Source organism: Palaemon carinicauda, chromosome 28, assembly GCF_036898095.1.
Source record: "Palaemon carinicauda isolate YSFRI2023 chromosome 28, ASM3689809v2, whole genome shotgun sequence".
Classification (NCBI taxonomy): domain Eukaryota; kingdom Metazoa; phylum Arthropoda; class Malacostraca; order Decapoda; family Palaemonidae; genus Palaemon; species Palaemon carinicauda.
In genome coordinates, this window is record NC_090752.1 from 58755265 (window position 1) to 58827353 (window position 72089).

A 72089-nucleotide genomic window follows, 5' to 3' on the forward strand; every position below is an offset into this window, starting at 1 on the left:
GTCTGAGCAGAGCCTCGCAGATAGTGAGTACCGAGTGGTCTTTGGACCCTCTAGTAGCCAACAAAGTCCTGACTTTGTGGACCTGTTCGCAACAGCCTTGAACTTCAAGCTGCTGTTGTACTACTCCCCAGTCCCGGACCCCAAGGCACTCTGGCAAGATGCCTTCCTACAACGGTGGGACATCATCGACGTCTACGCCTTCCCACCGTTCTGTATGGTGAGAAGGGTGCTCAACAAGACCAGACTATTGGTCAACGTGTCGATGACTGATAGCTCCGCTACGGCATCATGCAGAGTGGTTCCCGAACCTTCTGCATCCCCTGACAGAACTCCCGAGAGAGCTTCCCGAACCTTCTGCATCCCCTGACAGAACTCCCGAGAGAGCTTCCCCCACGACACGAGCTACTCAAGCAACCACACTGCAACATCTACCACAAAGCCGTAGCATTGCTTCGGCTTCACGCCTGGAGACTATCCAGCATCCCCTCACAGAAAGGGGTGTTCCGCAACAAGTTGCGGAGCGGATGTCTCGACACCTGCGAAAGTCATCCGCAGGGGTCTACCAGGCGAAGTGGAGAGTCTTCTGTGGATTGGTGTCATGGGAGAGGTATCTCTCCTCTTGATGCCACTATTCCAGCAATAGCGGAATTATTGTATACCTGCGGGAGGAAATGCGCCTTTCGCTCTCGGCGGTGGAAGCCTATCGCTCAGCCTTAAGCCTGGCCTGCAGGCTGAAAGGAATAAATATTTCCTCCTCGCTGGATCTTTCTTCGCTCATACGAAGCTACGAACTTACCTGCCCCCAGTCGGAAGTGAGACCTCCATGGAACATGGTACGGGTTCTTAGGGCTCTCAAGAGACCTCCTTGCGAACCTTCACGCCAGTCTTCTGATCGTCTCCTGACTTGGAAGACGGTGCTCCTGCTTGCTCTGGCCTCGGCCAAGCGTGCCAGCGAACTTCATGGTCTCTTGTACGACGTCGCCCATTTAAGAGGAGAGGGGGAGGTAACGTTCAGGTTCGTCCCTGAGTTGGTTACTAGACTCAAAATCTTGGAGCTCAGACCCTTGGTTCGACTCCTTCAGGATTTCGAGTCTCCGTTCTGTAACAGATGACCCAGACAATCTCCTACTATGCCCAGTAAGGAGTCGGAGGTGTTATCTTAAAGGACAGCTGCAGCTCTTCCTCACGTGCAAGCCCTGTTTGGGAGCACAGGAAGGACGGAGAGGAGAGTCACCAAGAATACCTTTTCAGCCTGGATTCGAAGGGTCATCCATCACGCCCTGAATCCAGACCCTCCTCCGTCACGTCGCCTTAGAGCACACGACGTCAGAGGCATCGCAACGTCCCTGGCCTTCAAGAGGAACTACTCTGTGATGCAGGTGCTACAAGCTGGAGTCTGGAAGCGTCAAACGACCTTTACAGCCCACTAACTGCAGGATGTGACCCAAAGGAGCTTCGATACGTTTTCTATCGGCCCTGTGGTGCCTACACAACAGCTGGTCTAACCTTAGGCTCCTTAATGGACAGGTAGCTGAAGGTTGAGGGCATTGTTACCCGGTTTTAGACTGCATGAATGAAAGAAGTATGTCTGGCCCTTACTTCTTTCTTCATCCTCCCCTCTCTTGGGGAATGCAGCATCCTGGGTTCTCTGCATAGCTGACCTCAAACTTCTGCAGGTAAACCATGCTTCCTTGTGTTCCTAGTATTAAGATAATACTGTCATGTCCCCCATACCCTGACGAGGTGGTATTGGGAACGTCCTAGCCTAGAATTCCATCTAAGGGACTTCAGGTCAACATCCTAGGACAAGTCACACTTCATCCCGCCACACACAAGCTTATGTAGGCCGCACGTTCCTTGCGGAGCAAGGAACTTGCGAGGTGCAGGGACTCTCTTTCTCGAGTGCTGCTCACTCGGATTCTGAGTCCCCGGGCAAAGCCAAAGCCAGTAAGGCTGGGGCTTTCCACCCTTCCTAAGGGGTAAGTCACCCCATGTAAATAGCGTGGTTTGTATTTCGGTTACGGAACAAATGACAAATTCGGAGATAATTTGTATTTTTCCTAACCATACAAACCTTAGCTATTTACACATATTTGCCCGCCAGCCCTGTCCCCCAAGGCAAGTCCTACCTCTAAGCGAAGTGAATCAGTTCACCGGTGTGTGAGGGGGGAGGGGAAGCTAGCTACCCCTCTACCCTCGTTAAAAATCTAATGGCTCGTCATTTCAGCTACGCCGAAAGTAATACCCCATGTAAATAGCTAAGGTTTGTATGGTTAGGAAAAATACAAATTATCTCCGAATTTGTCATATTTCCCCATTTACTTTGACTTTAAGCAGTACATGTCCCTAACAAAGGAATGGAGCCCTCTTCCAGTAAGTTGTAGGCAGCCCAGGTTGTTGCATTGGAAAATATAGCTTTCAGTTTTTGACGACTGGCTGTGATCACACTTGGATTATTTCCTCCCTTAGATTGTGTACTTACTGCACTGAAACATGTCTTACCTTGCTTTAGTTAGGAATTAGTGCCTGAAATGTGCACAGGAATTATTTCTGGGAGTTCATGTTCCACATTCCCTTTGTGTATTGTGTCGGGGGCAATACTGTGATTTAAATAATCATTGTGAAGAGCGTGTTTCACTCTCGGTACTTCTCATGGAAAAGTACTGTACAGTATTTTCAATGCTTGCTGATCAAGTTAGCATTTTGGAACATAAAAGGAATCTTGCTGTTAGTTCAGGGGAGAGGCTGGAGAGGAATAGGCTAGTTATAATAACGGGAATGACGACAATATTGACACTTCTCCACATTTAGACAACACCTAAGTTCAGCCATGTTTCAATTGTGATGAGCTTCATAAGCTTATGACATCACTTACTTCCTTTCCGTAGCTTGGTAATTGTGGTTCTTATCAAACCTTGGCCAAACCTAACCCAATACCCCATAGTCATTGTAATATTATAGGGTTTCATTCAGTAAGGGTTCTGAATGCTCCTCAGTTTTAAAATCCACACACACAGCCTCAAAATCTTTATATACTTTAGTTCCTTCTGCTGTCGAACCCTTGCATCCACAGTTCTAGTCACTCAATTCTCTCTTAGACTTTTCTCCTCTGCGGGAAATATGATGATAATTGTTCTAATTTTGTTAACTGCCAGTAAACAACTTTTCAATATTTTTGTTAGAAATGTAATGGAAGTTGTTAAAGTCAAGTATTTAAAATTTTCAGTGATTTTAGTGGTACACAGTTTATCTCTGATAAAAGCTTATTCATTCAGCCATATTGGTATATATCATTTAAAATACAATAAGAATAAAATTCTTTGTCTTCTTACAGAATGGTATCATGTTTATAGCAATTCTATATTTTTGAATAAACCATAAATTTATTCATCTTACATTTCATAACTCAAAAGATTGTTAGTTTTGAAATTTGATACAACTGCAAGCAGAATTGCATCTTTATCAAGTTTGTTATTTTCATTACAGATCCTTTTGTTTTTGTTTAGAAAAGTCTCACAGAGAGAATACTGTAGTACAATATTGAATGCTCACTGCAACTAAAGATCCCCAAATAACTGGAACTTTTAGTGATAAGTGTTTTCCTTTCTTTTGCTGGTTTAAAAAGAAAATGACAAGGACCTTGTTCCATCTACATGAGGGTTTGTCACAGAAATGAAATGTCTATTTTTTATTCTTTGGCATGTTTATTGTTTTCATAAAGTAAATAGTGCTTTTATTTAGCATATAATCTAGAACATTAGTTCTAGCACCACAAAAGAAATTTTAAGACATTTTTACCTGTTATGATGGCTGTATTGTTTTTTGAAGTAAGGAAACATTACTAAAACCTTAGCTATTTAATAGGGGTATTACTTTCGGCGTAGCTGAAATGACGAGCCATTAATTTTTAACGAGGGTTAAATACCTACACCGCTAGTTAGCGGGGGTTAGGGAGGGTAGCTTGCTACTGCTCCCGCTCACACACCTGTGATTGAGCTCACTTTGCTTTCGTCTCGGTTGGTGAACGGTCGTTGCCGCTCTTCATCCTCGCCGACTTTTGGCAGCCAGTAACGCCATTTTGTTTTCTCTTTTTCTCTTAGAGTGTGTGTGAAGTTGACTTCTACGACCATGCGCACCTGTCCTGGACTCTCGGACCGCCCTTGTGGAACATATATGTTGGCGGTTGAGACTGATCCTCATACCCTTTGTCCTTCCTGCAGAGGTCAACGGTGTGATAGTGTTAACAAGTGTAGTGAGTGTGGGGAGTGGTCTTCCTCCCAGTGGGAGAGGTTTTCGCGACGGCGGAAGAAGTCCAAGCGGGATATTTCTCCTTCAAAGGTTGCTTTGAAGGGAGAAAAACCCAAGGCCTCTTCTTCTGTCACCCAACCCTCCTCTTAAGCTCCTACTCGGTTGGTCTCTTACGAGAGACTGTCGAGTAGTAGCATAGACCAAGTTATTATCGACCAACCCCGGGTCTCGAGAGATGATGTTGCTTCCCCTAGCGAAGCAGCCCCACCTCTCTCCCCGGGTGAGGCCTTGTCACTAACTTCCCTGTTTCAGATATGGTCTTTCTTGGGGCTCACGGGTTCGCCCTCCAAGGAAGCCCTTTTGCAGTTCATCCACATGGGTGCTTCTGTTAAGCAATCATCGTCGCCGTCAGAGGTAGATCCACTGACTCTTGTCAACATTGTTGTGTCAGAGGTGTCTCATGCGGCGTCATCCATCCCCTCTGCCACTCCAAACTCTACAGCTGTAGCTGCCGACTTAGTTTCCCCCGTTCCTGACCATCCTCCGAGGGGGAGACTAAGTTCATCGTCAGTCTCTCCTGCTAGTGTTTCTGGCCCTCGCGGGAGTTCACTTACAGAGACTCCTCTTCGGAGGACTGCTGACGGTCAGCTTGCTGATCCAACGGCCCCCAGAGGGCGCTTCCGTCGGAAGGCTCGCCTTCCTCTTCGCCTTAGAGGTCTCCCTTCACCAGCGGTGAAGAGGCGCCTCTTTGGTTCACTGTCATCACTGCAGTCCTCCGCAGAGGAGCCTCCGTCAGACCTTCATTCATCCATCACTGCACCTGCAACCAATCTTGTGACTTTGTCCTGGACCTCTCTGCAGATCGTTCGCGATCTCCTTCAGTGGATGGTTGTCCTTTCAAAGGATACGTCGACCATCCATCCAAGAGACCTGCCGACCTTCCATCACTATTCCTGTCGCCTGTAGAGCCTAGTATAGCTCCTCCAAAGTGGGCAGCTCCGCGCCATCACACTCCCCCTACGCACCATGCGCCTATGTGCTCAAACCTTCAGCGCTCACCAGCAGCTTGTCACTCTACAATGCTTCGGCGCGCCACTCAACCTGCTCGCCCTCACAGACGGCAGCAGCCTCATGCGCTTGCGCGCCAACACGCGCTTGCGCGCCATTATTCACCTACACGTCAGCGCTCTCCTGTGCGCCACGCGCCCACGATCACCTGCGCGCACACGCCCAGGGTTGCCTACGCGGGAGCACACCATAGCCCACTTGCGCTCTCCTGCGCACCCACGATCTCCTGCACCTACGTGCCCTGCGTCTACGCGCCAACGATCTCCTATGCGCCAGCGCCCACCTGTGCGCCAACGCTCGCCTAAGCGCCAACATGTGCGCCCTACATCGCCCTCCCCTCAAGCGCATACTAACACGCACTGTGGGAGAAGGGAAACATTTTCATGCAGAGGGGTTCAGGATCCCTAAACTGCCTTCTAAGGCAGACCCACCTATCACAGTCAGTAACTCCTTCTAGGGAACCTTCAGTCTCTTTCCCTTCAGGGGATCTGTTTGACAGTGCATCTATCAGCCAGCAGCCCTAGTTCAGTGCCTTAGTCAGAGCCGTAACACAGGCTTTCAAGCCTGTCCTGTCTGATCGCTCATCAGAACGACCTATAGCTCTAGACCTAAGGCACAGAACCATGGCTTCCTCTACCCTTTTGAAGAGGAAAAGAGGAATTTCTGACGCGGTCACTTCCCCGAGGGCGAAGCTGACTCCATGCAGACCATCGAGGCAAGTTTCTCCTGTTTCTCAGAGAGACTCTCCATCCCTGTTGGACGAAGATCTCCCGTCACCTAGGGAACCACGCGAAGAGAGAGACTGCCCCATCGCACCAATGGAGGAAGTCTCTCTTCACGCCGAGAGTTCCCCGCAATCTGAGATCAGAAGGGACATGCCACACAGGTCATTGATGTTGGAGTCTTACTCCTTCCCCAGAAGGAATCCAAAGACTCCAAAACTCTGCCGAAGTCCTCCACTAGGGCTAGAATGGAGACAGCCAGCCACTCGAGGAATGTCCGCGACTATCCCCAAGAAGAGCCTTTGGGGTTAGAAAGAGACTTCGCTGCAAGTCCTACAGCAGGAGGAGACCAGCAAGAGTCAGAGCATGCATTCTGGCAGGTTCTGACTCTAATGAGGGTTCTCAATGGGTTTTCCGACCCAGAGATACCCCCTCGAGAGGGCAAAGACACAGTCCTAGACCGCGTCTTTGGTACTCAGAAACCCTCAAAGACCAGTGCAGCCCTGCCCTGGTCTCAATGGTGAAGAGTACCAGGGACAAGATCTCCCAACAGCTCTCTGAGTTTGCCTCCTCCAACTGTGCCAGTACCACGAACAAGCTCCTCCCACCTCCTTGCGTACAGCAGAGGAGGTACTTTGAGATCCTGGAGGAACCCAGTTCAGCTCTTCCTTTTCACCACTCTCTGGAAGAGCTAACCTGGGGAATCCCTCTTGAGAGACTCTCCAACCGGCAGGTCTCGTTCTCGGCAACCGAGATCCTTAATCAGGAGAAGGTCACAAACTATGCTATGCAAGCTACTGCGTGGCTGGACATCTGGTTAGGGACCTTAGGTATCCTGATACGATCCAAGGATTTTTCCAAGGAACGTACCGGGAAAGCTATGGAAACCTTCTTACTCTCAGGCACTCGCACGATCGAGTTTCTTGCCCACCAAGTCTCGAACTTGTGGGCAAACACCATCTTGAAACGTCGGGATGCAGTGTCTTAGAGGTTCCACCAGAAGGTCCCTAGGGTCGAGATAAACAGGCTCAGACATTTCTCGCTAGAGGGGTCCCACCTGTTTGAGCCTAAGGATGTGGAACTCATCAAGACTCCCTCCTCCATAGGGCTTCAACATCTAAGCCGTATAAACCTCCAGCACCACAGCAGTCCCGTCCAACCAAGACCACAACGATGACAAAAACAGCAGCGAAGACAATGGTGTATAAGCCCTTTCTTGTCAAAGACAGGAAAGGCAAAAAGTCCTCCAGGGGAGGGTAGGGAAAAATCCTAGAGGGAGCAGCAGAGGCCGCAAATGCTAGGATAGGCAGTCCCCTGGCATTTCCACCAGTGGGGGGATGCCTACAAAGTTGCGCAGACAGGTGGAAGCAATTTGGGGCCGATTCCTGGACAATCTCCGTGATCAGTCTAGGATATCGCGTCCCGTTCATAATACCTCTACCTCCCCTGACCAGGAATCCAGTGTCATTGAACTCCCTTGCCATGGGATCGGCAAGGGGGCAAGCCCTTCGGGCAGAAGTCCAGACCCTGTTGAAGAAGTGCGGTCTCAAGAGGTCCTCGACGGATCTCCAGGCTTCTTCAGTCGACTCTTTCTTGTAAAGAAGGCGTCTGGAGGCTGGAGACCAGTCATCGACCTCTCAGCCCTGAACAAGTTTGTCAAACAAACTCCGTTCTGCATGGAGATGGCAGACACAGTCAGACTAGCAGTAAGACCGCAAGACTTCATGTGTACACTGGACCTAAAGGACGCGTACTTCCAGATCCCAGTCCATTCGTCTTCAAGGAAGTACTTAAGATTCAGCCTAGACAACAGACTGTACCAGTTCAAGGTGCTGTGCTTCGGTCTTTCCAAAGCACCACAAGTCTTCACCAGAGCGTTTACTTTAGTGTCATCTTGGGCACACAGGATTGTCATCCGTGTCCTCTGTTATCTGGATGACTGGCTAATCCTAGCAGACTCGGTGTCAACCCTTCTTCTACACCGAGACAAACTTCTGAGACTTTGCCCGGATCTGGGGATCATGGTAAATCTCGAGAAGTCCTCTCTGCTTCCTACTCAGAGACTGGTGTACTTAGGCATAATTATAGACACCAATCTCCACAAAGCCTTCTTAGACAACAGGATAACAAAGCTGAGAAAATTTCTCAGACGAGAAGAAGTTCTAGCCCAATCATGGCTATGTCTCTTAGGTCACCTTTCATTGCTGGCCCGTCTAGTTCCCAATGGTTGTCTCAGGATGAGATCCCTCCAGTGGCGACTCAAGTCCCAGTGGAATCAAGCACATGACTTCCCGAGACATCCAGATCCCCATGAGACCTGCGGAACTGACAGACCTTCAGTGGTGGGTGACAGACGAGAATCTATGAAAGGGAGTGGACTTTCTCGTCCTCCCCCCGGATTTGATGCTGTTCTCAGACCCTTCAAAAAAAGGGTGGGGGCCCCTCGTGCTGCACCACACGACCTCAGGCCTCTGGTCAGAGTCAGAAAAGTACCTCCACATAAATCTCCTAGAGATGAAGCCCGTCTTGCTGGCCCTTCAACAGTTCCGACGGTTCCTAGCAAGCCACTCAGTGGTGGTGATGAGCGACAACACCACAGAAGTGGCCTACATCAACAAGCAAGGAGGTACTTTTTCGCAGCAACTATCCCATTTAGCAGTAGAGGTACTGAGAGGGGCCGAAATCTACTTGATACTACTATCGACATGCTTCATTCTGGGCAAAAGGAATGTGCTCGTCGACAACCTGAGCAGAGCATCTCAGATAGTGAGTACCAAGTGGTCTTTGGATCATCTAGTAGCCAACAAAGTCCTGACTTGGTGGGGTTCTCCGACTGTGGACCTCTTCGCAATGGCCCTGAACTTCAGGCTCCCGCTGTACTGTGCCCCAGTCCCAGACCCCAAGGCTCTCTGGCAAGATGCTTTCCAACAATGGTGGGACAACATCGACGTTTACACCTTTCCCCCGTTTTGTCTGATGAGGAGGGGACTCAACAAGACCAGAACATCAGTCAATCTTTCAATGACCCTCATAGCTCCGCTATGGCATCATGCAAAATGGTTTCCAGACCTTCTGCAACTCCTAACAGAGCCCTCAAGAGAACTCCCTCCACGACAAAATCTACTCAAACAATCATATGCCAACATCTTCCACAAAGCCGTAGCTTCGCTACAACTTCCCTCCTGGATACTATCCAGTATCTCCTCTCTGAGAGAGGATTTCGCAACAAGTTGCGATTAGGATGTCTGGAAACCTGCGAAAATCATCAGCAGCAGGCAAAGTGGAAAGTCTTCTGTGGTTGGTGTCGTGGAAGGGGTATCTCTCCATTCGATGCCACTATTCCAGCAATAGTGGAGTTCCTTGCGGGAAAAAATGCGCCTATCAGTCTCGGCAGTGAAATGCTATCGCTCAGCCTTAAGCCTCGCCTTCAGACTGAAAGGAATGAACATTTCTTCATCGCTAGAACTTTCCTTACTCATACGGAGTTATGAACTTACCTGCCCCCAGTCAGAAGTGAGACCTCCCCCATGGAACGTGGTTCAAGTTCTCAGGTCTCTTAAGAGACCTCCCCATGAACCATTGCGCCAGGCAACAGATCGCCACCTAACTTGGAAGACGGTGTTCCTGCTAGCTTTGGCTTCGGCCAAGCGAGTCAGTGAACTTCATGGTCTCTTATACGACATCACCCATTCAAGGGGATGGGGAGAGGTAACGTTCAGCTTCGTCCCTGAGTTTATTGCTAAGACTCAGAACCCGGGAGTAGCAGATCCTCGATTCGACTCCTTCCAGATTTCTAGTCTCCGTACTGTAACAGATGGCCCAGACCATCTCTTACTATGCCCAGTAAGGAGTTTGAGGCTGTACCTTAAGAGAACAGCCACAGCCCGTCCTCGTGTGCCTGCACTATTCGTCAGTACAGGAAGGACCAAGAGGAGGGTCACCAAGAATACCATCTCAGTGTGGATTCGTGGGGTCATTGACCATGCACTGAATCCAGACCCTCCTCCGTCACATCGCCCCAGAGCTCATGATGTCAGGGGCATAGCTACGTCCCTGGCCTTCAAAAGAAACTACTCAGTGACGCAGGTTCTTAAGGCTGGGGTATGGAAGCGTCAGAACACATTCACATCCCACTACCTGCAAGACGTGACCCACAGGAGACTCGATACGTTTTCTATCGGTCCTGTGGTGGCTGCAAAACAGCTGGTTTAAAACCTCAAGCTCCTTATTGGACAAGTAGCAGAAGGTTGAGGGCATTGTTACCCGGTTTTAGTCAGCATGAATGAAAAGGTTTGACAGGCCCTTATTCTTTTCTTCATTCTCCCCTCTCTTGGGGAAAGCAGCATCCTTGGTTCTCTGCATAGCTGACCTCGAACCACTGCAGGTAAACCATGCTTCCTTGTGTACCTAGTATTAAGATTAATACTGTTGCGTCCCATACCCTGACGAGGTGGTATTGGGAAAGTCCTAGTGCACAGTTTTTCCATCTAAAGAACTCGGAATAACTTTACCAGGACAGTCACACTTCTACATACCTTCACACACAGCTTGAAGTCCTACCTCCAAGAAAAGTGAGCTCAATCACAGGTGTGTGAGGGGGAGCGGTAGCAAACTACCCTCCCTACCCCCCCCTGCTAACTAGCGGTGCGAGTAGTTAACCCTCGTTAAGAATTAATGGCTCGTCATTTCAGCTACGCCGAAAGTAATACCCCTATTAAATAGCTAAGGTTTGTATAGTTAGGAAAAATACAAATTATCTACGAATATGTCATTTATGCAGTATGAGTTCAAGAGTGAATTATCCAAGATCAATATACTGTTTTCAGTCCACTTGAAATACAAGCTATGCATGCATATGGATAAAATGAGATAAAGAGATAAATTACATTTTCTTCACCAGGATGTTAATACGTTGGTACAGACAGTGGCGTAAGGATGCAAAAAGACGAGCAGAGGAGAGAATTCTCGAAGAAGCTAGGTTACAGAGAGAAGCCCAAAATAACGACTTGCCTGAAAGTCTCATGTGTGTTATTTGCTGTGATCTAAGGGATGTGATCCTCATGCCATGTAAACATGTTTGCGTGTGTAGCGAGTGTGCATTGAAGCTATCGCCCAGAGTTTGTCCTGTTTGTCGAACAGAAATAGACACAATCCAGCCTGTGTTTTTTTCCTAGTACTGACATACAGTACAGTATAGCTATGTAAAGAATGTTGTACAGTATTTAGATTATATATCGTGTGAATATTTTGATATTAGTATATTTATTTACAATATATATTTTGTTTAATTGAACCTTTCGTAGATATATGAATATATTTGTCTGACAGAATAAAGTTAAGCACAGTTTACCTAATTATTTCTGTACAGTATTTTAAGGATTGTTGTACCTTAAACAATAATGTATTCTTGTATAAGTTGTGACTTTATTTGATTATTTACTTGCATGTCTTTCTTCTGCAAGAAATCATGTAATATTATTATTTGTAACCTTGATAATTTATGAATGTTAACAAGAATGCAATATAGCTTATTACCAAAAAATAGACACATTCAGCTGATCTGTCAGGGAACGGTGTCTGCCTACTTCTCACGTATTGTCTTAAAGAAGTTCCAGAGACTTGGCCATCAGCCTAAGCAAAATTTTTTGATTCAGTTTCTTGTACAGTATTCACGAGCTTTATTTGTAAACCTTATAGTTGAGCTGTAATTCGTAACGATAGGGAAAAAATACAGTCTAACATGTACACATAGAAGTAGAAAAAATTATACTTTCAAGATTTTGATCACATGTTTATTTGTTTAAATGAGATGTGTTTCTTTCTGTATTTGATATTGGATGATATACTTGAGATAGAGAGAGAGAGAGAGTAGGTACAGTATATTGTAAACAAGGGACCTCTTCTCTCTCTAGCACACATGCCTCCATTTGAAATAAAAATTGGCTCAGGTCACATTTTTCTTCATTGTTTTGTAACTTTTTGTAGCAGTTGGTCCTTTCTGCATTTTGCATGTCTTTAGGTTCAGTTTAAATCTGGATAATCTAAACAAATCATGTTTTTTTTTTCATGCATCTTTCCATTTAATTTGTTTTAATTTACACTCTGTGGGGACCTTGCCAATAAAAGGACAAAAATTAATAATATACAAAATGTTTCATTTCTTATAGCTGAAATATAACAATGTGAGTAAGGATATTTCATAAAAAAAATTCATATATTCTTTTTTATTTATGGAAAATTTTCCACAACTACCTTTCCCAAATCATCATCGCAACCTTTCAACAACAAAAAATACCAAACAAATTGACCATTGTGGCACATTTTTCTAGCTTATACCAGATCTCTACACCAAAAGTACACCCAGTCACTGATTCTCAGTGACTTTAAAACCTTGATCCAAGTAAGACAATGTTGCATCAGGCTGTTCCTACTGAAGAAGCACGTAAAGTACTTAAAAACTTGATTTTTATGGCTTCAAACTAGTATTGCTTTTCCTTTGTTTTTTTTAGCCAGTTTCATTAAATCTCTACAAGCGATATGCTTTGACCTGTTTTGATTTACAACGTAAGACTTTTATATATCTGATAGCATCAAATTGAGGTTTTTGCCTGCTAATCACTCTGTCCCCTTAAACAGTTTCCTCTTATACAGGGTTGTTCAGAGAAAATAAATCTAAAAGTTATTGCCACATTTATACTTCAATCTTGAATTATAAATGGACACCCTGTAACAGATAGCACACATACTGTAATTATAAAGAAGAGCAAACTATATATCTTAGTGCATGTACAGTAACATAATTTACTTAACGGAAGAATTAATTATGCATAAAAATCACAAGTTATAGGATAATGTTGAAAACTTTAAATTGGGCTCTAATTTTACAAGGGCACTATAAACTCCAACGATACAGGACCACATTAATGAATATCAACTACCATGGACTCTGTAACTTGAAGTGTTTTGATGATGCTGTAATATACATAAATGATATTGTACTGTGGATGATGTAACTAACTAGACTAGCTAAGTATTAAACATTTATCAACATTATTGTGCGATTAATAGAAAAAGGAGTATCACCCCGTAGCGCCTGTATTGCATTGCTTAAGGGCAAAAACTTTTACTAAGTAATGCGTGCATTTTTAAGCATAATTACACCTTGGTTGCTGAATGGAATCCCAGTCCCAGTGCTGGCCCTTATATACCAAATTTCATAAATCCAACGAAATATCTTTTAAAAAAAGTCATGGGTTTTTAGAAAACGTATTTTATAATTATTTAAAGCAAACAGGGAAAAAGTCATTACTGTACAACGAATTTCACTTTGGACATTTCAGACTGTCATAACACATTCAAGTTTCTCAATAAGTTATGAAATAAAATACTGATCAGTTATATGCTAAGAAATAAAAAGTAACAAACATACTTCTTAGAAGTGTCATTATTGTAGGGGTTTGCAAATTTGGAAATACGCGAGTTTATTGAAGTTTCTGCCCTGAAGACCTGTCCAAAATTTGTTATATCGGAATGATTTAGTTTTGGTAAAAATCAGGGAATTGAAGTAATATGTATCATCCTAGCCTTTCCTATATCAATAATAATAATTCTAGAATTGGTGTCAAGAACAGTTGATAAAAAATAGGCCTAGTCATGATGACCCAAAGGATACCAAATGTACAGTACTGTACCTCAATTTCCTGTACTGTACACATAAAGTGTCAAATGTGCTTTAATGAGAGATTCAATCCATCTATTATGTCAGAATAAGTGATTAATAATAAAATAGAATAAATTTTACCTAGATTGACAGGCTTTAGGTAAATAATTCTCTTTTGTGTCTTGAAAATTTAAACCGAGGGCGTGTTATGCTGTAGCTTAAACAGACTACAACTTAAACCTAAGTTATGAGTACACATAACTTCCTATAAAGACCTATTGTACATCCATCCATCACTACAAAATGAAATGGAACTCATTCCTCCCTTTCCCAATTAAAAAAGAAAAAAAAAAAGACTGGGTTCAAAGTCTGAGAGGGCTTGGAAATGTGATGACAATGGACGAGGAACAGTTGGTTGCAATGGGAGTAAATATGAAAAAAGCAGGACAAAGCCCTGTGGTAAAGGCAACAGAATAATGGGAAAAGGAGACAGACAATGACTTAGACCAGGTAGGTATTTGGGCAATGAGAATTGAGGGAATTTACTTAATGCCTAACTCTACGAAGGGAAAAGCTGGGCACTGTAAAATCCGGACGTCGGACGTCGGATGCCGTCCGGGAGAATAGAAAACCGCTTGTATAACCGGTAAAGGCGCCATAATACACCACTTTTTTGACACTGGTAATTTTCACTGATACTTTCTGTTATTTCCTGAATAAATGTTCGAAAAATATTGATTTATTTTCATTTTATTGAGAATAATCTCAATCGGACGTCAACATTACACTATGTACTAAGTGATATATTAACAGCACATTAAAAAAACAAAAGAAGGGCCTGGATGGTTTGTGTGTGCATCGTCTCACACTTACATGCTTATATGTAAAACTGCTTTTGTTGTATTTCTACTTGTATTCTCATGTAACTTTTAAAATAAACTATTCTAACATGTTGTTTGTTTGGTCGAGACAAGTGCAATTAGGATATCATTATTGTAAATTTCTTGAAATTTTTTGTGTCTGTGATAAAACTTTTTACATTTACCTTTACATCAATTTTAATATTTACCTTTTCTTAATTGTTTTATTATTTCTTTCAATTGAGTATATTTGCTTATATTTATGGTTATGGGAAATAATATGGTGTAGGGTGGTGGATTAGTTAGTTAGACTGTCAACTGCCTTCCCGTGGCTCTGACTGGGCAACAGGCACAGGCTATTATAAGACGAATAAAAACAAATTGATTGATAAAATTTCAGTACATTTCAAGTGAAATAGGCTTCATTTCTTACATGTAGTATTCTGTGTCTGGCTAAAGTTGGCAACATTTTAATTGATTAGTGGATCATACTAAACCTATTGGCAACTAAATGCAGGGTAAAGGGAGTGGTAGGCCCTTTCTCCTTATGTTACTTTACAGCCGGGTAAATTCTTATCTGTGACTGCTGATTGGCGACTTCCAACTTTTATCCTAACAGGGTAAAATAGCGGGCAGTTAAATAGTGTAATGTTGACGTCCGATTGAGATTATTCTCAATAACATGAAAATAAACCAATATTTTTTGAACATTTATTCAGAAAATAACAGAAAGTATCAGTGAACATTACCAGTCTCAAAAAAGAGGTGTATTTTCGCGTCTTTCCCGGTGATACAAGCGATTTTCTATTCTCCCGGACGGCATCCGACGTCTGACGTCCGGATTTTACACTGCCGAAAAGCAGACCATCATTGACGAAGATGATCTTGGGCTGAAGGCTGAGAGACCATGAAATGCAGACTAACCAAATATCTAAATTTATACAGTATGTTATATCAAAGTTTCTTATACAATCTTACTTTTTTTGGTATAATGTTAGCAAGCTTTTTATATAATGTGGAAGAAATGGTCTGAAAGTGAACAGACCTAATAATAATCTGTTTGGCCAGGTATTCATTGGAGACCACATGTCCACTCAATGATAAATCTGGATTGTCTTCACAGTACAGTGCACTCATACCAATTATGTGTAGGCTGCCAATGCAATTGTTGCAATCCAGATTATCTCACACACTGTAGGTTCCTACCTTTAGTGAACAACTGGCTTCAGTACCTGGTATGTAGGCGTATTGGATTTTTAAAATCTTTCATAACAATATTTAGGTTTAATGTGACTTATATGACACTTCAGTGTTGTAACATAATCGTGGCTCGTAATTTTATCAAAGAAAATATGATACATAATACTGTACCGTAGGCTATTTGGTCATCCTAATCCAAACATTTTACGGTAGCTCTCCACATTCCTAATATTGGATTGACTATGCAACTTTTGTAATGATGTTTAATAACGAAGAACAACATAGGTTAATATTATACATTTCACTATGCAATTAGGACAGGCAAAGATTAAAATTTCCCACTTGGCCTGGATCACGGATGTGCATCCTGGTTTATAATCTTGACAACTTATACTATGGAACTAATTTTCACGTAATCTTATCATAAGATCCCAATCCACTATAAATTTTGAAACTCCATCTGTAATAAGAGATCATTATTCTGAAATGGGCTGAGAAGGATTGCTTATAATCTAGTTAAAAAGAGACTCTGTTAGGGGTGCAGATATCTATGGTTATCTACAGATACGTCCCTGATTATATGCAATATCTTAGGATAGTCGTTCCGGGGTTAGAAACCTGTGATACCTGACGGTAATTCTCTTGTAATATCACTTGCAGAAATATCATACGGTAGGAAGCAGCCTGAGGGAACTTCCATCAGGACGTCATGGCTATCTCACCCATAAATAAATTTTTCCTACATCAAAATCCGTTTTATATCTAGTTATGAACTTTGAACTCCAATCTAGAACCAAGTAAAACAGTTAACTATGGGGTAGATCTTCCTAGCTAATGTCCTATAATCAAGTAAAAAGTCACTCCCTTAGGGGTGGTTTAGCCTTGGGACCTTCAGGTTAAGCAAGACAATTGATAAGGGAAAAGTGGGGATATTTAAGCCTCTTCTTAGTGTGGCTTATAATACTCCATCAAAATATCAACAGAATACATTTTAAGTAAAGAGATTAGTCTTTCCTTATAAAAAACTAAGTTCCCCAAAGTAAAAAGTAACTTCAAGTTACCTTACTACTATTTGTTTACATCTTGACTATGGCAGGAAAAATATTACCTAAAGTAGTAAATATTTTGGTGAAGTTAAGCATAATAGCATTCTTGTGTGTAATTTCAGCACTGCCAATGTGCAAGTTTGATAGAGGGTTAGCTAAAAAAAATTGCTAGTAAAGTATAGCAAATAACCGTTGGCTATAACTTGTGAATACGATATAGCAAAAGAAAAAAAAAAAAAAATGCAGTCTACAGTATTTCAAAGGTTGTGGTGTTTGTTGGAAGACTTAATTTGGTGAGAGAAAAATATTGATACTGATTTGTGGTAACTAAAACTTCCGAAACTCCTCTGAAGCCTTAAACCCCATCAAGAATGTATAGACAAGAAACGCCCCAAAACAGGAAAAGCATATTATAAATTTTCTCAACACTTCTCCAGTAAGATTATGTTTTTCATTGGAGTAGACGTAGTTTGAATTTTAAAATCATGATAATTCTCTCAGAGATACTAGGTATATTAATATCATAAAAGTTTAGTTGTAAAGGTAAATTGTAGGCTACGGGGCATATATTCTCATCCAACTCTTCTATGTCGAGTCTAATATAATTTATGTGGGTTTTATACATTGAATTACATTTTCAGTGTTAGAAATGTTGGTGATAATTTATTTTTTAGTCTCCAAAAACAGAGATTTAACTTTTAAATTCTCACTTCATGATGTACATGACAGTTAGGGTAGCCTACTGCTGTTAGCAAGCCCATTTTCACTATATGTTTATAATTTAAAAACAATATAGTTTTTATAAGAAGTAAACATAGATGCTCAAGTCAAGGCTTTGCTCTAAAATGGGCAATTATGACGATAGGTCAAATGATGTGTTAATTTCTTTCTTATTGTCATAAAATATGCTAAAAGTCTTCATTAGAGTCCGGTATTTGTAAATGGGCAAGTGTCATTAACACTTTTAAAGCAAATTGCTACATAGTTCGAGCTCCATTCTTCCTTAAAGCAAATTGCTACATAGTTCGAGCTCCATTCTTCCTTAAAGCAAATTGCTACATAGTTCGAGCTCCATTCTTCCTTAAAGCAAATTGCTACATAGTTCGAGCTCCATTCTTCCTTAAAGCAAATTGCTACATAGTTCGAGCTCCATTCTTCCTTAAAGCAAATTGCTACATAGTTCGAGCTCCATTCTTCCTTAAAGCAAATTGCTACATAGTTCAAGCTCCATTCTTCCCAATAGTTTCTAGTAGTGCCTACAACCTCAACGTCCTTGTGAGCTAGTGAGGGGGTTTTGGGGTGGGGGTAGCCTATAGGTCTATCATCTGAGTCCTCAGTAGCCATTGCCCAGCCCTTCCTGGTCCTTGCCTGGGTGGAAGGGGGCTTATGTATATATTATCGGCCTCTAGGACGTAGTCCTACCCCTTGTTTCTGCTAATCATGAATTACATATTAATGTATTTTTGAAAATTTACATGTAAAATTAGTTAGACTACACTTTGGGAACTATGTGAGGATTATTTGTGATTTGAAGATGACGATTCGTCTGGAAATAAGTACATGTATGATATATATCTATAAGATAAGATTACCAGTTAGGCCTACATAAGATGGACTCATCTTGAAACAATGGACTGGTATTTTGTTAGAGATAAAAGATAGCATCATCCTTAGTTCCTTGAATAAAAAATGAAATATCCTCTTGCCAACTTAAACAATCTAGTTACCACTGCAAATACAGTGTAGGCCTGTAGGTGTTCAGTTAACGCAATATGAATAAATCTTATTGCCTCTTGTTTTGTTTGAGTTTTTATAGATTATATAGGAAATATTTATTTTAATGATGTTACTGTTTTTAAAATATTTCATTATTCCTTGATTCTTTTCCTCAAGGGCTATTTTTCTTGTTGGGGCCCCTGAGCTTATAGCATCCTGCTTTTCCAACTAAGGTTGTAGCTTAGCAAGCAACAATAATAATGATAATATTGCCTTAGAAGGCGAGTCTTGAGCTACGGAACTTTCGTCGCACAAAGTCTCTGATGATATTAATTCGAGTGTAACTTCAGATTATTCCAGATAATTTTAAAATGCCTCGTGTTCCTTCGACCATAGTATGATTGGAATGACAATTTTAATGGAAATGCTAACATAAAAAAAACATTGTCAGAATTAATAAGGCAAAAAAAAGAGGCAGTTTTATCTCTCTCTCTCTCTCTCTCTCTCTCTCTCTCTCTCTCTCTCTCTCTCTCTCTCTCTCTCTCTCTCTCTCTCTCTCTCTCTCTCTCTCTCTCTCTCTAACACACACACATATTTCTTAATCAAAATAATGTCAATTTACCTACTATTATTCTCATTAGATTGAAATGAATACATTACTTCAGTTAGTCGATGAACTTACAAGAAAATAAAGCATATTTTATTTTGTCATCTTTGGCAAGTCACTAGTTCCATTGGAAGAAATGAATGAGAATATTCAATTGATTGAAATTTGTATATTTTTGAAGTTTTTGGAGCTAGTTTTTTTTTTTTTTTTTTTTTTTTTGCATAAATAAATATTATTTTATTAGAAAATAACATTGTTTAGATACTCTTCATATATCGTAGAGACGTCAGTAAAATATTTGCTACTTTTCAGTATAGTTTTTGGTTGCTGTGTGACCCCAAAGGACTTAAATACGATATATTTTGCTCTGTAAGTCTTCTATGAATATTTTTGGATATATAGTTATCACTATTAAGCATTTAGAGCATTACTGTTTTGTGTGTGGTTATAGTGAATGAAAATGGGAGAAGATGATAATAGCGATAATAGCCAAAAATTACATAAAATAGAGGTCAGGTGATATTGTAATAATTTTAAACCGAGATAGTCGTGAAACCAGATAAATAATTAAACTCTGGGAATTAAAAAAAAGGAAGAATTTTTTCGTGATTGAGAAAATGTGATAGCGATAATGCACGAATTAAAAAGTTCTCAGTACTGGAGTACTCCAGTGTTACTAAGGTTCCTACTTTTAAGCCACTTATCAAAGAAAATGACCTCAAGCTTTGTTTCTGTTGGTGAAAATCGCTACTTTTTCTATAACTGTTTTCTGCCTCTGTTCGAAAGTACGAACTTTTTAGTCAACAATTCTTTTAGTTTTTAATCCATATCATGATTGAAAATTTTGATTAATCACAATATTTAAGCTTTTCTGATGATTGAAATTTTCACATTAATATTGATTTGAATTTCAGATTGAAATACAAGTATTTTTAAAAGGAAATACCGTGTCCGATAGCTAAGAATCTATATTATATGTATTTTATTCTTTTTAAATTCTACGTATTTCTAAAGGTAATTCTCACCTGAATTTTATCCATATACTAGTTTATTAATCTATTCTCTCAAAACTATATATTTTTTTTTTGTGAAATTAAGGACATTCTTTATGATGTGACAGATTATTTATTCATAGATACAAAAAATATAAATGTGCTCACGATTGCTTTAGAAGATAACCCACATCCATATTGAATTAAACTGATTTATTTAGAGTTTAAAACAATTATAATGAGATACAAATACTATAGAAAATACAGAAAATTCACCATTTGGAAAATCAAGACAAGGATTAGAAAATTACAATATAAATTGATTTTATATTTATGAGCCAATTTTCTTTATGATAATGATTAGCCAGGTACTTTATAATGGAAATATCACAATTAATGTGACATAATTACTAATTAGGATAAACCATGACTTCAAAAACAATGACTATTTTAAAGAATTGTCATAATTGTATTGGTTGCGTCAGCTGTGGTTGGAGTTTTGGTGTGTGGTAGATAAACCATTAGTTCCTCTATGATTTTTTTTTTCTTTTACCTTGATTAGCCCATTGATATGTTTGCATATGGTATTCAGTGGTACACACACACACACACACACACACACACACACACACACACATATATATATATATATATATATATATATATATATATATATATATATATATATATATATATATATATATATATATATATATATATATATATGTGTGTGTGTGTGTGTGTGTGTGTGTGTGTGACTGTGTTTCACACTTATTTATTGACGTAGTACATTGCATGAATTATTAAAAGATTGGGTTCCCTCTGTTGCTATACGTAATTCAAATATGATAGTTTGATGACATAAAAATTACTTAAAATCATGTGAAGTCATAAAGCACTACTTGATGCGAAATATTTCCAGTAATATCGTGATATTAGACATTATAGAAGTTTTGATATCATAAATACATAATAATGATATGAATGGATAATTTTCTGGTTTATCATTTAATTTAAACCTTTTGGATCTTTTCGGTTTGAGTGCCTATCGAATTTAAATGTTTTTTTTTTTGTTTTATTCCAAAGTATGTATTTTGATGTGGAAAACCCTAAAATGATTTATTAACACTTAAATTGGCTTATATCAATCAATATCTTATTGAAATGCTGCGATTTCTCTGTGCGCTTTCTTGATTTTCAGGGCACTACTGAACCTAAGAAAACCCACCTAACCTAGCATAGGGGCCCTGTATCCCTACCTAGGCCTACCGGGGGGGGGGGGGGCGCTCCGCCCCCCCCTGCGACCCCCCATTAAGGCCACAGTGATTTTCGGGACACTACCGAACCTAATACAACCACCTAACCTAGGGCCCTGTACCCCTACCTAGGCCTAGCCCCTGCGACCCTCCCCCCTTACAGCCACTACCTATCACATCCATCAATAAATAATTTCTCCACAAAATGGTTATCATTTTTGGGTTTTCCACATCAAAATACATACATTGGAATAAAAAAAACATTAAAATTCGATAGGCACTCAAACCGAAAAGACCCCAAGAGGGTTTGGGATCTGATAGTAGGCTACTATCCTTTCATATACAATTCTGCTTCATTTAATATATTTATCCCCTCTTGCTTGAGGGTACATTCGGGTATACTGTTCTATCTAATTTCTCTTCGTGATTTGTTAAGGGTTTTTTTTTATAGCGTATATATGAAATATTTGTTTTGGTGTACTTGCTGTTCTTAGAATGTTTTATTTTTCCTTGTTTCCTTTCCTCACTGGGCTATTTTCCCTGTTGGGGCCCCTGGGCTTATAGCATTCTGCTTTTCCAACTAGGGTTGTAGCTTAGCAAATAATAATAATAATAATAATAATAATATTTGCCATTATCTGGGTAACAGTTGCGATCTTTAAAATATTTTCTGGAAGATTTTTCAAAAAAATTTTCTATCGCTTACATCTACAGCAAATACCTTTGTTCCACCAGCCAATGACAGAGTTCATTTAGATTCCCTGACCAATGAAAACGGAGGTATTGATACTTTGTTGGACATTCGTTTTGGTGGAGGCCTCTGATTGGCTAAGACAAAACCCGCGTGAAGGAGAACCAAGATTGAAGACTCGGTAACAGTTTAAAGCGGGGTTTACACGGGCGAGCAGCTCGTCGAGCCCGGTTGTCGAGCCTACTTGTAGAACGGCTCGAAGAGCTTTCAGACAGTACATCGAACCTCAGTGTGCCTCGTGCTAAAAACAACGTCAACATGTCTCTCGACCAGGACGATTTGATAGCCATTGCTTTAGCAGTGGCACTAAGAAGGAAAAAAAAAAAAAGATCAAAGTGGACGAAGGATTGGCTACTAAAAAGAGAGAAATTTTCACATACCAACTTGCTTATTGCTTTAAAATTAAGGCTTTAAAATTAGTTCTTTCAATATTTCATGCAGAGCCGCTATTCCTTTGTTTCTGGCTACTTTATTGGAATAGTCTTTTGATTTAACTTTCCATAAAGCTGGATGAGCTCGATATGTATGTATGAAATCAAATTACGACTTCCTTCTCATTCTTGCTTTCATTAATGGCAGCCATTATTCATTTCTTTGATGATGTTTCCTCTAGCAGGTTTGAAAAAAAAACTGAGGTTCGATGCTCGACACCCGTTCACACGTTCACACCGCTCGTCAAACAATGTAGCTCCGCCCACAAAAGTCAAGATGAGCCTGACTTTCATCGAGCCGCTCGACGAGCGCGCTCGACAACCAAATACCCCGTTTACACGCTCGAACATCAATGCAAACACAGGGTTGTCGAGCCAGGCTCGACGAGCTGCTCGCTCGTGTAAACCCCGCTTAAGACGTTTGACTATCTTGACAAGTGCTTGGACCTTGGGTTTTGTTGTGAAACCGTTTTATAGAACCGTATTTTCCTGGAGTTAAAACTCCAGGAGGAGGTAAGAATACTCGCAAGACGATAAGTATATGATTGTCGAAAGGTATATGGGAGTTAGATGTCCTAGCGGTTAACATAATCGTAAAATAGTGGAAATTTTTACATTGTTCAGATTTGCAAATGGCAGGTTGGTACCTCGGGTCCCTGGTAAAAATTGTGTTGTTTAGAATGGTCCTGAATTAAACGCAATTGAAGAGGTTAGACTAGATTAGCAAATGGATAATCATCGGATAAGGAAATGAAATAATCTTGTGGCTGGGATTTCAAACATTACGTATCTTTGACCAGCTGTTTGTCATTAATTGGAAGGATTTTCTGCAATGGCATGATACTGTCAATTTCGTGTGATACCCAGAGTATTTAATTACTAGTATATTAACATTTAGTTGCGCCAAATGGTGATCATTGATGTAAACGGTAGTTTGAAATTGTCAGTTGGAAACAGAAAGCCGAGTTAGTTAATAAAAGTGTCTTGTTAATATTAGTTGTGGTAATGCTAATTTCAAATTACTCGCCAATGAAGTTGTTGGTTGATAAAGATACAAAAACCTTTGAATAGAAAGTGCATCTTCGTTGCTGAAAAGGGGGATATTTTACGTATTAACTTTAATCGGAATAACTAGTGTAACTCTGAAATCTTCATTTACAAAGAGGAAATTTAAGACCTTATTGGGTGAGGGCTTCGATTGTGATGATTTAACAGTAAGCGAGCAATAAGCGATGTGAAATGTTGAATGCTTTCGAACGAACATGACAAAATAAAGGTGGAGGTCCTGTACTTTAAGGGCTGCTCATCTGGTCCTGTACATTAGGGGAACTCTACTCTCTACAGGACCTCCACCGTCGTTTTGTGATGTTCAGTCTGAAAACTTAACATTTCTCAATGCGTATTATTCGCTCTTTGTTTGATCATCTCTATCAAAACACTCGCAGAATAAGGTCTTCAGTTTCCTCTTGAAAGCCTTGATATCTTCAATTATTCGGATGTCTCGTGGGGGCTTATTATATAGTCTCGGGGCCGCATATTTAAAGGCTCTAGGGCCTACAGTAGACATGTATCTAGGTTCCGATAGTTTGAAACCATCTGTAACTATTCTCGTATCAGGACGATTTGTTGGTTGCACAATATGTAGCAATTCTCCAAGACATTTTGGACGACCGGTGTAATGGTCTGTCCCCCCCCCCCCCCGTTCGAAATTCCCCACGTGGGAAATATGGCGCAGGATATATATCTCCCCGGGGGAACTTTGTCCCAGGGTAATATAACCCCCCCCCCCTCTGGGCCAAGATTTCCCCTTTGCTTGGTGGAGGTAACCATTATTTAGGGTGGGGGGAAAAACAGACCATTACACCGGGTCATAAAAGTAAGTCATTAATTTCTTTAATTTTAATATTTTTAGAGTGCACAGTTCAACATTACCTCTTACCAGTACAAGTTTGTGACCTGGGAAGGGGGTCCGGGGGCTTGACCCCGCTAGGGGTTGTGACCTGGGAAGGGGGTCCGGGGTCTTGCCCCCGGCTAGGGGTTGTGACCTGGGAACTTCTAGGTTAGGTTAGGTGAGTTTGTTAGGTTCTGTACCCTTTTGTACCTTTTTATATTTTGTGTAAAGGGTATATGCAAAAATGCTTTAAAATACACATGTTAACATTATCGTAGCATTTCTAACGTTAGCAATGGCATCGTAACGTTGCATAACATTATTTCAATATTCCTAATTAACCAAACTGTAACTACTACGAATTTGGGTGAATCATTTTATTTCTTTTCACGCTCAGGGGGAGTAGGAAATGGCATACCCTGGTAAGAGGGGTACCCCGATAGGTACACTCGAAACCACACTCACCCACAAATTGCCGAACCAGCGGGTTGTAGTTTGGAAAGGGGGAAGTTGAAAATATGTCATATCGCGCTCTTAACTTTTTAAATATATAGACGTCATTTGTAACAGCTCGGGTACAATAGTGAAAGAATAAAGTTCATGCATTATCGGAGACTGTGGAAATTGTGGTGGTATTCATGAATCGAAGCAATTTCCTCTTGATTTCGTCAAATGCATTAACTGTTTGAGACTGGAAAGTAAGATACCTAACAGGGATAATTCGAAAAGTTGCAAACTATTTTTGTGCAAACAAAATGCAAACGCCTCTCATATATTCAAATATTTTCCATTGCTTTGGTTATCAATAGAAAATGAATTAGAGTTTATATACGGGAAGTCTTCTAAGGTTCTAACATTATGGGGTAGATCGTTTTGTGGTTGCAAAAACTTGCAATAATTGCGCTGTTTCGTTGTAGATTTGACAGCTTGAATCGAATTGTTAGCTCAACTCGGTTACGTTAGTTGCTAATACGTACGTTCGAGAGAGAGAGAGAGAGAGAGAGAGAGAGAGAGAGAGAGAGAGAGAGAGAGAGAGTTCAGTGCCGTACTCGAGAAACTCCACTAGACAGGATAGGCAGTAGGCCTATAGATGATTTGAGTACAGTGATACCTCGGTACTCGACCATAATCCGTTCGAGATCCGTGTTCGACCTCCGATTTGTTCGAGTACCGAATTTTTTTTCCCCATAAGAAATAATGGTATATATTCTATTCCGTTCCCAAGCACTCGAACAGGCCCAAAATATTAATAAAACGTGTACCTAAACAACAATAATTATCTAAATGTGTATGAAATTGGTCAGAAAATCCTATAAAACAATTTTAAACCATTTACTGTACTAAAATAAAACAATTTTAAACCATTTTCTGTACTGTAGTGAACATACCTTTGAGCAGCGGTTCGATGGCATACAGGGATGGATGTGGAGAGGATGGAAGGGGGAGGTTACTGCTTGGAAGGAGAGTCCCCTTCCATGATGTGGCGGGGTAGTTCTCCTTCAGGAGTTGTTTCTCTCTCCAATGAAAGGGTGGGCAGATCTATTTCAGGGGTTTCTTCTCTTCTTTGTCTCTTCTTTGGAGGAGAAACAGGCTTTGATGTAGCAGCTTTCTTTTCTTTTGTGAAAAACTGGTCTATTGTTAATTGTTTCTTCCTCCTCTGCAGTATTCTTCGAAAATGATGAATACCTGTTCTATTACGAATACCTGTTCTATTACGAAACTTTTCAAACCAACCCCTGCTCGCTTTAAATGTAAATGAATCACTTTCACTGGTACTCGGACTTTTCTTCACTAATTCTTCATAGATATGCAACGCTTTTTCACAAATGAACGCTTCACTAACACTTTCCCCGGCCAACTGTTTTTCTTTAATAAATATTAAAAGCAACTTTTCCATCTCCTCAATCACTTGTGGCCTTTGCTTAGTTACCGCCGTAACTCCCGTTGCAACATTCGCCTTCTTAATCATTTCTTTATGCTTTAAAAACGTAGAAATGGTCGACTTCGCCATTCCGTATTCTACCGCTAAATCGGACACTCGTACACCATTCTCATATTTCGCTATAATTTCCTTCTTCAACTCGATCGTTGTTCGCACTGTTTTCCTCTTCTCCTTCCCCTTAACACTCATTACTTTCTTGGGACTCATTATGAAAGCTAAAAAAGCAATTAAAAGCACTGAAAATCACTAAATCACAACGAATGCTGATCGCGCGTTGTCTGAGTGACGCTCTCGAGAGAACTGATGCTTCCCGAACAAGCGAGAGTGGCCGAGATGGCGCGATCATCACAAAGCCCATGCGGTCGTCACGTGTTCGGCTGGTCGAGTACCGAATTTTTGGTCGAGCACCGCAGCAAAAATTTCTCGAAAATTTTGGTCGAACTCCGAATTGTTCGAGTATAGAGTCGTTCGACTACCGAGGTATCACTGTAAACAGCTTTTTTTTTTTTTTCATTCCGTTAACTGAAATGAGGGATATTGTTACCAGGTAAATGGTTTTCTTTGAATTCAGAATTGTTGGAAACCTTATTGAGTTATGATGAGTAAATAATTCGAGATATACATTTGATATCCCAAACGAAGATAATTCTGAATCAAGTGCAGTAAGAAAAAATTATCCCTGATGGAAATCGCGTAGGTACAATGCTTTTGTCATTTGTTCTTAGATACTGAACTTAGGTTTAATTCACTATGTATATCATTATAGGAAGTTTGATTGTGGTTTATTATTTTTTTTAATGAATCTTTTCTCTATTAGTTCGCTTGAAGACTTTCTCATAAAAGTGTCAAGTGTGGAGCCGAACACTTGTCATTCGTGTTCCCAATTTAATTTACAATTTCATTAGTTTCTTGGGCATCAGATTTACTTGTTACATAGATTTATTGCAAATAACTAATACATAAAATTAATTTCAAAGCCGTATATCTATTAGTCAAATTTGAACTGGCATTTTAAACCTATGAGTTTGTACACAACGTTTTAAATAGTGCAATTTCAAAGGTTTGTTAGTCCCCAATTTTAGCCTCAACCATAAAGAAGGGAAAACGCGGAAAATATTGGCCATATTGGAAGGAAAATTAACTCGAAAACTATATAAAGTCCATGAATAAGAAGCCCTATGAAAACTTTAACTGCTTTGAATCTTAACTACGGTTAAAGCGCGTGTCTTTCAAAGCAGTTAAGCTTTTCAATAATGTATAGTTGAATAGTTTTAAAACACTTTTTGAAGGCCAACCTTATTGTATCACTCGATTCCCTTCGTCCTGCAGTTTCTAGCGATGTTGGACGATGTGGAGCATCATAATCTGTAGCCTACATCACATTTTAAACTTTCACATCGTAATTTTATAACCTACACATCGCATAGTATAACAAACATTGCATTTTATAACCAATGCATTGCATTTATTAACCACTTTAAATCTGATTTTATATCCACGTCACATCAGATTTTATAACCACGTTGCATCTGATTTTATAGCCACGACACATTGGATTTTATAACCACAACACATGGGAATTTATAATCACATCACGTCTAATTTTATAACTAGGGTACATCGGATTTTATAACATCACATCGGGTTTTATAGCTAAGACACATCTGCTTTTATAACATTACATTAGATTTTATAACCTTCTCGTGTGATTTAATAACCTATGTCACATTTGATTTTTATAACCAAGTCACATCGGATTTTATAACCTTGCCACATCAGGTTTTATAATCACTATACATCTGATTTTATAATCAGGTCATATGTGATTTTATAACCAGGTCACATCTAATTTTATAACCATGTCACATCTGATTTTATAACCACGTCACGTCTGGTTTTAAAACCATGTCATGTTCACATCGGATTTTATAACCACGTCACTTTTACATCGGATTTTATAACCACGTCACTTTCACATCAGATTTTATAACCAAGTCACTTTCACATCGGATTTTATATACATGTCACTTTCATATCTGATTTTATAAACTCGTCACTTTCACATCATATTTTATAACCACGTCACTTTCACATCGGATTTTATAACCACGTTACTTTCGCATCGGAGATTATAACCTATTACTTTCACTTCGGATTTTATAACCACGTTACTTTCACGTCGGATTTTATAAACACGTCACTTTCACATCGGATTTTATAACTACATCACGTTCACATCAGATTTTATAAACTTCACTTTCATATCGGATTTTATAACCACGTCACTTTCACTTCAGATTTTATAACCACGTTACTTTCACTTCAGATTTTATAACCACGTTACTTTCACATCGGATTTTATAACCTCGTTACTTTCACTTTGGATTTTATAACCACGTTACTTTCACTTCAGATTTTATAACCACGTCACTTTCACATCGGATTTTATAACCTCGTTACTTTCACTTTGGATTTTATAACCACATCACTTTCACATAGGATTTCATAACCGCGTCACTTTCACATCAGATTTTATATACATGTCCCTTTCACATCGTATTTTATAACCACGTTACCTTCACATCAGATTTTATTAAAATGTCACTTTCACATCGGATTTTATAACGACATTACTTTCACTTCGGATTTTATAACTACGTTACTTTCACTTCGGATTTTATAACCACGTTACGTTGACATCAGATTTTATAAACATGTCACTTTCACATCGGATTTAATAACCACGTCACTTTCTCATCAGATTTTATAACCACATTACTTTCACATCGGATTTTATAACCACGTTACTTTCACATCGGATTTTATAACCACGTCACTTTCACGTCGGAGTTTATAAACACGTTATGTTCACATCAGATTTTATAAACACATCACTTTCACATCGGATTTTATAACCACGTTATTTTCACTTCAGATTTTATAACTGCGTTACTTTCACACCGGATTTTATAAATACGTCACTTTCACATCAGATTTTATAAACATGTCATTTTCATATCGGATTTCATAACCGCGTTACTTTCACATCGGCTTTTAAAACCATGTTACGTTCACATCAGATTTTATATACATGTCTTTCACATCGGATTTTAAAACCACGTTACGTTCACATAGGATTTTATAAACATGTCACTTTCACATCGGGTTTTATAAGCACATTACTTTCACTTCGGATTTTATAGCCACGTTACTTTCACTTTGGATTTTATAACCACGTCACTTTCACATCGGATTTTAAAACCACGTTACGTTCACATCAGATTTTATGAACATGTCACTTTCACATTGGGTTTTATAACCATGTTACTTTCACGTCAGATTTTATAAGCACGTTACTTTCACTTCGGATTTTATAACCACGTTACTGTCACGTCGGATTTTATAGCCACGTTACTTTCACTTTGGATTTTATAACCACGTCACTTTCACATCGGATTTTAAAACCACGTTACGTTCACATCAGATTTTATGAACATGTCACTTTCACATTGGGTTTTATAACCATGTTACTTTCACGTCAGATTTTATAAGCACGTTACTTTCACTTCGGATTTTATAACCACGTTACTGTCACGTCGGATTTTATAGCCACGTTACTTACACTACGGATTTTATAACCACGTTACCTTCATATCGGATTTTATAACCACGTTACTTTCAAATCGTAATTTATAACCACTTACTTTCAGTTTGGATTTTATAACCACGTTACTTTCACATCGGATTTTATAAACACGTTACTTTCACTTCGGATTTTATAACCACGTCACTTTCACATCGGATTTTACAACCACGTTACGTTCACATCAGATTTTATATACATGTCACCTTCACATCGGATTTTATAAACACATCAAATTCACATCTGATTTTATAAACTCTTTACTTTCACTTCGGATTTTATAACCACGTCACTTTCACATCGGATTTTATAACCACGTTACCTTCACATCAGATTTTATATACATGTCTCTTTCACATCGGATTTTAAAACCACGTTACGTTCACATCAGATTTTATAAACATGTCACTTTCACGTCGGATTTTATAAGCACGTTACTTTCACTTCGGATTTTATAACCACGTTACTGTCACGTCGGATTTTATAACCACGTTACTTACACTACGGATTTTATAACCACGTTACCTTCACATCAGATTTTATAACCACGTTACTTTAAAATCGGATTTCATAACCACGTTACTTTCACGTCGGATTTTATAACCACGTTACTTTCACTTTGGATTTTATAACCACGTTACTTTCACTTGGGATTTTATAACCACGTCACTTTCACATCGGATTTTAAAACCACGTTACGTTCACATCAGATTTTATAAACATGTCACTTTCACATTGGGTTTTATAACCATGTTACTTTCACGTCGGATTTTATAAGCACGTTACTTTCACTTCGGATTTTATAACCACGTTACTGTCACGTCGGATTTTATAAGCACGTTACTTACACTACGGATTTTATAACCACGTTACCTTCACATCGGATTTTATAACCACGTTACTTTTAAATCGGAATTTATAACCACTTACTTTCAGTTTGGATGTTTTAACCACGTTACTTTCACGTCAGATTTTATAAGCACGTTACTTTCACTTCGGATTTTATAACCACGGCACTTTCACATCGGATTTTACAACCACGTTACGTCCACATCAGATTTTATATACATGTCACCTTCACATCGGATTTTATAACCACATCAAGTTCACATCTGATTTTATAAACTCTTTACTTTCACTTCGGATTTTATAACCACGTCACTTTCACATCGGATTTTATAACCACGTTACGTTCACATCAGATTTTATAAACGTGTCACTTTCACATCGGATTTAATAACCACGTCACTTTCACATCGGATTTAATAACCACGTCACTTTCACATCGGATTTAATAACCACGTCACTTTCACATCGGATTTTATAAACACGTTACTTTCACATCGGATTTTATAACCACGTCACTTTCACATCGGATTTTATAAACACGTTACTTTCACATCGGATTTCATAACCACGTCACTTTCACATCGGATTTTATAACCACGTTACTTTCACATCGGATTTAATAACCACGTCACTTTCACATCGGATTTTATAACCACGTTACTTTCACAAAGGATTTCATAACCACGTTACTTTCACATCGGATTTCATAACCACGTTACTTTCACATCGGATTTATAACCACTTTACTTTCACATCGTATTTCATAACCACGTTACTTTCACATCGGATTTTATAACCACGTTACTTTCACATCGGATTTATAACCACTTTACTTTCACATCGTATTTCATAACCACGTCACTTTCACATCGGATTTTATAACCACGTTACTTTCACATCGGATTTAATAACCACGTCACTTTCACATCGGATTTTATAAACACGTTACTTTCACATCGGATTTAATAACCACGTCACTTTCACATCGGATTTTATAAACACGTTACTTTCACATCGGATTTCATAACCACGTCACTTTCACATCGGATTTTATAACCACGTTACTTTCACATCGGAATCAATAACCACGTCACTTTCACATCGGATTTTATGACCACGTTACTTTCACAAAGGATTTCATAACCACGTTACTTTCACATCGGATTTCATAACCACGTTACTTTCACATCGGATTTATAACCACTTTACTTTCACATCGTTTTTCATAACCACGTTACTTTCACATTGGATTTCATAACCACGTTACTTTCACATCGGATTTCATAAATACGTTACTTTCACATCGGATTTCATAAATACGTTACTTTCACATCGGATTTTATAACCACGTTACTTTCACTTCGGATTTTATAACCACGTTACTTTCACTTCGGATTTTATAACCACGTTACTTTCACTTCGGATTTTATAACCACGTTACTTTCACTTCGGATTTTATAACCACGTTACTTTCACTTCGGATTTTATAACCACGTTACTTTCACGTCGGATTTTATAACCGCGTTACTTTCACGTCGGATTTTATAACCACGTTACTTTCACGTCAGATTTTATAACCACGTTACTTTCACGTCGGATTTTATAAACACGTCACTTTCACATCGGATTTTATAACCACGTCACTTTCTCATCGGATTTTATAAACACGTTACGTTCACATCAGATTTTATAAACACATCACTTTCACATCGGATTTATAACAACGTTACTTTCACTTTAGATTTTATAACCGCGTCACTTTCACACCGGATTTTATAAACACGTCTTTTACATCAGATTTTATAAACATGTCACTTTCACATCGGATTTTATAACCACGTTACTTTCACGTCAGATTTTATAACCACGTTACTTTCACGTCGGATTTTATAAGCACGTTACTTTCACTTCGGATTTTATAACCACGTCACTTTCACATCGGATTTTACAACCACGTTACGTTCAAATCAGATTTTATATACATGTCACCTTCACATCGGATTTTATAACCACATCAAGTTCACATCTGATTTTATAAACTCTTTATTTTCACTTCGGATTTTATAACCACGTCACTTTCACATCGGATTTTATAACCACGTTACGTTCACATCAGATTTTATAAACATGTCACTTTCACATCGGATTTAATAACCACGTCACTTTCACATCGGATTTTAAAACCACGTTACTTTCACTTTGGATTTTATAAGCACGTTACTTTCACTTCGGATTTTATAACCACGTCACTTTCACATTGGATTTTACAACCATGTTACGTTCACATCAGATTTTATATACATGTCGCCTTCACATCAGATTTTATAACCACATCAAGTTCACATGTGATTTTATAAACTCTTTACTTTCACTTCGGATTTTATAACCACGTCACTTTCACATCGGATTTTATAAACATGTCACTTTCACATCGGATTTAATAACCACGTCACTTTCACATGGGATTTATAACCACTTTACTTTCACATCGGATTTCATGACCACGTTACTTTCACATCGGATTTCATAACCACGTTACTTTCACATCGTATTTCATAACCACGTTACTTTCACATCAGATTTCATAACCACGTTACTTTCACATCGGATTTTATAACCACGTTACTTTCACATCGGATTTCATAACCACGTTACTTTCACATCGTATTTCATAACCACGTTACTTTCACATCAGATTTCATAACCACGTTACTTTCACATCAGATTTTATAAACACATCACTTTCACATCGGATTTTATAACCACGTTACTTTCACTTCGGATTTTATAACCGCGTCACTTTCACACCGGATTTTATAAACATGTCTCTTTCACATCAGATTTTATAAACATGTCACTTTCACATCGGATTTTATAACCACGTTACTTTCACTTCGGATTTTATAACCACGTCACTTTCATATCGGATTGGATAACCGCGTTACTTTCACATCGGCTTTTAAAACCACTTTACGGTCACATCAGATTTTATATACATGCCACTTTCACATCGGATTTTATAACCACGTTACCTTCACATCGGATTTTATAACTACGTTACTTTCAAATCGGAATTTATAACTACTTACTTTCAGTTTGGATTTTATAACCACGTTACTTTCACGTCGGATTTTATAAGCACGTTACTTTCACTTCGGATTTTATAACCACGTCACTTTCACATTGGATTTTACAACCACGTTACGTTCACATCAGATTTTATATACATGTCACTTTCACATCGGATTTTATAACCATGTCACGTTCACATCTGATTTTATAAACTAGTCACTTTCACGTCGGATTCTATAACCATGTCACTTTCACATCGGATTTTATAACCACTTTACTTTCACTTTGGATTTTATAACCACGTTACTTTCACTTTGGATTTTATAACCACGTTACTTTCACTTTGGATTTTATAACCACGTTACTTTCACATCGGATTTTATAAGCACGTCGCTTTCACATCGGATTTTATAACCACATCACGTTCACATCTGACTTCATAAACTTGTCATTTTCACATTGGATTTTATAACCACGTCACTTTCACATCGTATTTTATAAACATGTAACTTTCACATCGGATTTCATAACCACGTCACTTTCACATTGGATTTTAAAAAACACGTCACTTTCACATCGGATTTTATAACCACTTCATCTTCACATTGGATATTATAACCACATTACTTTAACATCAGGTTTTATAACCACGTTACTTTCACTTCGTATTTTATAACCACGTTACTTTCACTTCGGATTATATAACGTTACTTTCACGTCGGATTTTATAAACACGTCACTTTCACGTCGGATTTTATAACCAAGTTACTCTCGCTTTGGATTTAATAACCACGTCACTGTCACATCGGATTTCATAACCACGTCACTTTCACATAGTATTTCATAACCACGTCACTTTCACATCGTATTTCATAACCACGTCACTTTCACATCGTATTTCATAACCACGTCACTTTCACATCGGATTTTATAACCTCGGCACTTTCACATCGGATTTTACAACCACGTCACTTTCACATCGATTTTGCAACCACATCAGTTTCACACCGCATTTTATAACCACATCATGTTCATATCTGATTTTATAAACTTCACTTTCACATTGGATATTATAACCATGTCACTTTCACATCGGATTTTATAATCACGTTACGTTGACATCAGATTTCATAAACATGGCACTTGCACATCGGATTTTATAACCACGTTACTTTCACACTGGATTTTATAAACACGTCACTTTCACATCGGATTTTATAAACATGTCACTTTCACATCGGATTTTATAACCACGTTACTTTCATTTTGGATTTCATAACTACGTCACTTTCACATCGGATTTTATAACCACGTCACTTTCACATCGGATTTTATAACCAATTCACTTTCATATAGGTTTTATAACCACGTCACTTTCATATCGGATTTGATATACATGTCACTTTCACATCTGATTTTATATACATGTCACTTTCACATTGAATTTGATAAACTCATCACTTTCACATCTGATTTTATATATGTCACTTTCACATCGGATTACGTAGCCACATCACGTTCACATCTGATTTTATAAATTCATCACTTTCACATCTGATTTTATAAACACGTTACTTTCACATTGGATTTTATAAACATCACTTTCACATCGGATTTTATAATCACATCACTTTCACTTCGGATTTTATAACCACGTCACTTTCACATCGGATATCATAACCTCGTCACTTTCACACTAGATTTCATAACCACGTCATTTTCACATCGGATTTTACAACCACGTTACGTTCACATCAGATTTTATATACATGTTACTTTCACATCGAATTTTATAACCACATCACGCTCACATATGATTTTATAAACTCGTCCCTTTCACATCGGATTTTATAACCATGTCACTTTCACATCGGATTTTATAAACACGTTACTTTCACACTGGATTTTATAACCACGTTACTTTCACTTCGGATTTTATAACCACGTTACTTTCACGTCGGATTTTATAAACACGTTGCTTTCACATCAGATTTTATAAACACTTCACATTCACATCGGATTTTATAACCACATTACGTTCACATCTTATTTTATAAACTCTAGTCTTTCACATGGAAGTTTATAACCACATCACTTTCACATCGGATTTTATAACCATATTACATTCACATCAGATTTTATAAACATATCACTTTCACATCGGATTTTATAACCACGTTACTTCCACTACGGATTTTATAACCATGCTACTTTCACATCAGATTTTAAAAACACGTCACTTTCACATCGGATTTTATAAACACGTCACTTTCACTTCGGATTTTATAACCACATTACTTTCACTTCGGATTTTATAAACACGTCACTTTCACATCGGATTTTATAAATACGTCCCTCACATCATATTCTATAAACACGTCACTTTCACATCGTATTTTATAACCACGTTACCTTCACTTCAGATTTTATAACCACGCTACTTTCACATCGGATTTTTAAACACGTCACTTTCACATTGGATTTTATAACCACGTTACTTTCACATCGGATTTTATAACCACATCACGTTCACATCTGGTTTTATAAACTCATCACTTTCACATAGATTTTACAACCACGTCACTTTCACATCGGATTTTACAACCAAGTTACATTCACATCAGAGTTTATATGCATGTCACCCTCTTATTGGATTTTATAACCACATCACATTCACATCTGATTTCAACCCTCTTACCTCCACGCTATTTGGAAATTTCCAACCCTTAACCCCCAGGGGGTTATTTCTTTCCCAGTACATTTTGCAGTATATAGTATATATTTTTAAAATTGCTCTAACAGCCTTTATTTTTGTCATAGAGAGGTCAGGTTGGTCTCATTCTCTTGAAAAATGCCTGAATTTTTGAAAATAAATATATAAAATATGAAAAAAAAAATTATGGCATTTTTTTGCAAGGTACATCCATGGGAGTAAAGGGATGGCTTTTGTGAAACGTACCAGTAAGTCCTTTGGCGGTAAAAGTGTTAAAAACTCGTCACTTTTACATCGGATTTTATAACCACGTTACTTTCACATCGGATTTTATAACCACGTTACTTTCACTTTGGATTTTTTAAACACATGTTCATAAAATCCGATGTTAAAGTGATGTTTATAAAATCCGACGTGAAAGTAACATGATTATAAAATCCGATGTGGAAGTAACGTGGTTATAAAATCTGATGTGAAAGTGACGTGGTTATAAAATCCGATGTGAAAGTGACTATTTTTTTACCCCAAAAACCTCCAAAAGACTTACTGGTACGGTTCACAAAAGCCATCCGTTTATCCCCATGAATGTACCGGTACGGCCTTGCAAACAAATTCCATAAAAATTGTTTTTTTTTTTTTTCATATTTTTGATAACTTTATTCGAAAATTCAGGCATTTTCCAAGAGAATGAGACAAATCTGACCTCCCTATGACAAAAATTGAGGCTGTTAGAGCAATTTAAAAAAATATACTGCAAAATTTGCTGGAAAAAAATAACCCCCTGGGTTATGGGTTGCAAATTTCCAAATAGCCTGGGGGTTAAAGGGTTAAAATCCGAAGTGAAAGTAACGTGGTTATAAAATCCGATGTGAAAGTGACATGTTTATAAAATCTGTTGTGAACGTAACGTGGTTATAAAATCAGATCTGAAAGTGACGTGGTTTAAAATCCGATGTGAAAGTGACGAGTTTATAAAATTAGATGTGAACGTGATGAGTTTATAAAATCCGATGTGAAAGTGACATCACTTTCACATCGGATTTTATAAACTCATCACGTTCACATCTGATTTTATAAACTCATCACTTTCACATCGGATTTTATAACCACGTCACTTTCACATCGGATTTTATAACCACGTCACTTTCACATCGGATTTTATAACCACGTCACTTTCCGATGTGAAAGTGACATGTTTATAAAATTCGATGTGAAAGTGATATGGTTATAAATCTGATGTGAAAGTGATGAGTTTATAAAATCAGATGTGAACGTGATGAGTTTATAAAATCCGATGTGAAAGTGACATGTTTGAAAGTGATGTCACTTTCACATCGGATTTTATAAACTCATCACGTTGACACCTAATTTTATAAACTCATCAATTTCACATTGTATTTTATAATCATGTCACTTTCACATTGGATTTTATAATCATGTCACTCACATCGGATTTTATAACCACATTACTTTCACTTCGGATTTTATAACCACGTTACTTTCACCTCTGATTTTATAAACACGTCACTTTCACATCTCATTTTATAACCACGTCACTTTCACATCGGATTTTATAAACATGTCACTTTCCGATGTGAAAGTGACATTATTATAAAATCCGATGTGAAAGTGACATGTTTATAAAATCCGATGTGAAAGTAACGTGGTTATAAAATCAGAGGTGAAAGTAACGTGGTTATAAAATCTGATGTGAAAGTGACATGATTATAAAATCCAATGTGAAAGTGACGAGTTTATAAAATCAGATGTGAACGTGATGAGTTTATGAAATCCGATGTGGAAGTGACATCACTTTCACATCGGATTTTATAAACACGTCTTTTTCACATCGGATTTTATAACCACATTACTTTCACTTTGGATTTTATTACCACGTTACTTTCACCTCTGATTTTATAAACACGTCACTTTCGCATCTCATTTTATAACCACGTCACTTTCACATCGGATTTTATAAACATGTCACTTTCCGATGTGAAAGTGACATGATTATAAAATCCGATGTGAAAGTGACATGTTTATAAAATCTGATGTGAAAGTGATGTGGTTATAAAATCCGATGTGAAAGTGACGTTTATAAAATCAGATGTGAACGTGATGAGTTTATAAAATCCGATGTGAAAGTGACATGTTTATAAAATCCAATGTGAAAGTGATGTCACTTTCACATCGGATTTCATAAACTCAAGTTCACATCTGATTTTATAAACTCTTTACTTTCACATCGGATTTTATAACCACGTCACTTTCACATCGGATTTTATAACCACGTTACGTTCACATCAGATTTTATAAACATGTCACTTTCACATCGGATTTAATAACCACGTCACTTTCACATCCGATTTAATAACCACGTCACTTTCACATCAGATTTTATAAACACGTTACTTTCACATAGGATTTCATAACCACGTTACTTTCACATCGGATTTTATAACCACGTTACTTTCACTTCGGATTTTATAAGCACGTTACTTTCACTTCGGATTTTATAACCACGTCACTTTCACATCGGATTTTACAACCACGTTACGTTCACATCAGATTTTATATACATGTCACCTTCACATCAGATTTTATAACCACATCAAGTTCACATCTGATTTTATAAACTCTTTACTTTCACTTCGGATTTTATAACCACGTCACTTTCACATCGGATTTTATAACCACGTTACGTTCACATCAGATTTTATAAACATGTCACTTTCACATCGGATTTAATAACCACGTCACTTTCACATCGGATTTATAACCACTTTACTTTCACATCGGATTTCATAACCACGTTACTTTCACATCGGATTTCATAACCACGTTACTTTCACATCGGATTTCATAACCACGTTACTTTCACATCGGATTTCATAACCACGTTACTTTCACATCGGATTTCATAACCACGTTACTTTCACATCGGATTTATAACCACTTTACTTTCACATCGTATTTCATAACCACGTTACTTTCACATCGGATTTCATAACCACGTTACTTTCACATCGGATTTCATAACTACGTTACTTTTACATCGTATTTCATAACCATGTTACTTTCAAATCGGATTTCATAACCACGTTACTTTCACATCAGATTTTATAACCACGTTACTTTCACTTCGGATTTTATAACCACGTTACTTTCACTTTGGATTTTATAACCACGTTACTTTCACTTCGGATTTTATAACCACGTTACTTTCACGTCGGATTTTATAACCACGTTACTCTCACGTCGGATTTTATAAACACGTCACTTTCACATCGGATTTTATAACCACGTCAATTTTACATCGGATTTTATAAACACGTTACGTTCACATCAGATTTTATAAACATCACTTTCACATCGGATTTTATAACCACGTTACTTTCACTTCAGATTTTATAACCGCGTCACTATCACACCGGATTTTATAAACATGTCTCTTTCACATCAGATTTTATAAAAATGTCACTTTCACATCGGATTTTATAACCACGTTACTTTCACTTCGGATTTTATAACCACGTCACTTTCATATCTGATTGCATAACCGCGTTACTTTCACATCGGCTTTTAAAACCACGTTACGTTCACATCAGATTTTATATACATGCCACTTTCATATCGGATTTTATAACCACATTACCTTCACATTGGATTTTATAACCACGTTACTTTCAAATCGGAATTTATAACCACTTACTTTCACTTCGGATTTTATAACCACATTACTTTCACTTCGGATTTTATAACCACATTACTTTCACATCGGATTTTATAACCACGTTACTTTCACGTCGGATTTTTTAACCACGTTACTTTCACGTCGGATTTTATAAACACGTCACTTTCACATCGGATTTTATAACCACGTCAATTTCACATCGGATTTTATAAACACGTTACGTTCACATCAGATTTTATAAACACATCACTCTCATATCGGATTTTATAACCACGTTACTTTCACTTCATATTTTATAACCGCGTCACTTTCACACCGGATTTTATAAACATGTCTCTTTCACATCAGATTTTATAAACATGTCACTTTCACATCGGATTTTATAACCACGTTACTTTCACTTCGGATTTTATAACCACGTCACTTTCATATCGGATTGCATAACCGCGTTACTGTCACATTGGCTTTTAAAACCACGTTACGTTCACATCAGATTTTATATACATGCCACTTTCACATCGGATTTTATAACCACATTACCTTCACATCGGATTTTATAACCACGTTACTTTCAAATCGGAATTTATAACCACTTACTTTCAGTTTGGATTTTATAACCACGTTACTTTCACGTCGGAGTTTATAAGCACGTTACTTTCACTTCGGATTTTATAACCACGTCACTTTCACATTGGATTTTACAACCACGTTACGTTCACATTAGATTTTATATACATGTCACTTTCACATCGGATTTTATAACCATGTCACGTTCACATCTGATTTTATAAACTAGTCACTTTCACGTCGGATTCTATAACCATGTCACTTTCACGTCGGATTTTATAACCACGTTACTTTCAAATCGGATTTTATAACCACGTTACTTTCACTTTGGATTTTATAACCACGTTACTTTCACTTTGGATTTTATAACCACGTTACTTTCACTTTGATTTTATAACCACGTTACTTTCACTTTGGATTTTATAACCACGTTACTTTCACATCGGATTTTATAAGCACGTCGCTTCCACATCGGATTTTATAACCACATCACATTCACATCTGACTTCATAAACTTGTCATTTTCACATTGGATTTTATAACCACGTCACTTTCACATCGTATTTTATAACCACGTCACTTTCACATCGTATTTTATAAACATGTAACTTTCACATCGGATTTTATAACCACGTCACTTTCACATGGGATTTTATAAACACGTCACTTTCACATGGGATTTTATAAACACGTCACTTTCACATTGGATTTTATAACCACTTCACTTTCACATGGGATTTTATAAACACGTCACTTTCACATCGGATTTTATAACCACGTCACTTTCACATCGGATATTATAACCATATTACTTTCACATCAGGTTTTATAACCACGTTACTTTCACATCAGGTTCTATAACCACGTTACTTTCACCGTATTTTATAACCACGTTACTTTCACTTCGGATTATATAACAACGTTACTTTCACGTCGGATTTTATAAACACGTCACTTTCACGTCGGATTTTATAACCACGTTACTCTCGCTTTGGATTTAATAACCGCGTCACTTTCACATCAGATTTCATAACCACGTCACTTTCACATCGTATTTCATAACCACGTCACTTTCACATCGTATTTCATAACCACGTCACTTTCACATCGGATTTCATAACCACGTCACTTTCACATCGGATTTTATAACCTCGGCACTTTCACATCGGATTTTATAACCTCGGCACTTTCACATCTGATTTTTGTTCATATCTGATTTTATAAACTTCACTTTCACATTGGATAATATAACCATGTCACTTTCACATTGGATTTTATAACCACGTTATGTTGACATCAGATTTCATAAACATGGCACTTGCACATCGGATTTTATAACCACGTTACTTTCACACTGGATTTTATAAACACGTCACTTTCACATCGGATTTTATGAACACGTCACTTTCATATCAGATTTTATAAACACGTCACTTTCACATCGGATTTTATAACCACGTCACTTTCACATCGGATTTTATAACCAATTCACTTTCATATAGGTTTTATAACCACGTCACTTTCACATCGGATTTGATATACATGTCACTTTCACATTGAATTTGATACTCATCATTTTCACATCTGATTTTTTATATAAGTCACTTTCACATCGGATTACGTAGCCACATCACGTTCACATCTGATTTTATAAATTCATCACTTTCACATCTGATTTTATAAACACATCATTTTCACATCAGATTTTATAACCACATCACTTTCACTTCGGATTTTATAACCACGTCACTTTCACATCGGATATCATAACCACGTCAATTTCACACTAGATTTCATAACCACGTCATTTTCACATCGGATTTTACAACCACATTACGTTCACATCAGATTTTATATACATGTTACTTTCACAACGGATTTTATAACCACATCACGCTCACATCTGATTTTATAAACTCGTCCCTTTCACATCGGATTTTATAACCATGTCACTTCCACATCGGATTTTATAAACACGTTACTTTCACACTGGATTTTATAACCACGTTACTTTCACTTCGGATTTTATAACCACGTTACTTTCACATTAGATTTTATAAACACTTCACATTCACATCGGATTTTATAACCACATTACGTTCACATCTTATTTTATAAACTCTAGTCTTTCACATGGAAGTTTATAACCACATCACTTTCACATCGGATTTTATAACCATGTTACATTCACATCAGATTTTATAAACACGTCACTTTCACTTCGGATTTTATAACCACGTCACTTTCACTTCGGATTTTATAACCACATTACTTTCACTTCGGATTTTATAACCACATTACTTTCACTTCGGATTTTATAAACACGTCACTTTCACATCGGATTTTATAAATACGTCACTCACATCATATTCTATAAACACGTCACTTTCACTTCGTATTTTATAACCACGTTACTTTCACTTCGGATTTTATAACCACGCTACTTTCACATCGGATTTTATAAACACGTCACTTTCACATCGGATTTTATAAACACGTCACTTTCACATCGGATTTTATAACCACGTTACTTTCACATCGGATTTTATAACCACATCACGTTCACATCTGGTTTATAAACTCATCACTTTCACATCGATTTTACAACCACGTCACTTTCACATCGGATTTTACAACCAAGTTACATTCACATCAGATTTTATATGCATGTCACCCTCTTATTGGATTTTATAACCACATCACATTCACATCTGATTTCAACCCTCTTACCTCCACGCTATTTGGAAATTTCCAACCCTTAACCCCCAGGGGGTTATTTCTTTCCCAGTACATTTTGCAGTATATAGTATATATTTCTTAAAATGCACTAATAGCCTTTATTTTTGTCATAGAGAGGTCAGGTTGGTCTCATTCTCTTGAAAAATGCCTGAATTTTTGAAAAAAAATATAAAAAATATGAAAAAAAATGTTATGGCATTTTTTTGCAAGGACCTACCGGTACATCCATGGGAGTAAAGGGATGGCTTTTGTGAAACGTACCAGTAAGTCCTTTGGCGGTAAAAGTGTTAAAAACTCGTCACTTTTACATCGGATTTTATAACCACGTTACTTTCACTTTGGATATTTTAAACACTTTCATAAAATCCGATGTTAAAGTGATGTTTATAAAATCCGACGTGAAAGTAACATGATTATAAAATCTGATGTGAAAGTGACGTGGTTATAAAATCTGATGTGAAAGTGACGTGGTTATAAAATCCGATGTGAAAGTGACGAATTTTTTACCCTTTTACCTCCAAAAGACTTACTGGTACGTTTCACAAAAGCCATCCGTTTATCCCCATGAACGTACCGGTACGGCCTTGCAAACAAATGCCATAAAAATTGTTTTTTTTTTATTTTTTTGATAACTTTATTCGAAAATTCAGGCATTTTCCAAGAGAATGAGACAAATCTGACCTCCCTATGACAAAAATTAAGGCTGTTAGAGCAATTTAAAAAAATATACTGCAAAATGTGCTGGGAAAAAAATAACCCCCTGGGTTATGGGTTGGAAATTTCCAAATAGCCTGGGGGTTAAAGGGTTAAAATCCGAAGTGAAAGTAATGTGGTTATAAAATCCGATGTGAAAGTGACATGTTTATAAAATCTGTTGTGAACGTAACATGGTTATAAAATCAGATCTGAAAGTGACGTGGTTTAAAATCCGATGTGAAAGTGACGAGTTTATAAAATTAGATGTGAACGTGATGAGTTTATAAAATCCGATGTGAAAGTGACATGTTTATAAAATCCAATGTGAAAGTGATGTCACTTTCACATCGGATTTTATAAACTCATCGCGTTCACATCTGATTTTATAAACTCGTCACTTTCACATCGGATTTTATAACCACGTTACTTTCACATCGGATTTTATAACCACGTCACTTTCACATCGGATTTTATAACCACGTCACTTTCACATCGGATTTTATAAACATGTCACTTTCCGATGTGAAAGTGACATGTTTATAAAATTCGATGTGAAAGTGATATGGTTATAAAATCTGATGTGAAAGTGATGAGTTTATAAAATCAGATATGAACGTGATGAGTTTATAAAATCCGATGTGAAAGTGACATGTTTGAAAGTGATGTCACTTTCACATCGGATTTTATAAACTCATCACGTTGACAACTAATTTTATAAACTCGTCACTTTCACATTGGATTTTATAATCATGTCACTTTCACATTGGATTTTATAACCACATTACTTTCACTTCTGATTTTATAACCACGTTACTTTCACCTCTGATTTTATAAACACGTCACTTTCACATCTCATTTTATAACCACGTCACTTTCACATCGGATTTTATAAACATGTCACTTTCGATGTGAAAGTGACATGATTATAAAATCTGATGTGAAAGTGACATGTTTATAAAATCCGATGTGAAAGTGATGTGGTTATAAAATCATAGGTGAAAGTAACTTGGTTTTAAAATCATAGGTGAAAGTAACGTGGTTATAAAATCTGATGTGAAAGTGACATGATTATAAAATCCAATGTGAAAGTGACGAGTTTATAAAATCAGATGTGAACGTGATGAGTTTATGGAATCCGATGTGAAAGTGACATCACTTTCACATCGGATTTTATAAACACGTCACTTTCACATTGGATTTTATAACCACATTACTTTCAATTCGGATTTTATTACCACGTTACTTTCACTTCTGATTTTATAAACACGTCACTTTCACATCTCGTTTTATAACCACGTCACTTTCACATCGGATTTTATAAACATGTCATTTTATGATGTGAAAGTGACATGATTATAAAATCCGACGTGGAAGTGACATGTTTATAAAATCCGATGTGAAAGTGACATGTTTATAAAATCCGATGTGAAAGTGACATGTTTATAAAATCCGATGTGAAAGTGACATGTTTATAAAATCCGATGTGAAAGTGACGAGTTTATAAAATCAGATGTGAACGTGATGAGTTTATAAAATCCGATGTGAAAGTGACATGTTTATAAAATCCAATGTGAAAGTGATGTCACTTTCACATCGGATTTCATAAACTCATCACGTTCACATCTGATTTTATAAACTCCTCACTTTCACATCGGATTTTATAACCACGTCACTTTCACATCGGATTTTATAACCACGTTACGTTCACAACAGATTTTATAAACATGTCACTTTCACATCGGATTTTATAACCACGTTACTTTCACTTCTGATTTCATAACCACGTTACTTTCACTTCAGATTTTATAACTTACTTTCACCTCTGATTTTATAAACACGTCACTTTCACATCAGATTTTATAAACATGTCACTTTCACATCGGATTTTATAACCACGTTACTTTCACTTCGGATTTTATAACCACGTTACTTTCACTTCGGATTTTATAACCACATTAGTTTCACATCGGATTTTATAACCACATTACTTTCACATCGGATTTTATAAACATGTCATTTTCACATCGGATTTTATAACGACGTCACTTTCACATCGTATTTTCACATCGGATTTCATAACCACGTCACTTCCACATCGGATTTTATAACCACGTCACTTCCACATCGGATTTTATAACCACGTCACTTCCACATCGGATTTCACAACCACGTCACTTCCACATCGGATTTCACAACCACGTCACTTCCACATCGGATTTCACAACCACGTCACTTTCACATCGGATTTCACAACCACGTCACTTTCACATCGGATTTCACAACCACGTCACTTTCACATCGGATTTCACAACCACGTCACTTTCACATCGGATTTCACAACCACGTCACTTTCACATCGGATTTCACAACCACATCACTTTCACATCGGATTTCACAACCACGTCACTTTCACATCGGATTTCACAACCACGTCACTTTCACATCGGATTTTATAAACATGTCACTTTCACATCGCATTTTATAATCGCGGTATATCTAATTTTATAACCTTGTCACATCTGATTTTATAACGGTGGTACATATGATTAATACTACGTCACACGTGATTTCTAAACCATGGTCCATCTGATTTTATAACCCCGTCACATCTGATTTTGTAATTACATCACCCTTAATTTTATAATCACAGCACATCTGATTTTATAAGTCACATCTGATTTTATAACCACATCACATCTGATTTTATAACCACATCACATCTGATTTTATAACCATGTGACATTTGATTATATAACCACGACTTATCTGATTTTATAACCATAGTACAAATTATTTTATAACCACGCCACATCTGATTTATCACTTCACATTTGATTATATAATCGCATCACTTTTGATTTTATACTGTAATGACATCACATTTGATATCATAACTGTCCCATCGAATTACGGTATTTAACCAAATCACATCTGATACCATAGCCATATCACATATGATTTTATAATCATATCACGTCTATTTTTATAACCCCGTCACATCTGATTTTATAATCATGGTACTTTTGATTTTATAACCATAAAATATTTTTCTAGCATCAGAGATCATAGACCTGGAAGCAAAGTTTTTAAAGTAATTACTACAGTTATGCTGTGATGTATGGATCGGAGTTGTGGGGAATGAAAGTGATGGAGAGACAGAAATTGAATGTGTTTGAGATGAAGTGTCTGAGGAGTATGGCTGGTGTATCTCGAGTAGATAGGGTCAGGAACGAGGTGGTGAGGGTGAGAACGGGTGTAAGAAATGAGTTAGCAGCTAGAGTGGATATGAATGTGTTGAGGTGGTTTGGCCATGTTGAGAGAATGGAGAATGGCTGTCTGCTAAAGAAGGTGATGAATGCAAGAGTTGATGGGAGAAGTACAAGAGGAAGGCCAAGGTTTGGGTGGATGGATGGTGTGAAGAAAGCTCTGGGTGATAGGAGGATAGATGTGAGAGAGGCAAGAGAGCGTGCTAGAAATAGGAATGAATGGCGAGCGATTGTGACGCAGTTCCGGTAGGCCCTGCTGCTTCCTCCGGTGCCTTAGATGACCGCGGAGGTAGCAGCAGTAGGGGACTCAGCAGTATGAAGCTTCATCTGTGGTGGAAATGTGGGAGGTTGGGCTGTGGCACCCTAGCAGTACCAGCTGAACTCGGCTGAGTCCCTGGTTAGGCTGGAGGAACATAGAGAGTAGAGGTCCCCTTTTTTTGTTTTGTTCTTGTTGATGTCGGCTACCCCCCAAAATTGGGGGAAGTGCCTTTGGTATATGGATGGATGGACTACAGTTATAATATCGAATCAATTACATTTGTTTCTTTTTTTTCAGGTTCACTGAATTGTCTGAAATGGATATATTGATGCTGTCTGCTGAGTATTATATGCGGGAAATTAGTTTTAATCGAATAAAATTAGCTGACACAAATGGAGCCTAACATTTCTAAGTAAGATGTAAGTATTCACATAATTTCGTGATCATTATTACCTCCGCCAACTAAGTTGGACTGAGGGTGTTTTACTCCCTATTTGAAAACAGCTTCCTGGCCACAATTTTAATCTTAGAGTAATGCAACTTGCATTGATTAACTGTTTTTTAGAAAGCTGGAAATGATTGAATTTTGGAAGGTCAATGTCCTAGAGTAATGCAACTTGCATTGATTAACTGTTTTGTAGAAAGCTGGAAATGATTGAATTTTGGAAGGTTAATGTCCTATGTCAAGGTCACTGTCAAGCAAAATGTCCAATTCACGTAATCAGCCATAAGTTTGAACACCGTTATCGCAGAGACTTCAAACTTGGTTCACATTTGAGTGTATGGAAATCCACGCCAGTAATATGCTAAGGTCAAAGGTCATGGCCGAGCAAAAGGCTGAGAAATAAGCTGTCGCGACGGAAATCTGCGCTCACAAAGTGCCCCTCTAGTTTAAGAGTATGAAATCACCTAATATTGGAAACAAGTCTTGAAAATGCAAAGAGGGAGCATAGTTTTTCATACACATTAGCATACATATTCTGAAGAAATAATGACTATAATTATGAGAATTTTACAAGTTTTAGTCGTGTTAGAAATTTGATATATTTAACTCTAATATGTATTATATGCAGCCACTACAAAAAATGACGTATTAAGGAAATAGTCAGAGGATATATAAGTGTATAAAAAGTGATAAGATATGAAACCTCAAGATGATAATGAATGTTAAATAATTTTTCAGTATTGCGAAATAATTTAATCATTTGATTTGATACAGGTGTTGTTGTCTGACTCAGAAATGACTCCACAATCTGCTGACTATAAAGAACATCTCTCTCTCTCTCTGTTGTGACTTTGAGTGGAGTTTTCTGGCATCCTGGCATCCCTGTTGCGACTTTTCTGACCAACAGTGGAGAATAGTCCTTGACAAAATGACACGTGAGTACACTAAAAATAGTTGTGGATATTTCTGAGTTTGAAATAATTTAGTTATGGACAATTCTAATGTGCAAAGTAAAATACTTAGAACATTTTTATTATGCATGTCTTGAGAGATGACATTGGTCTCTTAAAGGGATCACCTTTTACGATTTCGCATCGCCGAATCTGTTTTATGTACATATTATTTTCTCTCATTCGTGCCCTCACAGTCTTTGATATTCATGAGACAATGTAACTCAAATTCAGGGTAAGGCTTCTGAATGAGAATATAGGATACACAATTGTATCCTTTTAATGTAATTTCTTGGGAGAATGCACCCTATGACAGTGAGGATATACTGAATGTAATCTAAACATGGCATAGGTGTGTGAAATGTTATACTTTTACTCTGAACTTATATTTGAGGGAACCTTTAAATCTTAAATTAGAATACTATTTTGACACATTTCCTGAATTGGGACGTTGTTTTATTTTTATCAAGTGTTTAGAATCATAAATCGAAATGAGATAAGTATGTACAGTAATGCATTGGGGAGTTTCAGCTGAATAAACCTAGTGGAAATTAGGGACGGACATGTGGCTCACCGTTGTTGTTGCCAATCAAGTCTTTGCTTCGATGAGAGATAGAATGTGCAAGAAGATATTTTACTATGATGATTTCCATTAGATGGAGGATTATTTTGTAACTTTTGATATGAAGTTAAAAGGATTCGATTCTAAATCCTGCGGCTAATTGGGGGCTGGGGGAGGATTTTGTAGTCTGTGTATTGATGAACTATTTGGTAGACTAGTTGTTATTTTTGTTATTACTAGCTAAGCTACAACCCTAGTTGGAAAAGCAAGATGCTCTAAGCCTAAGGGTTCCAACAAGGAAAAATAGCCCTGTGGGGAAAGGAAATAAGGAAATAAATAAACTATAAGAAGTAATGAACAATTAAAATGAAATATTTAATAAGCATTAACTTTGAAACAGATATTTCTATATATATATATATATATATATATATATATATATATATATATATATATATATATATATATATATATATATATATATATATATATATATATATATATATATATATATATATATATGAGAGAGAGAGAGAGAGAGAGAGAGAGAGAGAGAGAGAGAGAGAGAGAGAGAGAGAGAGAGAGACTGACTTATGTCAGCCTGTTCAACATGAAAACATTTGCTGCAAGTTTGAACTTTATTGAAAGAAATTTAATAATGATGCACACCTACTTAGGATTTAATAGTGAACCAGTACATTAATTTTATATATTAAAGTTATAATAATAATTCTAGTTTTCTTTTTTTGTTTTTTGTTTCAGGGATATTGTTTCGATATTTACCTGGTCTCTTATCATTATATTTTGAGTGGAGAGGATCGTCAAAGACTATGATTTTGACCTTGCTGTAGAAGCATAATCTACGAACAGAGGAGGAACTCAAAATCAAGGCTTACAAGAACTTTATCCAGCCAACATATCGACAATCCATGAAGAATTCTCCAGAGAGGCCAACTGCTCTTATATCCGGATCATCGAGTCGTCTTATCCTAATCCAACCAGCTAGTTTGCAAATCTCTAAGAATCGATTAATATAAGCTTTTTGCATTTGATCTTGACAGTCATTCAGCTACTGCAAACTATGGAAAATTAGTAATATGTGCAAATTAAAAGATGAATCACCCTGCAAATCCTTACTGATGAAGTGTCCTGCTAGCAAATCCTTGAAGATGAATTATCCTGTAAATCCTGACTGATGAAGTGCCCTGCATATAAATACTGAAAGATGAATTATCCTGTAGATCCTGACAGATGAAGTGTCCTGCCTGCAAATAATAAAAGATGAAATACCCTGCAAATCCTGACTGATGAAGTCTCCTGCATGCAAATCCTGAAAGATGAATTATCCTGTAGATCCTGACAGATGGAGTGTCCTGCCTGCTAATGATAAAAGATGGAATACCCTGCAAATCCTGACTGATGAAGTCTCCTGCATGTAAATCCTGAGAGATGAATCATTCTGCAAATATAGACTTATGAAGTGTCCTGTCAGCAAAGCCTTAAAGATGAATTACCCTGTAAATCCTGTCTGAAGTGTCCTGCCTGCAAATAATGAAAGACAAATCATCCAGCAAATACTGACAGATGAAGTTTCCTGCCTGCAAATAATGAAAGATAAATCATCCAGCTAGTCCTGATAGGTGAAGTATCCTGCCTGCAAATAATGAAAGACAAATCATCTAGCAAATCCTGACCTGTAGTGCCTTGCCTGAAAATAATGAAAGATAAACCATCAAGCAACTCCTGACAGGTGAAGTGTCCTGCCTGCAAATAATGAAAGATAAATCACCCAGCAACTCCTGACAGGTGAAGTGTCCTGCCTGCAAATAATGAAAGATAAATCATCCAGGAAATCCGGTCAGATGAAGTTTCCTGCCTGCAAATAATGAAAGATAAATCATCCAGGAAATCCGGTCAGATGAAGTGTCCTGCCTGCAAATAATGAAAGATAAATCATCCAGGAAATCCGGTCAGATGAAGTGTCCTGCCTGCAAATAATGAAAGATAAATCATCCAGGAAATCCGGTCAGATGAAGTGTCCTGCCTGCAAATAATGAAAGATAAATCATCCAGCAACTCCTGACAGGTGAAGTGTCCTGCCTGCAAATAATGAAAGATAAATCATCCAGGAAATCCGGACAGATGAAGTTTCCTGCCTGCAAATAATGAAAGATAAATCATCCAGGAAATCCGGTCAGATGAAGTGTCCTGCCTGCAAATAATGAAAGATAAATCATCCAGGAAATCCGGTCAGATGAAGTTTCCTGCCTGCAAATAATGAAAGATAAATCATCCAGGAAATCCGGTCAGATGAAGTTTCCTGCCTGCAAATAATGAAAGATAAATCATCCAGGAAATCCGGTCAGATGAAGTGTCCTGCCTGCAAATAATGAAAGATAAATCATCCAGGAAATCTGGTCAGATGAAGTGTCCTGCCTGCAAATAATGAAAGATAAATCATCCAGGAAATCCGGTCAGATGAAGTGTCCTGCCTGCAAATAATGAAAGATAAATCATCCAGGAAATCCGGTCAGATGAAGTGTCCTGCCTGCAAATAATGAAAGATAAATCATCCAGGAAATCCGGTCAGATGAAGTGTCCTGCCTGCAAATAATGAAAGATAAATCATCCAGCAACTCCTGACAGGTGAAGTGTCCTGCCTGCAAATAATGAAAGATAAATCATCCAGGAAATCCGGACAGATGAAGTTTCCTGCCTGCAAATAATGAAAGATAAATCATCCAGGAAATCCGGTCAGATGAAGTTTCCTGCCTGCAAATAATGAAAGATAAATCATCCAGGAAATCCGGTCAGATGAAGTGTCCTGCCTGCAAATAATGAAAGATAAATCATCCAGGAAATCTGGTCAGATGAAGTTTCCTGCCTGCAAATAATGAAAGATAAATCATCCAGGAAATCCGGTCAGATGAAGTGTCCTGCCTGCAAATAATGAAAGATAAATCATCCAGCAACTCCTGACAGGTGAAGTGTCCTGCCTGCAAATAATGAAAGATAAATCATCCAGGAAATCCGGACAGATGAAGTTTCCTGCCTGCAAATAATGAAAGATAAATCATCCAGGAAATCCGGTCAGATGAAGTTTCCTGCCTGCAAATAATGAAAGATAAATCAAGCAAATCCTGACAGATGTAGTGCCCTGCCTGAAAATAATGAAAGATAAACCATCCAGCAAATCCTAACAGATGAAGTATCCTGCCTACAAATAAGGAAAGGTAAATCATCCAGCTAATCCTGACAGGTAAAGCGCCCTGCCTGCAAATAATGAAAGATATATTATTCTGCAAACCCTGACAGACGAAGTGTCCTGCCTGCAAATAATGATAGAGATATCATCCAGCAAATCCTGACAGATGAAGTGTCCTTCTTAAAAATAAGGAAAGATAAATCATCCAGCTAATCCTGACAGGTAAAGCGTCCTTCTTAAAAATAAGGAAAGATAAATCATCAGCTAATCCTGACAGGTAAAGCGTCCTGCCTGCAAATAATGAAAGATATATCATCCTGCAAGTCTTGATAGATGAAATATCCTACCTGCAAGTATTATAAAAGATAAATCATCCAGTAAATTATGTCAGATGAAGTGTCTTGCCTGCAATTAATATAAAAGATGAATTATACTGCAAATCCTGAGATTGTGTCTTGCTTGCAAATAATGTGGAAGATAAATCTTCTTGGAAATCCTGACAGATGAAGTGTCGTATCTGCAAATAATGAAAGATAAATCATCCTGCAAACTCTGGGATATAAAATGTCCTGCCTGTAAACCATGAAAAAATATATCCTGCAAATCCTGACGGATGAAGTGTCCTGCCTGCAAATTCTTATTGATAAATCATCCTGCAAATCCTGACAGATGAAGGTCCTGTTTGCAAATAATGAAAGATAAATCATCTAGCTAATCTTGACTGATGAACTGTCCTGACAGGAAATTCTGAAAGAAAACCCGTCCTACAAATCCTGAGAGATGATGTGTCCTGCCTGCAAATACTGAAAGGTAAATCCTGAAAAATGAAGTGTTCTGTCTGGAAATTCTGAGTGATATATCATCCTGCAAATTCTGAGAGATGAAGTGCCATGCCTGCAAATAATGAAAGACGAATTATCCTGCAAACCCTGAGATATGAAGTGTCCTGCCTGCAAATCCTGAAAGATAAATCATCCTGCAAATTCTGAGAGATGAAGTGTCATGCCTGCGAATAATGAAAGCTAAATTATCCTGCAAGCCCTGAGATATGAAGTGTCCTGCCTGCAAATCCTGAAAGATAAATCATCCTGCAAATTCCGAGAGATAAAGTGTCATGCCTGCAAATGATGAAAGCTAAATTATCCTGCAAGCCCTGAGATATGAAGTGCCCTGCCTGCAAATCCTGGAAGATAAATCCTGCAAAATCTGAGAGATAGTGTCATGCCTGCAAATAATGAAATCTGAATTATCCTGCAAACTCTGAGATATGAAGTGTCATGCCTGCAAATCCTGAGAGATAAACGATTTTGCAAATTCTTACTCATTTAGTGTCATGCCTGAAAATCCTGGAAAGTAAACCATATGGTAAATCCAGACTGATGAAGGTCCTGCCTGCAAATAAAGATAAATCATCTAGCAAATCCTGACAGATGAAGTATCCTGTCTGCAAATTTCCCGCATAATCAGTCAGTATTCGTGATCCAGCAAATCCTGACAGATGAATTCTCCTGCAAAGCCTGATAGATGAAACATCCAACAAACCCTGATGCATCAAGTTTCTTACAAATCATAGCAAAAGATCTTCATCATACCTAGATGGACAAAAGCACCTTGCAATCTCAGAGATGCCTTGTGTTAGACTTGATAGCTGGTCTTCGGCAAAGCCTTATAGACACTACTGCAAAACTGATGACATATGCAGTAGCCTTTATTCATTGGGGACTCCCAATGAATAAAGGCTACTGCATGCCTCAAAGGATGAAGCCTCTTGTAAACTCTTGACGCATGTCTATTGCAAATGCTGACAGAATAAATGTCAAGAAAATGCTGACAGAGGTTTCCTACAAGCTGTGATGGACGAGGACTAATGCATGGCTTGACGAAATAGTTCTTTAAACACTAATGAACAAATTCTACTGCAAGCCGTTATGGACGAGGTCTCCTACAAACTCAGATGTACGAAGTCTCTTGCAAGCCCTTATGGACGAGGTCTCCCACAAGCCCTGATGGACGAGGCCTCCTATATGCCCTGATGGACGAGGCCTTCTTCATGCCCTGATGGACAAGGCCTCCTACAAGCCCTGATGGACGAGGTCTCTTACAAGCTCTGATGGACGAGGCCAATTACAAGCTCTGATGGACGAGGCCTCTTACAAGCCCTGATGGACGAGGCCTCTTACAAGCCCTGATGGACGAGGCCTCCTACAAGCCCTGGTGGACGAGGTCTCTTACAAGCCCTGATGGACGAGGTCTCTTACAAGCTCTGATGGATGAGGTCTCTTACAAGCTCTGATGGATGAGGTCTCTTACAAGCCCTGATGGATGAGGTCTCTTACAAGCCCTGATGGATGAGGTCTCTTACAAGGCCTGATGGACGAGGTCTCTTACAAGCTCTGATGGACGAGGTCTCTTACAAGCCCTGATGGACGAGGTCTCTTACAAGCCCTGATGGACGAGGTCTCTTACAAGCCTTGATGGACGAGGTCTCTTACAAGCTCTGGTGGACGAGGTCTCTTACAAGCCCTGGTGGACGAGGTCTCTTACAAGCCCTGGTGGACGAGGTCGCTTACAAGCCCTGGTGGACGAGGTCTCTTACAAGCCCTGGTGGACGAGGTCTCTTACAAGCCCTGGTGGACGAGGTCTCTTACAAGCCCTGGTGGACGAGGTCTCTTACAAGCCCTGGTGGACGAGGTCTCTTACAAGCCCTGGTGGACGAGGTCTCTTACAAGCCCTGGTGGACGAGGTCTCTTACAAGCCCTGGTGGACGAGGTCTCTTACAAGCCCTGGTGGACGAGACAAGCCCTGGTGGACGAGGTCTCTTACAAGCCCTGGTGGACGAGACAAGCCCTGGTGGACGAGGTCTCTTACAAGCCCTGGTGGACGAGGTCTCTTACAAGCCCTGGTGGACGAGACAAGCCCTGGTGGACGAGGTCTCTTACAAGCCCTGGTGGACGAGACAAGCCCTGGTGGACGAGGTCTCTTACAAGCCCTGGTGGACGAGGTCTCTTACAAGCCCTGGTGGACGAGGTCTCTTACAAGCCCTGGTGGACGAGGTCTCTTACAAGCCCTGGTGGACGAGGTCTCTTACAAGCCCTGGTGGACGAGGTCTCTTACAAGCCCTGGTGGACGAGACAAGCCCTGGTGGACGAGGTCTCTTACAAGCCCTGGTGGACGAGGTCTCTTACAAGCCCTGGTGGACGAGGTCTCTTACAAGCCCTGGTGGACGAGGTCTCTTACAAGCCCTGGTGGACGAGGTCTCTTACAAGCCCTGGTGGACGAGGTCTCTTACAAGCCCTGGTGGACGAGGCCTCTTACAAGCCCTGATGGACGAGGTCTCTTACAAGCCCTGGTGGACGAGGTCTCCTACAAGCCCTGGTGGACGAGGTCTCCTTTAAACCCTGATGGACGAGGTCTCCTACAAGCTCTGATGGACGAGGTCTCCTACAAGCTCTGATGGACGAGGACTCCTACAAACCCAGATGTACGAGGTCTATTACAAGCCCTTATGGACGAGGTCTCCTACAAGCCATAATAGATGAGGTCTCCTACAAGCCCTGATGGACGAGGTGTGCTGGTTGTCCTCTGGTAATTGCAGGTAAGCATTGTTTACTTTAAACAAACACTGTGTTAGATTGTTACCTTAAATAAAGAGCACAAAACAATTCTCAGTTTTATTATTTCATTTAGTTTATTTACCTAATTATTTGCATAGTTAGAAAGTGCTGTTTAGGTAGGATATTACAAACACTATAAAAGAAGAAAATTTTGTCCCAAGATTGCAATTAGAAGTGATTTAGTTCAGTCACTAAACATGATCATTCAAAAATACTAATATTTTTTCAGAATCAATCATATCCGAAATTATCTATTGCTAAGCAAATAATTAAGGGTAATGATTTATGTACACAAAATGATAATAAAAAAAAAACTATAGCTAGAATTTCTTCGTTATTTGTAATTCCATCTTCCTTTCTTTCAGAAATGTGATTAACTGAGGTGGTTAACAAATGGTCGTCTGAAGCTTTGTTTAAATGGAAGACTTACATATCGGAGGTCCATAATTAGAGGTTTAATATACTCAAGAAATCTCGTCCGATTCTCAAAAAAGTCTACCAAGCCGGAAACACCATATCAAGATTTCTCTCATAAACGACTTGTTTATATATGAAGTGTACTTCGGTTTCTTTGTTCAGAACCGAACACTTACGTAGTTTAAGAAAAAACATTTATTCATTTATATATTTATATATTTTTTTTCGTTTATCTACTATAGTTGTAGTTTTAGGACAGTATGCATTTTTTCGTCTTAAGCTTTTACACGAGACTTGAATTAGTTTAATGTTGTTTTTGCAAATCAACGTCAGTAGTTTTAAGTCAAGCTGATTTGAAAAAGGAATTCTGAATGGGGTATGTTTGACACAGTTCTGTGGCAATTATTATCATTATTACTAGCTAAGCTACAACCCTAGTTGGGAAAGCAAGATGCGATAAGCCCAAGGGCTCCAACATGGAAAAATAGCCCAGTGAGGAAGGAAATAAAGAAATAAATAAACGATATAAGAAGTTATTAAATTCAACGTGAGAACGTCGCGATAATAGTTCTAAATCAAGCCGATTTGAAAAGGAATCTTGAATGCTTTAGACTTGATGTAGTTCTCTGAGAATGTTTATTAAAGAATTTCTCACGCAAAAAGCCCCTACCAAATTCAAGGTGGGGAGGTAACATTAGGTACCGTGTCCTTAAAGACTAAATTTCCAAAGGATTTTTGTTTTTCTAGTAAAAATCCAGTATTTCTAACGAAAACTAAATAATCAATTTTTTTTTTTTTTATTGGAGAGAATGTCTCATTTTAAGTATAGAAATTCTAATCAAAATTCAAGGATTAATACGTAATTATTCATTGAGGGGGAATTTTTTTTTTTTTCAATACTAAAAATCCTTGCAAAAGTTGGAACAAAAGTCATTTAATTAGATTTCAATTTTAACGAGTGATATTTTTTGAATTGTCAAATTACCCAATGTCTTGGTTAGTTTAGTTGATAACTGTATTTGCAATTAACTTTTTCAATTCTGCATTTTGATACGCGACATCAACCAAAAAATGAATGTTCTCATTTTTTTTTTCATTTCGTCTGCTAACAGGATTAGCAATAATTATACTGAGATTTTATTTTAAGAATTAGTGCATAATTAGACTATAGCCCTGATAAGAGGTTAAATGATCACACAAGTCATCTGATTATTCAAAACGAATCTTGTTATCTGAATTTCTTGAAGAACCAATTACTTGAATCCCATTTCTTTCCTTTCAATATAGTTTAGAATCAAATTGAGAATCTTCAATACAGTATTAATGCAATTTAAATTTTCTTCAATGCAGTACCAAGTCCAATTTAAGTCCTGTTCAATACAGTATTAAATTTAATTTAAATCTTCAGTATAGTATCAAGACAAATTTAAGTCCTCTTCAGTACAATTTTAAATTCAATTTAAATCATCTTCAATACAGTATTAAATTCAATTTATATCCTTTTTCAATACAGTATTAAATTCAATTTATATCCTTTTTCAATACAGTATTAAATTCAATTTATATCCTTTTTCAATACAGTATTAAATTCAATTTATATCCTTTTTCAATACAGTATTAAATTCAATTTATATCCTTTTTCAATACAGTATTAAATTCAATTTATATCCGCTTCAATACAGTATTTAATTCAATTTATATCCTCTTCAATGCAGTATTAAATTCAATTTATATCCCTTTTCAATACAGTATTCAATTCAATTTATATCCTCTTCAATACAGTATTTAATTCAATATATATCCTCTTCAATACAGTATTTAATTCAATTTATATCCTCTTCAATGCAGTATTTAATTCAATTTATATCCTCTTCAATACAGTATTTAATTCGATTTATATCCTCTTCAATACAGTATTTAATTTAATTTATATCTTCTTCAATACAGTATTTAATTCAATTTATATCCTCTTCAATACAGTATTTAATTCAATTTATATCCTCTTCAATATAGTATTTAAATCAAAATTAAATCTTTGGCGAAACGAAGTATCTAGAACTGATAGTTCTTCTCAGCCTTTAGTTAAACTTGTCTAACGCCTGTTACGTATCCATTTTATCTTTCATATTATTCACTTTCGTAACCGATGCTTAGTTCTCTCTCTCTCTCTCTCTCTCTCTCTCTCTCTCTCTCTCTCTCTCTCTCTCTCTCTCTCTCTCTCTCTCTCTCTCTCTCGGTCACATTTAGCCATCCTCATCATTTCAAAGTTGTGTATATCATTTTGTAACGCGTATATTAACTCGTAAAACATATGGGTAACTCATTTTGATTTCGCATACTTGTAAAATATGTTTGCTAGACATATCAGTCAATTCATTCAATCTATAAAGTTTTGAAAATTTCATTGAAGCAATTAATTGAACATCAGACATTTAGTCTTGAATATCAACTTAGGTTATGTCTCCGGGATGAATAATTTTCTTGCAATAGATCCCATTGAAGAATCTGTCTGTCAGAAGCTGAAATGTGATGTTCTCACAATCTTTTAGACAAGTTTCACGAAGAAATGCATATTAGTCCAGGTAGTGTTAGGAGTTTATCAGGAACGTGGGTACCATCTCTGCCTTTCAGTGGCCCTACTCCTTGATTGTAATCTAGTGCAGTAATTGAGATTAGTTTGTTTTATAATGTGATTTGTGCATTGGTTGGTTTTTAGTATGTTAACAAGATTAGAGTCACCTATTTTCATGCAATTCAAAGTTGTTTTTTTCCAGAAGTATTAAAAGAAATTAAGAGCATAATACTTATAACTTGGTAACTTTGCTAAAGTTTTATTTGAATAAGTTCACTTTGCTAATTTAACCAAGAACTTTATTTTTTTTATTTTTCAAACTTGTTTCATTAGCAACTTCTTCAAAGTTTTTAATTTGAGATTCAAATCCTTGTTTTTCATTACCAACTACTTCAAAGTTCTTCATTTTGATTTGAGATTTATATAGTTTTCATATGTTAGTAGAAGCAGGGTCCTGAACTATGCAGGGAAATTTTATAACTCAATTCATCCAATGTTTGAAACGTGTTCTTAACATTTACTTTTGTTCACTTTAACATTAACATTGACACGTTCCTGATAAAATTAATGTTCGTATGGTTTAAGATTGAATGTTAACTTTGGTATTTGAACAATTTATATTAATTTGCGACAGAAATATATTTCTGTAAAAGAACTTCTGTGCTCTAGTTTGCTTCACATAGTTCTCACAATAAGTAGAAACAGATTTTTAATATGTTCTGCCAATATTTGATTATTTTGACCCATGTTGATAATATTGTGTGACACTAGTTTGTAGTTATTTATTTTTCTGTGTGGTGTCATTTGGTAAATCTAAAATCGGGCCTTTAATTCAGTTTGAATTTCTTATTTTTCTGATTGGTTTCATTTGGTAAATTCAAAATCAGGCCTTTAGTCCAGGTAAAGTATCTTATTTTTGTTTGGTCTCATCTATTAAATTCAAAATCAGGCCTTTACTTCAGTTGAAGGATCATATTTTTCTGTTTGGTCTCATTTGGTAAATCCAAAATCAGGGCTTTACTTCAGTTAGAGGATCTTAACTTTTCTGTTTGGTCTTATTTGTTAAATTCAAAATCAGGCCTTTACTTTAGTTAAAGAATCATATTTTTCTGTTTGGTCTCATCTATTAAATTCAAAATCAGGCCTTTACTTCAGTTAAAGTATCTTATTTTTCTGTTTGGTCTCCTCTATTAAATTCAAAATCAGGCCTTTAGTCCAGTTAAAGGATCATATTTTTCTGTTTGGTCTCATTTATTAAATTCAAAATCAGGCCTTTACTTTAGTTAAAGGATCATATTTTTCTGTTTGGACTCATTTATTAAATTCAAATTCAGGCCTTTACCTTAGTTAAAGGATCATATTTTTCTGTTTGGTCTCATTTATTAAATTCAAAATCAGGTCTTTACTTCAGTTAAAGGATCGTAATTTTCTGTTTGGTCTCATTTGGTAAATTCAAAATTAGGCCTTTAGTCCAGCTAAAGAATTTTATTTTTGTTTGGTCTCATCTATTAAATTCAAAATCAGGCCTTTACTTCAGTTGAAGGATCATATTTTTCTGTTTGGTCTCATTGGGTAAATTTAAAATCAGGCCTTTATTCTAGTCAAAGTACTTAATTTTCTGTTTGGTCTTGTTTGGTTAATTCAAAATCAGTCATTCAAAATCAGGCCTTTACTTCAATTAAAGTATCTTCTTTTTTTTTCTTATTTGGTAAATTCAAAATCAGGCCTTTAGTTCAGTTTAAGTATTTAAATTTTCTCTTTGGTCTTATTTGGTAAATTCAAAATCAGGCCTTTAATTCAGTTAAATATCTAATTTTTCTGTTTGATCTCTTTTGATAAATTCAAATTCAAGCCTATAGTTCAGTTAAAGTATCTTATTTGTTAAATTCAAAATCTGAAGAACTTATTTATGAAGGTATGTTTCTTAAATCCAAATGCAAGCATTTATAAATGCACATAATCTCTTTTAAGCACTGCATATAAATGTTTTTCTTTAAATATATTTTTGACAATTTTAAAATTTATGTATTTTAATTTAGGTTGATTTTAAAGAACAATGAGAACGTGTGAAGCTATTTCAATTATAAACTTTTATTCTTGTATGTTTAAATCTTTTCAAATGATCAAAGTATCATGATAGTTTTCATTCTATAGACTAAAGTACAGATGTTCTTATTCATATATATGCGTTGTGTAGTTAGATAAATTTGGAAAGAACAATAAAGAACAAATCCCCCCCTTTGAGCCAGCATTGTGGTGGCCTGAGGAGAGGGTGGCGAGTGTTCTCAGCAGAGGCCAAAACCAAACTGATCTAGTCATCCAGTTAGGCAGAGGAGGAGTCATGATTTGTAGATGGGGGGTTAAGGGGGTCATGTGGTCCACTCAGGTTGGGGGGAGAGGCTCTCGACCTGTCTTGTGATACTCCAGACTTGAATCTGTTTGCTTTGCCACTGCTGAAGAACTAGTTCATTCGTAATTGATGGAATATCAGTGAGATGTGAAACATGTTACTTGAATAACTCTATGTCAAAGGTTGTTGTTTAGGTCACTTTGAATACTTGTCCGCACTTCCATTCACTCAGAACACCTGTAGATGGCGTTCAGGTAAATGTTAGACATTTGGTGTTTTGAGGATTGGTACAGGTTACCCTTAAACTTTCCAACTCCAAATTGTACCGTTTTCTATGAGGGAAATGTTTCTGATGTGAGACTAATTTTTCCACAGTTGAATTTTAAAACTTTACGGTCTGTAACCACCTGATTTTAATTGTCTGTTTTACAATACTTTTTACTGAGACTTCATTTAATCCTGGTTTGGTATGATGAAAACAGGATCAGTATTTCAAGGGAAATTCTGTTACACAAACCCTGACAAGTAGTCATAATACTATGCTTGTTCACCGAGAAACTGACTACGTGGATATTGAGTATCTCTCCCTGTATATTCTTGCCAAATGTCTTTAAAAGATAAAATGCTCAGAATAAAGTAAGTGGTTGGAAATGAGTAACAAAGTCCTCCTGTAATCTAGCATGACAATACTGTGATACAAGAAAATTTTTGTGGATCCTTTAAAAGAATTACAGCTTATTGCTCAAACACCTTTCTAGAGAATAGAATATTTGTATCTGTGTTTTTATATAGCAGGGGTCGATATAATGGCCACCATTTAGATGGTTTATTATGAAATATTCTCCAATCTTATTACTAGTTGGTTAGAGAGGTATATTAGTAATAGGGCCACTGAATAGGATATGTTATGGTGGTTTAGATATTATTCCTAGATTTATACCTTTGGAAGAAAACTTGAACAAAAGATTTCAAGGGAAATTGTGCTGAGGTGATAGTTCTTAATCTTTAGAATATCATTACTTGAATATCTAAAGTTGCTAGTGAATGCAGTTTACTAAATGTTCATTCAAAAGATAAGTTTTGAAGACGTTTATGATGCTGTGTGTGGGCAGCTCCTCCTCTTCTTCTTCTTCTTCTTTGTCTACATCTTTTCCCACTTCTATGTGGGGTTGATGTTTTTGGCCAGCTTTTTCCATCTAGCATTAATTTTATTCTGATAATATTGACTGTCCATATTCGTTTTGGCAAATTTTTCATGGCCGGGTGCCTTTCCTGCCGCCAACCCTCCCCATTTACCCAGGCTTGGGACCGGCACCAAGTTGAGGCTAGCTTGCCCGCCCCCTATCATAACCTATTAAAACTGTTCAGTGTGAAACAACAAAAGAAGAATTTTATTCCCTATTCCCTCTAGGAATGCTTTTTGGGGGTTCACACCACTCATCATCATAACTTATCTCGCCAAACAGCCAACCATTGAAGAGTTCTTTCATTGTCACCAACTAAGTCAGAGTTGCCAAATTTTGAGATAGCGGGGATGACCAGAGATTATGACTGAGGGTCTGGGTATTTTCTTCACATTCGCCGGACTAGTCGGTTATAAGGCCCTATTTCACCAGATTGTCACCTGTTATGGCCCCTCTAGCTTTGTTGAGACACCAATCGTGTCTGGGAACTTGTCCCATCAGCAATTTCTTCAGTGGGGTCTTGCACTGCATTGTTGTGGGTTAGTCTCCTGAGAGCTCTTCTATATGTCCAATTTATCATTCTGTGCTGATATTTGGGCTGGCAGTCCATCCAAATTTGCAAAGCTCTTCCGTGGCTTACGTCTACTTAGAACTGCCATGTGAGAATGTAGTGGCTTGCTTGAGTCCAAGATTTGCTTGCCCCCTTTTCAATTTTTATTATTGTACGCCCCCTGATTTCTTGGGTGGCAATACCAGCGAGTTTGTGGAGGGTGTTGGTGGGAGTGGGACGTAGCATCCCTGTGATGACTCGGCATGCTTTGTTGAGCACATAATCTATTTTCTTGGCGTGCGATGATTTGCTCCACAGTGGTACGCAGTCCTTGGCAGCTGATGCATAGCACAGTGCTAAGCAGTTCTCGGCAGCTGATGCATAGCACAGTGCTAAGCAGTTTGTAGTGTGACAGCATTGGCTCCCCAAATGGTTCTTGCTATTTTTTTTTTCCGAGCATGGAATTGTAAGAGCTAATCTTCCCTCAGAGCTTTTGCAGATGGGTAGCACATGACAAACTTTTATCCAGTGCTACACCAGGCAGACTGAAAACTGGTGATGTTCTAGCTCATCACCACACCAGAGATGCTTCTTCTGTGTAAGACTATAGAGGTCTTTTTCTAACATTGGGCACTCTGAAAAGTCACAATTAAGTCCTTGTTCACTTTCATTAGTTTTGATATAAAGTAAGAAATGAGTCTTCCTCATTCCATCTTTAACTTCCATATCTTGGTACCGTAAAACTCAGTGGAAATGAATGAAACGCCAGTCTTAGAAAAGGGAGAGAGATCATCTCTTAAGAAGGCAAGGGATTTTATTTCATCAGCTTCATTTTCTTGACCAAATAAAATGTTCACCATATATGACTTGTCGTTTGAGCTGCATGATAAGGCAATAGTTCTGGTAGAAAAAGCACAATAGGCTTGGCAGTAAAAAGGTGGTTTTTCATTAGAAAGTCTCATGATCTGTGTAAACTAGCTACTCACAAACTCACGTAAATAAGTCTACCAGCTTTCCACCTTCTCATAAACTAAATCCCATTCTTTCATGGAGAGTAGTATGCTCTTCTATGCTACACCTTCCAATACTCTTGGTTTTTGATATGATGAACTAAAAACTTTTCCAGGCCTGCATTTTAAAGTAATTTCCTTTCCTCTGCAAAGCTAGATGCTTGTTTATGTCTGAGGGTTCCAAGATTGATAAATCTTAATGCTCTCCTCTCTGCTGTGACCAGTAAATGTCGAATCTCCCAGTCTACTTATGATTAGCAAATGTTTCTCAAGAACATTGTAATGATATCCTCGCAACTGATATACCCACTGAATTGACTGGTGCCGGAGTAAGGCTTGTTACCCAAACTTCCATTTTACTACTCCTTTAGCCTTATGGGGGATTCTAAGTCGTTACTTCTATTGCAAATTGAAATAGAAATATTGAGCTGCCTCCTGTTTCTGGTGTTTTGCAATTTGTTCTCCTAATCAATCAACCCTTTTGATTGACAGCTTCTTTGAGGTTATTGCTTTCACCATCCAAGAAAGATAATTCTCTCACTTCATCTCAAATTTGAAGATCATTCTCCTTTTGCATAATCCTACGGTTTTTTGTCTTTATCTTAGAAGGAAGCAGATGGAGCTTAATTCAGTTTTGTTATGGAAACAAATTTTGAGTAACTAATATGTACGGCTTTGGAATTTGGATGATACTTTGAAATATACTATGAGTGGCTTAAATTCTTATGAATATGCCTTGAAAAAAAAAAAGACTTACACTTAGGGGAAAGCTTTGCTGGATGTTGTTTGTGCTCTTCAAATGTTACAGAACAACTTCCATAATCAAAATCTTGTCAATAAACCGGTACCTCTACTTGCCAACCTTCAGTTGTACAATAGGTAAGCTACCCGAGGCAATTCGTTCTTCGACATTTTTTCTTTATCTTTTCCTGCTTCCTTCTAGTTTATATAAGGCTTCCTATTCCATTAGATTGGAAATTAGTGTAAATGGTGAATTTAACATTTTGATAAGCATATGTTGAATGTTCCTCTTCCTAAAAATGGGGAATTTAACATTTTGATAAGCGTATGTCAAATGTTCCTCTTCCTTGAGAGATATACATCGGATCAGTAGTGTTCCACGCCCTTCTACCATCTTGATCAATGACCTATAAAATTTTTACATTGTTTTTTCATGTGAAAAGAATTATGTTCTCCACAATGTTCTTACCATCATAGCCTTGTTTAGACGGCTCTGATTGTCAATGTAAAGCTTGAGATAATCATAATACATCTGTTGAATATGAGAACATGACAATACTTAATGCATTTTGGTTCTTACAAAAGCTTGGTATTATAGTACTACAGAGTGTTAATCTTTCCAATCCCAACAGCATTCTAGATTAAATTCTGTGATTGTCTCCTAGTCTTCATTGTAGCTCTGTGCCACTCACATTGTACATAAAGGTATATTGTGAGTTGCCACTCGTCTTTTCGTGATGCTAATTGTTAAGCATCAAGTTTCAGAATGCTAGTTGCTACACCTTAAGTTTTGCGATGCAAGCTGCTAAGCATTAAGTTTTGCAATGCCAGTTGCTATGCCCTAAGTTTCGTATTGCTAGTTGTTAAGCATCAAGTTTCAGAATGCTAGTTGCTACACCTTAAGTTTTGCGATGCTAGCTGCTAAGCATTAAGTTTTGCAATGCCAGTTGCTATGCCTTAAGTTTCGTGATGCTAGTTGTTAAGCATCAAGTTTCAGAATGCTAGTTTCTATGCCTTAAGTTTTGTGATGCTGCTAAGCTTGAAGTTTTGCTATGCTAGTTGCTATGCCTCAAGTTTCATGATGCTAGTTGTTAAGCATCAAGTTTCAGAATGCTAGTTGCTACACCTTAAGTTTTGTGATGCTAGCTGCTAAGCTTGAAGTTTTGTGATGCTAGTTGCTATGCCTTAAGTTTCGTGATGGTAGTTGTTAAGCATCAAGTTTCCTGATGCTAGTTGATTCGCTTCAAGTTTTGTGATATAAGTTGCTAAGCATTAAGTTTTGTAATGCTAGTTGCTAAGCATTAAGGTTCATGAGGTGGTTATTAGACGATGCCCAATGACTGTGTGGGTTATCATTGTGACCTGATCGTAGAGTTGATCAAAGTGCTGACAAAATCTAATTGACCTCACTACTTGCACAATAGTTAATTTGCTTGTGATCATCTGATATTTAATATCAAATGTAAATAGTAACATATGAAAAATGAACTATTAGACAAGTGTACCTTGATTTTAATTCTATTTGCAATACTTCTACGTTGCTCTTTTCTGGGTTGTACTTTATTATTTGCATGGGCTCACAATGCCCCTATCTAGGCGAATCAAAGGTCATTAAGTAGATGATCAAACTCCGTTTTCTAGCTATGATCCCACCATTTCCTTTAATTACATTTTGAGGTTATCTGAATGTTTGATATCTGCTTTGCCACCTTGACACCATCTTAAGTAATTCTATATTAGTAAGATTTTGCTGTAAAAAATGGTGTTGAAGCTATAAACTTGGAGTTAACCTTTAATATTGGTGTTGATTCATTCAAACCATTAACATCTTTATTTGAAAATTTCTAAATTTATTTAACAATTTTACCTGCTTTTTCAGAGCAGATTTATCATGTATTTGAGAGGAATCTTCCGACATAAGGCTATCATATACTATGAAAAAGATGTCTTTTCAACTCCTTGAGTTTGCCTGGATGTAAGCAGCAAGTTCTGAATTGCATTTTAAGGAGAGTTTTGACATAATTTGAGTTTTATCATGAGGTACTTTTGATGTTCTTTGCCAAGCAATTTGACTAGTTTGATTGCTCTGCTTCTTGGATCGCATTGTTGCCATGTTTTCTACCATTTAGTCCAGTTTTCCCGGGACTTTTGTTAGACATTGGACATATTTCTGCATTACCTTGTCTTAACTTGGTCTTATGATCTAATATGCGTTTCATTTACGATGTCTTTCATTGCTGCCTGTGGTATCTCACCTCTCTACAATATTCCTTCACGTCCTGTCTATTGTAACCTATAGAATTTTATAGATTTTGATATCAAAAGGAATATGTTCACAATGTTGTACTGTATTAAACTTTCACTCTAAAAAAAAAAAAAAAATTATTTTCAATATCGTTTCAACTTATCTAGAAGTTAAGTATATAGTACAGTTATGCCGGTGACTTGTAAAATTCTTCTAATGATGAGAACGAAACTATAGAAACGTTTGATTCCAGAAGGAATTTTAGCTTTTGATCTTCCAGACTCATCAACTTTTTAAAAAAAAAAAGTGTTGTTATTCTTTTGTGTTTGTTGTTTGTAATAAACTAACGTTATTATTCCCTCGTATTCGCCTACCTAGAATACCACTTAGTCATTGTTTCTTTAAAAAAAATAGTTTAGGGATTGAATATCTATTCCAACATTGTTTCTATTGGAAGAAATTTTGGATGCTGTCACCCAAATAACTATTTTGTTCTTTTTCTGTTGGAATACCGTTCTCCCCTTCCTGTAAACCAAAGATTGTTCATTGTGGTTGCCCCTTTCTGTAGACTGAGGATTGTTTATTGTGGTTGCCCCTTTCTGTAGACTGAGGATTGTTCATTGTGGTGGCCCCTTTCTGTAGACTGAGGATTGTTCATTGTGGTGGCCCCTTTCTGTAGACTGAGGATTGTTCATTGTGGTGGCCCCTTTCTGTAGACTGAGGATTGTTCATTGTGGTGGCCCCTTTCTGTAGACTGAGGATTGTTCATTGTGGTGGCCCCTTTCTGTAGACTGAGGATTGTTCATTGTGGTGGCCCCTTTCTGTAGACTGAGGATTGTTCATTGTGGTGGCCCCTTTCTGTAGACTGAGGATTGTTCATTGTGGTGGCCCCTTTCTGTAGACTGAGGATTGTTCATTGTGGTGGCCCCTTTCTGTAGACTGAGGATTGTTCATTGTGGTGGCCCCTTTCTGTAGACTGAGGATTGTTCATTGTGTGTGCTCCTTTCTGTAGACTGAGGATTGTTCATTGTGGTGGCCCCTTTCTGTAGACTGAGGATTGTTCATTGTGGTGGCCCCTTTCTGTAGACTGAGGATTGTTCATTGTGGTGGCCCCTTTCTGTAGACTGAGGATTGTTCATTGTGGTGGCCCCTTTCTGTAGACTGAGGATTGTTCATTGTGTTTGCCCCTTTCTGTAGACTGAGGATTGTTCATTGTGTTTGCCCCTTTCTGTAGACTAAGGATTGTTCATTGTGTTTGCCCCTTTCTGTAGACTAAGGATTGTTCATTGTGTTTGCCCCTTTCTGTAGACTGAGGATTGTTCATTGTGGTGGCCCCTTTCTGTAGACTGAGGATTGTTCATTGTGTTTGCCCCTTTCTGTAGACTAAGGATTGTTCATTGTGTTTGCCCCTTTCTGTAGACTAAGGATTGTTCATTGTGTTTGCCCCTTTCTGTAGACTGAGGATTGTTCATTGTGGTGGCCCCTTTCTGTAGACTGAGGATTGTTCATTGTGTTTGCCCCTTTCTGTAGACTAAGGATTGTTCATTGTGTTTGCCCCTTTCTGTAGACTGAGGATTGTTCATTGTGGTGGCCCCTTTCTGTGGACTGAGGATTGTTCATTGTGTTTGCCCCTTTCTGTAGAATGAGGATTGTTCATTGTGGTGGCCCCTTTCTGTAGACTGAGGATTGTTCATTGTGTGTGCCCCTTTCTGTAGACTGAGGATTGTTCATTGTGGTGGCCCCTTTCTGTAGACTGAGGATTGTTCATTGTGGTGGCCCCTTTCTGTAGACTGAGGATTGTTCATTGTGGTGGCCCCTTTCTGTAGACTGAGGATTGTTCATTGTGTTTGCCCCTTTCTGTAGACTGAGGATTGTTCATTGTGGTGGCCCCTTTCTGTAGACTGAGGATTGTTCATTGTGGTGGCCCCTTTCTGTAGAGTGAGGATTGTTCATTGTGTTTGCCCCTTTCTGTAGACTAAGGATTGTTCATTGTGTTTGCCCCTTTCTGTAGACTAAGGATTGTTCATTGTGTTTGCCCCTTTCTGTAGACTGAGGATTGTTCATTGTGTTTGCCCCTTTCTGTAGACTGAGGATTGTTCATTGTGTTTGCCCCTTTCTGTAGACTGAGGATTGTTCATTGTGTTTGCCCCTTTCTGTAGACTAAGGATTGTTCATTGTGTTTGCCCCTTTCTGTAGACTAAGGATTGTTCATTGTGTTTGCCCCTTTCTGTAGACTGAGGATTGTTCATTGTGGTGGCCCCTTTCTGTAGACTGAGGATTGTTCATTGTGTTTGCCCCTTTCTGTAGACTAAGGATTGTTCATTGTGTTTGCCCCTTTCTGTAGACTAAGGATTGTTCATTGTGTTTGCCCCTTTCTGTAGACTAAGGATTGTTCATTGTGTTTGCCCCTTTCTGTAGACTGAGGATTGTTCATTGTGGTTGCCCCTTTCTGTAGACTGAGGATTGTTCATTGTGGTTTCCCCTTTCTGTAGACTGAGGATTGTTCATTGTGGTTGCCCCTTTCTGTAGACTGAGGATTGTTCATTGTGGTTGCCCCTTTCTGTAGACTGAGGATTGTTCATTGTGTTTGCCCCTTTCTGTAGACTGAGGATTGTTCATTGTGGTTGCCCCTTTCTGTAGACTGAGGATTGTTCATTGTGGTGGCTTGCTTTATCAGAAAAATTGCCTATACCATTTAGACCATCATACAAGCTCTTGCTGCCCGGATATTTTCCATAATCTTTGAATATGGAACTTCCAGCAGTACTCTTGTTACAAGCAGACCAAAGAGTGACGAGTACTACCTTTCTTAGGATTGTCATCTCCATTTTACTGAAAGTTGATTGTTACACTAAGAGTTTCTGCCACCTTTTAGCATCATGCCCCTAAACTTCACAGTATATTGTATCAAGTAGAAAATATTTTCCATATTTTTGTACAATAGAAGTTTAGCTCATTACAATGTTGAAGCCCATATGCTAATTAATCTAAATTAATTTCTTCCATCAAATAAGGTTAATTCGTACAGGTAGTTCATGGGAATGAACCAACTGATTATTGATCCCTTGATCCAAAGGGGAAGGCAAGATGACAAAAGATACTGAAAATACAACGCTTGAGCTAATTCTCTCTATGTTCAAAAGGCTATCAAACTACTCTAAAACGTTATTGCACTAGTGGTTTTGTTACGACATTTGTTGTGATTATATACAAATGTTTATTTGTAGGTTCACCTCTCTTCATCTGTTTTTAATGGCTCCTTTTTCCGTGAAATATGGCAGGATTTTTTTTTTTGCAAGCTTGTATTGCAAGTGTGTTTGAAAACAAGCTTGCTGTTTGAGCAAATAGTTCAACTTTTTGCATCGACATTGCAAGTACTGTATTGACCTGTAGTTGCTGCCTCTTTCTCAACAGAGATCGTAGTTGTGTGTTATTCTGTGAAGCCAATAATGGAGGATAAAACTGAGCCCTAACAAGCTTCTAACTATATTGACAGTAGGTCTGTCACCAACCTCGAGAAGATTTTTTTCTTTTAAAATATTTTTTAGTAAGTTCGTACAACACATTCAGAAATCTAAGTGTCGTTCTTAATTGTAACCTCACTTTCAAGAAACACATGGACCGTCTTTACTCCAGTTAAAAAATATATATTGAAATACTGGATGAAATGGTAATCTCTTAATCTTTCCAGCTTTGGTTAGTGTTCCCTGGTTTGGTATAAAAAAGCTGATGCGCCAATGTGTTGTACAAATGCTTGTTCAATCAAATATCATATTCCAGATCTAAATATGTTACCAATTCCAGTGCTTGATATTTCCCTTTTAACCAAGCATCCAATAAGAACTAACAAATATGCTGGTAATTCTATCAATATTGTATTTTTCTTTCAAGGGTTACCTAACTGTTGTTCCACTTAGGTCTAAATCATAATTATCAAATCTTAATTGTTGTTCTAGCAAGGGGGTTGTGGGCAGTCACTAATTCTCCTCACACGGTAGATAACGTGAGGGTCTTTGCAGCGGTCCTTCGGTCCTTAACTGCTCTCATCATTTATCCTTCTAATATACTTTCAAACTTGCTTCCTTTCTTCCATCTTGCTGTTCAACTTCTCAACTTGCTGTTCAACTTCTCAACGTTTACTTGCCAGTGTAACTGGTTGTTTTTCCCTAGTAGGACCTCGTGCTGAATAGCCTCCAAGGCCCCAGCACTGGGCCTTTATACCAGATTCATAAACGTAATTGAATTTAAGACAATTTTATGGTTGTAATTTCTCAAATTCAGTTGATGCCATCTGTTGTTGTTTCACTAGTCTGTGAAATTCTGGTCCTTTTAAGTCTCGATATGATTTTTGGTAAA

The 72089-nt window shown here is 37.7% G+C and overlaps 1 protein-coding gene and 1 long non-coding RNA gene across 3 annotated transcripts in view; both read left to right on the plus strand.

The window, feature by feature from the left end:
* Nucleotides 1-13091, plus strand: part of LOC137621619 (mitochondrial E3 ubiquitin protein ligase 1-like) — a 110857-nt gene extending 97766 nt beyond the window's left edge. The window contains exon 7 of the mRNA XM_068352062.1: nucleotides 10939-13091. Within this exon, the coding sequence (XP_068208163.1) occupies nucleotides 10939-11212 (274 nt within the window). The 3' untranslated portion in view covers nucleotides 11213-13091. The remainder of the gene's footprint in view (nucleotides 1-10938) is intronic.
* A 9844-nt stretch (nucleotides 13092-22935) lies between these two features.
* On the plus strand, nucleotides 22936-51781 carry LOC137622059 (uncharacterized). Of its 2 annotated transcripts, none has more exons than XR_011040340.1 (4): nucleotides 22936-23070; nucleotides 48186-48307; nucleotides 49108-49268; nucleotides 50608-51779. It is a non-coding gene; the product is annotated as an uncharacterized lncRNA (long non-coding RNA). The 2 variants fall into 2 exon arrangements; XR_011040341.1 differs by lacking the exon at nucleotides 22936-23070 and adding an exon at nucleotides 23104-23196 and having other exon boundaries at nucleotides 50608-51781.
* Nucleotides 51782-72089: the final 20308 nt, after the last annotated feature.